At 43.6% G+C, this 72089-nt stretch overlaps 3 protein-coding genes across 3 annotated transcripts; 1 reads left to right on the top strand and 2 right to left on the bottom strand.

Moving 5' to 3' along the window:
• Nucleotides 1–10956: 10956 nt before the first annotated feature.
• Nucleotides 10957–25495, top strand: adra1d (adrenoceptor alpha 1D; the record flags this gene model as incomplete). Its single annotated transcript, XM_083636171.1, has 2 exons — nucleotides 10957–11935; nucleotides 24618–25495. 2 exons carry the CDS (start codon nucleotides 10957–10959, stop codon nucleotides 25166–25168), a joined length of 1530 nt encoding a protein of 509 aa, XP_083492297.1. The 3' UTR covers nucleotides 25169–25495.
• Nucleotides 25496–34958: 9463 nt separating this feature from the next.
• Nucleotides 34959–36038, bottom strand: LOC310775803 (5-hydroxytryptamine receptor 4; the record flags this gene model as incomplete). The annotated part of the gene is made up of 1 exon (XM_083635935.1): nucleotides 34959–36038. The coding sequence occupies one exon, from the start codon at nucleotides 36036–36038 to the stop codon at nucleotides 34959–34961; it is 1080 nt and encodes a 359-aa protein (XP_083492061.1).
• An 11297-nt stretch (nucleotides 36039–47335) lies between these two features.
• Nucleotides 47336–71702, bottom strand: LOC310775802 (atrial natriuretic peptide receptor 1; the record flags this gene model as incomplete). The annotated part of the gene is made up of 16 exons (XM_083635934.1): nucleotides 47336–47383; nucleotides 48041–48132; nucleotides 53452–53550; nucleotides 54792–54966; nucleotides 55090–55158; nucleotides 56292–56415; nucleotides 59946–60089; nucleotides 62343–62517; nucleotides 63141–63293; nucleotides 64413–64584; nucleotides 64870–64941; nucleotides 65734–65838; nucleotides 66966–67043; nucleotides 67783–67881; nucleotides 70704–70708; nucleotides 71510–71702. The coding sequence occupies 16 exons, from the start codon at nucleotides 71700–71702 to the stop codon at nucleotides 47336–47338; spliced, it is 1803 nt and encodes a 600-aa protein (XP_083492060.1).
• Between the last annotated feature and the right edge of the window lie 387 nt (nucleotides 71703–72089).

Genomic DNA, 72089 nt, shown 5'->3' with positions numbered 1-72089 from the left:
GACAGGTGGTCTTAAAGGGACAGCAGCATCCTCATGTTGACAGGTGGTCTTAAAGGGACAGTATCATCCTCATGTTGACAGGTGGTCTTAAAGGGACAGTATCATCCTCATGTTGACAGGTGGTCTTAAAGGGACAGTATCATCCTCATGTTGACAGGTGGTCTTAAAGGGACAGCAGCATCCTCATGTTGACAGGTGGTCTTAAAGGGACAGTATCATCCTCATGTTGACAGTTGGTCTTAAAGGGACAGCAGCATCCTCATGTTGACAGGTGATCTTAAAGGGACAGTATCATCCTCATGTTGACAGTTGGTCTTAAAGGGACAGCAGCATCCTCATGTTGACAGGTGGTCTTAAAGGGACAGCAGCATCCTCATGTTGACAGGTGGTCTTAAAGGGACAGTATCATCCTCACGTTGACAGGTGGTCTTAAAGGGACAGCAGCATCCTCATGTTGACAGGCGGTGCTTAAAGGGACAGTATCATCCTCATGTTGACAGGTGGTCTTAAAGGGACAGCAGCATCCTCATGTTGACAGGCGGTGCTTAAAGGGACAGTATCATCCTCATGTTGACAGGTGGTCTTAAAGGGACAGCAGCATCCTCATGTTGACAGGCGGTGCTTAAAGGGACAGTATCATCCTCATGTTGACAGGTGGTCTTAAAGGGACAGCAGCATCCTCATGTTGACAGGTGGTCTTAAAGGGACAGTATCATCCTCATGTTGACAGGTGGTCTTAAAGGGACAGCAGCATCCTCATGTTGACAGGTGGTCTTAAAGGGACAGCAGCATCCTCATGTTGACAGGTGGTCTTAAAGGGACAGCAGCATCCTCATGTTGACAGGCGGTGCTTAAAGGGACAGCATCGGGGCGGCTGTAGCTCAGGAGTCGTCCACTAATCACTTTGGATAAAAGAGGTCGGTGGTTCGATTCCCGCCTCCTCCAGTCTGCGTGTCGAAGTGTCCTTGGGCAAGATACTGAACCCCAAATTGCTCCTGATGGTGTGCCAGCACCCTGCATGGCAGCCTGCCGCCATCGGTGTATGAATGGGTGAATGTACATACTGATTGTAAAGCGCTTTGGATAAAAGCGCTATATAAAGGCAGGCCATTTACCATTTACCATCCTCATGTTGACAAGTGGTCTTAAAGGGACAGCAGCATCCTCATGTTGACAGGTGGTCTTAAAGGGACATCAGCATCCTCATGTTGACAGGTGGTGCTTATGCAATCCGCCACCTGGAGATAAATGGCATTAATGAAGCATTGGTAGAGTGTGATAGACCCCTCCATTTGCACATTGTTAAAACAGATCAATGCATTATGCAACACATTCCCCGATCTGGTAAGAGTGCTCTTGTGAGGCAGATTTGCAAGTCATAAAATAAAACTTTTAAATGCAAAGAGGTGAGAGGCGTATAATTCTGTTCTGCTGTTTACAATGAGACTCGCGAGCCGAGAATAGATTTGCATAAACGGCAGCATATGTGTATCGTCTTTGTTTCACCTTGAAGCAATTTGTGGTACCAATTTGCAATCTTTTAAAAAGGTGTTTGCTCATGGGACATGGACGTTCAAACTCTGCACAAACACCAAAATGCAATAACAGTGATCATTGACAAGATGTGATGCGAATGAGCATTCTTTTATTATTACTAGGCATCTCGGGCATGAGGGCGCTCGATTCCTCTCGCTCGATTCCTAGGCTCGCCCGCTGCGCCGAATCTACCACCACACTACACAAATGCCTTCACTGTGTTGGTTTTGAGTGAAACGCATGAATACATAGGCTACATGTCTGCAGAGTACAGAGACACACACACGCGCACACACACACACACACACACACACACACACACACACACACACATGTCTGCACCCTGGCCAGTTGTATCACTGGTCAGCACATGTAGCAAACCAAGACCCGATAAGAAAGTTCTGGCTGTCTGACCATTAGAGACAGTTGAGCTCACTCTACTGTATGTGAAGTGACATCACAGCATGGCATGACCGACTGAAGCCCAGCGCTCTGTTGAGGACTGATAAGGCGGTCAAAGTCTGGGGCGGAGGATTACCATATTGAGTCTAGAGAGAGAGAGAGACATACACACACACACACACACACACACGTGTGTATGAATGTGATGTGAGTGTGTGTTTGTGTTCACATGCACGTCTCATGTATGACGGTCGCTCAGAGCAACCTTGTGTTTGCCACAATCTGAGATAGGAGTAATGAGCTGCATTGTATCAATTAGCTACATATGGAAACATTAGATAACACGAACCAGTTTCGGCCACCCATGTTTCTTGAGATGTTGAGATATTGGAGCTAGCTGACTAGTCTGCTGCTGAATAACGGCTGATGTCACTTCAAATCATAGGAGACAATATCCTACTGAGGATATCATGTACTCTCTCTGGAGTACTCTCTCCATATATATATATTTTTTTATGAACAGCTAATGAATGTATATTGGTATTCCCAGTGTTATTATGCCAGTTATGCCACTGTGGGATGCCAATTAAGGCTGTGATGGCTATCGGTTTGCCCCTGAGACACAGTGGCAAGAATGGCAGAAAATCCATCCGACAGTCAAACTGATGTCATTTCAGATATCTGGGATCCCGCCGTAAGAAATGGTAGCAGAAATCTGAGGAGGCCGTTTCAAAGAGCAGCAAAAATGCTCTTCTCCTCTTTTGTCAATCTGCAGTAATCATTTCTACCAGAGATTGAAAACAATAAAAACATAGCAACTTCAGTTGGACATTCAAAGAATGGCACGTCAACGGTATTTTATTTGGAACATGTTTAGATTGTTTTATTTCATGCTTACTTTGCAAAATGGATCACATCACAAGGAATAGGATGAAGCAACGTGTTCAGAAATCCACAGGCAGGTAATTCAATCCAAATGGCTGAGATTCTTTTTCCACTGATTATCAAAGGAAATACCAGGCATTCTGATAGAGGTCAAAGGTCACTTGACTGAGCGCAGCTGAAGGGGCGGTTGTGTTCGGTACAGACCGTCAACAGTGGAAACGACATGAACCTGTTACATAATGATTTACATGTGAGAAACAAGGCAGCTAATTAGTTAATGAATCACAGTGCATTACAATTGTCTCGATGCATTACTTGTATTCTAACAACTGCATTCTTTGCTCGCCCCCTATATTTATGTTGATTTAATGTGAAAATCTAAATTATGGTTATGTATACTACAAATACTGTAGCATGTTGGACAATACCGTAGAGATGTTACTATTTCCTTAATGAAATCTTAGAAATAGTGTTGGTCAGAATTTAATTTTAAAACATGTAATGTTTTTGTATGTTGTTTATTTTCTGATATGCTGCAATTTCTAGTCTAAAATACATAGGGCCACATTCATGAGATTCAATGGTAACAGCATTGCAATGCGCAAAATCTGCAGGTCATTACTGTGATGAGCCACAACCAAATAACGTTGGTGTAAAAAAAAAAATAGACACCAAGGCAAACATCTCACATAGGCCTACACAGTATATGACTATTACATTACTGTATTCATTGTACCATTTTTTTTTTACTCATTCTGTATACCCTAATCCTATTTTCCACAAGTGATCAAATGCTGCTTTTATTTTGAAGTCAACATCACTTTACTTCCAGTCTTATTGGAATTGTCTGCAGCAGCTGCGGTTCACAGGCGTGGCTCTTCAGGGTGCCTGTTCACTATGCAAAGTTTAATTAACATTGATTTTCATCGGCTGTCATCTATCTGGGTTGTTGCTGAGAATAAGGCAGAGGTAATGAATATGAAGTATGAATCATTTCAAATGACTGCAGTTGTAGATTGTGCACAATAGTGTTGATTTAATCTTAAACGTGATTTACCGCCTCAGTCTAAATATACCATCTTACTAGAGTAGGGGGAATTTTTACAGCTGTGCACTCTTAGAATTGCTTCCTGAACATGAAACGATCAAAGGGAGTGATGTGATGGCACGACAAAGACGCTGTGTACTGTAATGCTGGATTTATATGAAAACACTGCCTTGCCCTTGACTGTCTGAGCCCATACAGTAAGTCACCACCCTGCCGGGGAGTTCAGGGGATAACTCTACGCGAAACGCACGTGCAGCATCCTGCCGTGCCGTAGTCCATCACGGTGCGACATAAACGGCACAAGGGGGAAGGAAGGCGGGAACATCAGAAACGGCATCATAGATCACAGGCTATGACCTCATAGATCACAGGCTATGACCTCATGAGTATCAGCTTACAGTAAAGGTCTAGTTTCCTGGGTGTTAAAGAGACAAATGTTGCCATTGGCCGTGATCGCTAGAGGTCGCCACAGTCTCATATTTAATAGGCTGAAAAACGGGGTGGGTTGGGTGGACCTGCGGTAGCGTGCTCCTCTTTCAACTGAGAGAGCAGGCGAGGGAAGCGGGTTGGCCTCCTATCTTTTTATCCATGTTGTTTTCCGTTTTTAACCTCGACCCGAACCTTAACAGAGTTGTTTTAAACATAGGCTACAGGCGACGGTTGGCCGTCGGCAGTGTGCTGTCGGTGAGCGTCTGTTGCCCTAGCCTTTGCGGTGTGCACTGTTGGGGACACTAGTCGGCCTTGTTGGCGGCTTTTTCCGCCAAATACATGTTGAATCGGCGTCAGGGCCATCGTTGATAGAAATCACTCTGATTGGCTGGTAGCAAAGCAGTGCAGGAGAAGAGGGCGCGCACACAAAACGTTCTGCTCATTTTCCAAATTCATCTCATCTGATCATTCCAATACACCCATATTTTCACAATGCCTGTTGCTGATATCGCCCCGTTATTTTTTAGCTCCCCGTCTTCCTTACAAGCAAAAGACCAGGCAAGGGCTGACAACGCCAGTGCCATTTGCAACTTTTTATCAGACATATTCTCCATTAAGGAGCTATATTAAAGGATGGCTTTACCGATTATCAACCCACTTTGTATCATTATAATGTCGTTAATATAAGCAGATGGGCAGCGCTTACGTTTTTTGTTTTTTTGAAGTATGCGCACATCCACGGAGAAGCCCAGCCTTAACGATCCTGACTTGCAGCTGACAGGGGCGGAGTTTCTGCAGCAGGCAGACAAAGGGAGGATTTTTCTCAGAGGAAAACATAATAGTTTGTATATACCATTGAGACACCAAGGCGTTTTCTGTATATTCTGGTTTGTATATCTGCAGTCCTCGGTCTAACGCAGGCGCAGGAACATACGCGCCAGTTGACCATCAACTGTAGTATTTGCGGTGTGTTCAAGTGCAAATTTTTGGCTCCGAAAAACGGCGACTGTGGGGCGATATAGGCCGTTTGCATTTCACGAATCGCACATGTACATGTCGTTTTTTGGAGTCCGTGGAAATAGACCTATTCTGTCGTTTCGGTATGATGACGTGTTGAACTGCATGACGGGGGAGGAAGGCAGGAACGTCAAAACAGCATCAGAGACGGCCACAGGTCAGGAGGTCCCAGTGACCTCCTGATTATCAGCTATGGGTCTGCAGGAAGGTGTGAGAAGATGATTTTAGGGCCGTCAATCTGGCTCTGCAGCGTTTCAATGGTGTTAGTCTTTTATTGTTAGGACTTAGTATAAGAACACCTTCTCTACAGGAATATGATTTAGAATCTCTCTGGACCTGACTTCCAATAAACTCTCTCCACAGGCGTATAGGTTGCATTGTTCTCATCTACTGACTGGTCTATTGTATTATTTTTATTATTGCTGTGCTGTTGAACCTAAATAAAATCCATCAATGACACTTTGTCTGATGCAACAAATAAATCCATACAATGATGAGTCAGGAGTGGAATAAGTAGGCAATATTACCAGTTGAAGTAAAGTTTTTCCTATACTGATGCTCCAGAGAAACCATATCTCTGGCAGACGCATAGTCTACTGTCTGCCACCAAACATCTCATCTCTGGCAGGCGCATAGCCTACTGTCTGCCACCAAACATCACTCCCTGGTGGACAGTGTAGCCGGAGGCTGAATGCATACATGCAGATTTACCCTTCGCTCAAATGGATAGGAGCAGGTGCTTCAGATGAGGTTGGATCTTGTGGCTGGATCCGATAATGAGGATGTGCTGAACAGACTTAGGTACACAAGCATGGCACCAGGATTTCTATTCTAAGAGGGGGCTTGGGATGTATGTACAGGATGTATGTGTATATATATATATATATATATATATAAACATATATACACGTGTACATACACGTGTATATATATATATACATACACGGTATATATATATATATATATATATATATATATATATATATATATATATATATATATATATATATACACATCACATGCAAAGAATTAGGCATGACGAGTGATGATTGGTTAGATTTAGGCATGAGTGATGATTGGTTATTAGGTATGAGGGCTCATGATTAGTTAGGTTTAGGCATGAGGAGTGATGATTGGTTGTTAGGTATGAAGGGTCATGATTGGTTAGGTTTAGGCATGAGGAGTGGTGATTGGTTAGGTTTAGGCATGAGGAGTGATGATTGGTTAGGTTTAGGCATGAGGAGTTGTGATTGGATAGGTTTAGGCATGAGGAGTGATGATTGGTTGGGTTTAGCCATGAGAAGTGATGATTGGTTGGATTTAGGCAAGAAGAGTGATGATTGGTTAGACTTAGGCATGAGGAGTGATGATTGGTTAGGCTTAGGCATGAGGAGTGATGATTGGTTATTAGGCAGGAGGAGTGATGATTGCTTAGGTTTAGGCATCAGGAGTTGTGATTGGTTAGGTTTAGGCAAGAAGAGTGATGATTGGTTAGACTTAGGCATGAGGAGTGATGATTGGTTAGCCTTAGGCATGAGGAGTGATGATTGGTTATTAGGCAGGAGGAGTGATGATTGCTTAGGTTAATATCAAGAAAAGGTCCACAATGGAAATAAGCCTTTTCCCTTTATTGCGTGTTCTCAACTGTTCTCAACTTCAGTGATTCTTTTTTAAACGTATGTATTCGTGCAGGGCGGTTGTATACATATCTTTTTATGAATGATCAAATAAATTCAAACAATCAATCAGTCACACTTGGTGTGTTGCTGGGAACCCAAGGACGTGCATCGGATTTGGTGTCATTTGGACACACGACACATTCAATATTAACAAACTAATGGAGAAGATTAAATGTATTGTTACAGTAAATAAGTTAATAAGTGCTTGACAAAGTTATGTTACACGAGGTTTCTGATGTAGCTGACAATTTGCTCAGCTTGAATTCTGGTGTTTTTAATTTATCTCTGCATCTTACACACAGAGGCACAGAGTGTTTCCCCTCTACAAGGCTATCCAAACAACATTTATTTTGACAGCTCTTTTTGGCAGTTTGCCTGCCCATTATCATTTTGTTTATATCTATTATATCTATATTTTGTTTCGATATATTGTTTGAATGGAAATCAGTCGTTCAACAGTCATCCTATTTGAATATCCTTTATTTTAGTGTATCGTTTTGTGAGCTTTATACAACACAAGCAATGATCTATAATGATTTATAATGTTTAGTAGATGGACATAGTCCAGAGTTGCAACACTGAACGTAAAATCACAGCATAGAGCGATGAAATCAAGATGCACTGGACAGCACTGACTGACAGCTCCCAATTTTCGACTCTTGGCTAAGGGGTGAAAGAGTGACCAATCGATTTCTAATCATGGGTCTTAGTGTGGATTTGAGGTGCAGGACCAGGAAGCACAATGCATTACCGGTACTTCAAATTGGACTAAGGTAATTTGGGCATTTCTGGCCATATCAAAGCCCCAATCAAACGCACAATGCACACAACAGTAGTTCAGCATTCAGCTGAGAAACACATAGCCTAGTACTCTGTCTTCTGAAAAGGTCTGCCATTGCATTCACTCGCTCGTCTAGGTAATCGAAGGCTAACACAAGAGCGTTTTTGAAAGCGTTTCACCTTTGTACCTTTACAAAAATAAGATGGAGCTGGATGTCGAAGCGCAGTATGTCAACACGTTAAGACCACAGCGGTGACTCTGCATCCTGGGCTGATGTGTTTTCCCAGAGCTTGTTTGTCCGCTCTGCGATTTTGGCCTCTTAACCTTTCCTCTCTTCCAGGCTCCCTGGTGGCCTTCCACTCACGCTATGCACGCTAGGCCTGGGGACGGCAGCTGCACAGTGTCACTGGGAAACTTCACAACTCTGCCTCAAGGCACTCCATTTTCACTCAAATCGTCAAGCTGGCGTGGTGCCTGGTTGTCTTGAAGCTGCAGTTTGATGCTGCATTGCCTTGTTTATGTCTCAGCCAAGACAGGTCCAAGGTGGCTGTGAAGTGCAAATGGGATAACACAAAAACAAATAAAAAAAAAACACTACGGCGGCGCGTGTGCAGTGGTAGATTCGCTGCCGACCAACAAGAGGGTCGCATGTCTGAGGCCCCCGTGTTACCTCCGGCTTCGTCGGGTGTCCATACAGGCACAATTGGCCGTGTCTGCGAGTGGGAAGCCGGATTAAGGGTATGTGTCCTGCTGGTGACCAGCACCTGGTCGCTGCACTCCTCCTCTGGTCGGTCGAGGCGCCTGTTCAGGGGGGAGGGGAACTGGGGGTAATGGCGTGATCCTCCGGGCTACATCCTGCCGGTGAAACTCATCGCTGCCAGGTGAAAAGAAGCGGCTAGCGACTTCACATGTATCGGAGGAAGCTTCAGCCCAGCAAGCAAAATTATGTCATGATGACGTCTTTCAGTGACGGATGTGACAGGATGAGGCCAAATTGCAGCTGATATGGGGATGATTTAGACGTGTCTTCAGCATATTCAGTTATTCTAGTATACAGTGTGCATTCAGCAGCTTTCAACAAATGTATTTCCACATTAACATTTTATGCTTTTTTGTTTTTAACTCATTGAGTGCCATGGACGAACATGTTCGTCAATTGGTTTAGTAACGTAGAGTGCCAAGGACGAACATGTTCGTCAATTGCGTTTTTTGACGGTGGGACGTTGATCAAAGCCTTCTGTATCTCCTGTACAAATATTGTAGCTATTGGGTGTGTATAACCTATTTTACAGACCCATAGGTGGCAGTGCTCTCCAGATTACAGAAAGGTCCGGAAAACTGTAGCAAAAAGCCGTGATCAAAGAGAAGCCGATGCATGCTGCAGCCAGAGCCATATAGATTGCTCTGTCTGCAGCTGACGTCGGGCTGCGAACATCAGTCAATCCGCGCACACAACTGAGCTCCTCTGCCTCTGTCTGTCTGTCTGCATATAGTTTCTCCACACGATTACCCGCCAGAAAGGCAGCACCCGACGCCGAAGGGCCAAACCTATCCCTGCAGTCCCATTTGGCATTTCCTTGTCGCGCTGGGAGACGGCCGGGAGCCGCCCGGCGCAAAAACGGAGGCTCCGAAAATAGACTGGGTGCGTGTGGGGAGGAGTTTGCAGCTGAGGCGGGGAGAGGGGGGTGGGGCGGGTGGGGCACGCAGGCTCCACAGAACTACACCACGTCACTACATCAGAAAATATTAGCTAGCGTCAGTGAATGTGCTTGAAATGCTGCATTTCACAAAAGGCTGAATATCTCAGCTTATAATTTGAAAACTGTATTTTTGCTCAAAACAGCCTATCTTCTCCGGCTCATAACTAAAGAACGGAAAATGGGATCAATAAACTTTTTTTTGCAGATGATAGAAGAGAGTCTCCTCGTTCTTTGTGCGTGTTCGGTGTTTACATAGTAATATCACACAATATTCTGTGGGCCTCGAGAAATCACTGAAAACGCTCTGAAACTCTGGCACTGGGAGATTCCGTTCTCCAAAAGTGGCTGGCACTCAATGAGTTAAGAGCTGGGCATGTTTTCTGGTAGGAGTTAAGGTTGTGTTTTCTGCTTGGTTGTCATTTCTGTTTTGCCGATGTGATTTCCAATTTGTTGCAATTTCTTGATGTGTTTTCCTATTTGCCTTTGTGATTTGTAGCTGCTTCATGGCCACCATAAAGGGTTGGTTCAGGTTGTTGTTGATGACATTTTTTTTAACTTAACCATACATAATAACACCTACAGGTGGTCTAATACAGATGCACACAGCCATGGCATACAGACAGATGAAGAAATTAGTCCCCAGTCAAAAGTTTGGATACACCACATTTTTTTCGATATTTTTACGTGTCCACACCATGTGATATCATAATGGTGAAATAACACAAAATGGAATTGTGCAATGATTGAAAAAGAGTGAAACAAATCAAAACTCTTTTTTAGATTAGGCAATATATTATTATTATTATATATTTGACTAGTATAGTCTACTTTCATACACCACTGTTGCCATCATAACCATCTACTCATAAAGCTTCAATTGTGTGTAATGTGTTCCACCAAAGTGGGTCCACCTCGTGTGTGGTGCCGTCAGAGGCAAAGTGATGCCCTCTTGTGGAGACGGTGCGCGTAGCAGGCAGTGCGTGACGCGCCGGGGTGGAGCCGAGTTCAGACGCGCTGTGGCAGCTCTGACTCTGTGCTCAGACATGGAGTTGTTACCAAGGATGCCACCAATGCAAAACCATCGGCTTTACGAGTTGCATGGCAATAGAGACACATTTACCTGCTATTTCCATTCAGTTTAAGAGTAGGCCTATTTTTACTGCCTCCTCGAGAGATATAGCCTGATACCAACTGTTTTTTTGGGTTGAATATTTCAGATTTTTACAAACATCAGTTTTGCATACATTTTCACCTATCTTTTTACGAGCATTTTCTTTTTTTTTCTTCTTTTTTTTTAATATCTTGGCCACCACTGGACCTGTTGCAAAAATGTGAGGGTGCATGCCTGCTTGAATGCCTCTTTCACCCACAATTTGACTTATTGGAATGAGAGGCCAGTGGGACTGAGCTATATGTCGAGCACATTGTTTTCTTCTTCTGGGAAAAACAACTTCAAAGTCCTCTTTATGGAGTTTCAAAATGACATATTCTAACTTGATGAACGCATCAAGCAACGATGGGATCTATTTTGCCGAAGCTTACAATGTATCTCTTGTGGAGAGAATCTTTCAAAACGACAGCAACAACACCGGCTGCACAAACTTCACCCTGGACGCGCAGGTGGTCGGGGTTGGGGTCTTCCTTTCCGTGTTCATTTTGGTGGCAATCGTGGGCAACATCTTGGTCATCCTGTCTGTGGTGTGCAACAAGCACCTGCAGACGGTCACCAACTTCTTCATCGTCAACTTGGCCGTGGCGGACTTGCTGCTGAGCATCATCGTGCTGCCCTTCTCCGCCTCTCTGGAGGTGCTGGGATGCTGGGTGTTCGGCCGCGTCTTCTGCAACATCTGGGCAGCGGTGGACGTGCTGTGCTGCACCGCGTCCATCCTCAGCCTCTGCGTCATCTCCATCGACCGGTACATAGGCGTCAAACACTGTCTCAAATACCCCAGCATTATGACCGAGAGGAAGGCGGGGGTCATTTTAGTCGTGGTATGGGTCTCCTCAGCTGTCATCTCCGTCGGCCCGCTGCTGGGGTGGAAGGAGCCGCCGCCGCCGGACGAGAGGGTGTGCAGCATCACGGAGGAGCCGGGCTACGCGCTCTTCTCCTCGCTCTTCTCCTTCTACCTCCCGCTGCTGGTCATTGTCGTCATGTACTTCAGGGTGTACGTGGTCGCCCGCAGGACTACCAAGAGCCTGGAAGCGGGCGTCAAGCGGGAGAGGAACAAGTCGATGGAAGTGGTGCTCAGGATACACTGTCGCAGCAGCACGCTGGAGGACGCCGCGCGCGCCGCCAGCAGCACCAGCACCAAAAGCAGCAAGAACCACCCGTTCCGGAGCTCGCTGTCCGTGCGCCTCATGAAGTTCTCCAGGGAGAAAAAGGCTGCGAAAACCCTGGCGATAGTCGTTGGGATGTTCATCGTGTGTTGGCTGCCTTTCTTCTTCTTTCTGCCTCTAGGTATGTTACGTTTATGTTATATTTACGTCTACTCTTTCTGTGCGTAAAATGCGCTCCAGCGCGTCTGGCACGTCTGTTTTACCTGCAGACTCCTCGACATTGTTTAGAAATAATTCACTATCCTCACATAATGACAAATCTGTTTGAAATCGCTTAACATCCTCATTATGACATAGCCTACTTTCAATTAATATCCACCTCAATGCCTCAGAAAGCCATAATCTAGTGGCATGTGATCATCTATTTAATATTAATCGTATATGATGATTCGATTTTTTTTCTTCATCTGACAAATGGTTCAAATGTCATGTGAATAATGCATTTTGCGCCACTGTGACTCGATGAAACTCTGAGGGACTCAACTGACCTAACTCGTCCTGACCTGTAAAATTGTTTTAGCAGTTGGTTAGGGTTACTTTAGGCCAAACAGACCCGTGTGGATTTGGACGCATGTCCATTCCAAATGTGCTATCTACTGACTTCCAATACAGTGCAGCCTAAGAGAACATACACCGACAGGTCAACAGCCACTGCAGAAAGAGCCACGTGGAGAACATAGAAGTAAGCAATGCAATGATGGCTTTCATTCCAAACACTGTATATATTTTTGGGGGGCGGGGGGGGGGGGGGGAATGCTCAAAAACATCTGTTTTTACCAGAAAATGTATTAAGATGAGTGTAATGTAAGCATAATGTGCTTTACTTTCATGCCAGCAAGCATTTTGTGAGAGTATTTTTTTCCTCTCTCCAAATGATTGACAGTCCTATATGATCAATTGTTATTGCCCAGTAATACATTCCTTTACAGCCTTCACATCAGTTCTTTATGTCCCAATCCAAGTAAGAACTCCATGTAGGCAACCTGTTGCCCAAAAGTGGTTCTGATTTGAAGTCTTACAGCCTACAATCATGATTAATGGGCGCTACATGTTTGCTTTGGGCGAGTCATTACATTTCTAGCAGTGAGGGGCTGTTGCTAAATGAATCATTTGTGTACTGCACGCACTGCTGCCTCAAAAAAATTACAAATGATTTGGATTTAAGAAGACAAATGCAGCTGTTTATGCCGAGCACAATGTCTGACGAGAGTCTCTCTAATCGGACTGCAGAGGACCTTCTATGGAAGTGGCCCCTGTGAGTCATTATGGCTCTGCATAAATCAAACTAAATAATACATAAATCCACACAAAGAGGTGCTTACAGACAGACAGACACACACACACACACACACACACACACACACAAATGGGGGGGCTCATGAATTTTTATTTTACATATTTCATAATGGGTTGTAAAAGCCATTAGGAACAAATCGCCAATATTTTATCAGGAGTGCCAGCAGCACTGTCATTCTTGCTGCATCTGTATTATTAAGAACAGAATATTAGAACAAAACGCGGAGATACAGCGTGCATCAAGTGAACTTTTAAGTGATTTGATTATCATTCCATTCAAATAGCCTGTGCGTGGTGAAAAGGCCGGGGGCACGTTTATTCGGACTTTAAAGCAGCTGCAGGGAACTTTCCCTTATCTGAGAGTCATCACTTTACATAATGAGAATGCATAATGAAATAAATAAATGGAAAATCATTTGACACCACATTTAGAAGTGCCACGGAACAGAGAGCAGCTGAGTGCTTTTCAATTTGAGTGTCCTGTTTGCATAATTAGGGTCAAGGCCAATCCAATAGGAGTGGGCGTGCACATTCACAGTTCAAGTTCCATTTGCCTATCGATTCATTCAAAAACAATTGGTCTTTTGGGATTGATATTGATCGCAGAGTTATGCACAGACCAAACCTCTGCCCATAAGAGCATGGCGCCTCATAATTGACACACACATGCCTATACAGCATAAGTGAAAGTGAAATAGTGCCAAGCTCCTCCTCCGCTCTTGTTATTGTGGATTTCATGAAGGAGGAAGCCTGCTTGATAACCGTGCTCGTAGGACAGCAGCACACCCAGAAGGAGGCCAGGAAGCCAGCAGTCCCTGTAGAGGATTGACCATTGTTTGAGCAGGCCAGCCCCCCTCCCCTCCCCTGCGGTCCTCTGGCCTGATTACCACAGTGATTAAGTGACATTCAAGAATTGGCCATTTCCTTGTCCCCGTTCACTCAAATCGCAACGTGCACAGAAAACAGGAGGAAGAAAGGAAAGGGTGAGGTAGAGATGGCTGCAGTCCACACACACACACACACACACACGCACACACACACACACACGCACACACACACACACACACAGTACGCCACACTCTCTTGAAAAGACCAATGCAGTATAAATGTTCTTTTGCCTCGATTCATTTGTGAATCATACGTCACACTGATTTGATGTTACAATCCCGTGTTCTCACAAATCCAATGTGAGCGTTCATACAGAATCCCAATAGGCTCTTTTCCCCGCAACCGTTTGAGCTGGTAAAGCAAGAAGTAAAGCAGGTGTAACCAATAACATTAACGAGGGCCCTGGCACTAGAACACCTAGATGTTCTGATCATAAGTTAAAATGATGGTCCACTGGCCAGCGGACCATGCTACACTGTTTTATCTAGATTTGCTTTTAACTCTTGCTTTATTTCTCTTCTGCTTTCATATTTCTTTTTTTTTCATTCTTATGTGATGCATGTTTTTTTTTTGGTATTCTATTTCAGTGTTTGTCTGCCATGTAATGTATATTGTTGTCTTGGACCCCAGGAAGACTAGCTGTCGTCTTGGCGTCGGCCAATGGGGATCCGTTTAATAAACAAATAAACGGAATGGAACCATCATTAATGGCGTTGGTTACACCTGCCTTACTTCCGGCTTCAAAACGCTTGATGTGAAAAGGGTCCATTTGTGGGCCCCATGTCCAAAGAATGATGTAGTAAGTAACCCACGAATGGGTGAGGACGTCGGGCAATATGCCGCCATAAATCTGCAGGAGCATTTAGCCATGCTGCACCTAATCAAATGTGACGGCGTTGAGAGGGTGTGACGGCGTTGAGAGTGTGTGACGGGGTTGAGAGTGTGCATTGCCAGTCTTTGCCTCCCCGGGCCCCAAGCAATCATCTAAGAGGGGCCCACACTACCTGACTCATGTAAACCATTTCCCGCGCAATCCCATCGCAAACACCGCTGTACTGTCTGTATACCACCACTGCTGTCCCAGTGCAACCCTCCCTCCTTTGAAAAAACAAATCAATACAGCAACAAGCAATGAAATGGTAAGACCACATTATGAACAATACAGTGCACTTACAATACAGTGCGCTTATAGTGATCACCTTGGGACGGGTCAAATTGATCACTATAAGCGGATGATCATTATAACAGATTTTTTCTTTATTTCTCATGCAGATTACCATCTAATTGACATTTGTATATTACAATAGTACAGTACATATAAAGTAAAGGAATGTTATTGACTTTAAAAACCCATACAGTAACTTAGGCCTCCAGCTGTTTCAAACACAGCGGCCATCTCTCCACAGACAGAGATGCTGTGATCTCTCCATACAGCTTTTTGATCAAAATAACTATACTATACTTAAGCAATATAGCATGAGAGCCAGTGTGTTGTGGCAAATATATCCCGCTGATCAGGTGTTATCCCACAAGGCCGCAGGCCGAGTGGGATAACACCTGATCAGCGGGATATATGCCACAACACATGCTGCTCGAGTGCTATATTGCTTTTATAAAACGGTTTCCAAGTATGATAATATAAATATAATAATAATACTATAAGTCCGACTGGCATGGTATTCTGATAGAGTCAGTTGAAACACTACTGTAAGGCGGGACCTCTAGCAAGAAGATAGACGTGCGGGTGATTTGATTGGATCGTTCTGGAGACTGAAGTTGACATTGGCCAATCCTGGCGCTTGCTGAGAAGCTGAGAGCTTTCTGGAAAGCCCGACAGGCAGCTCGAGCGCAGCGCTGCATTCTCAGCGCTTGCTGAGAAGCTGAGTGCTTTCTGCAAAGCCCGACACCAACTAACGTTACGGGGTTAAATGCGGGGTTAACCGTTTTTTTTTTTTTTTGCAAAGAAGACATTAGCCCGCATCTATTCTTGTACAAAACATAATTTTCTGCGAAGTATTAGTAAAGTTATAAGCGAAGATCGATTCACAAGGATCTGACAGCTGTCTCCGCCATTTGTTTTTTTTGAGGTAACCAAAGGCTTTTAGTAAGAGAGTTGCCATGGCAACCAATAACCCATGGCCATGGGTTATTGGAGTGGGTTATTGGATTTATACAATGGCTGTGAACCAATCAGATTGCTTGATTTGAGAGAGCCGTTTTATAATATACCGTAAATTCCGGACTATAAGCCGCGGCTTTTTTCCCGTTTTTTGGCCCCTGCGGCTTATATAACGGTGCGTCTTATCTATGGATTTTTTCAGAAAAAAAAAAAAAAAAAAAAAAAAATCTCTCTTTTTTAGCACTCTTTCTAACTATAAATCCACTTCTGTTTTAATTTCCTCTCTTGCCCTCTTTTCACCACACCGCGGACACTGTGTGCACTGTAAAAATAAACAACGGTGGTGTTGTGTTATGTTGTTTTGTTGAAATGTTACGGTAATACGGTAAATGGGAGCTTCCTCAAACAGCCATCAATGGGCCCGACAATCCCCTCTGTGCGTGACCACTTACATATGGTAATTACGGTAAGCAAACGGCCACTCGGCCATCAACTCCCTCCCCCGACTACCAGGAGAAAATCACAAACTTCGGCGAATTCACACAAAGGAAGATCAAGGAATATTCCATCGAACCGGAGCAGATCATAAATATGGATGAAGTGCCTTTGACGTTCGACCTGCCACTCACTCGGACTGTTAACAAGAAGCGCCCTGGAGGATTCTTTCACCAAAAAAAAGCTTTGCTCGTTCTCGACAGCATGAGAACGAGCAGTAGATGATCATGAGGTGGTTTTTCAGACGTGTCGATATAGCAGTTTATCGAGATGAGAGGATGAAAAGCACACACTGGTGCGGTGGTGCTGTCTGAAGTGAATACAGTGACTGTGAGTAGGCTAATACATTGCACACGTTTCAGGTGCAATTATAGAACCAAATCAGCCTTTTCCCCCCTCCATCTCTAAATCGGACCAGTTGTAGGCTATTAGGCTACCTTTTTTCCTCTGCCTGTCGCGCTGACTGCATTCACGCAGCCAGCAACATTTTGCGACTCATTTTCTTTTGAATTGATAATCAGGCTCGTTTATATGCATTGTAACTTCATGTTGGGATTTCCATTGACCATTGGTTGGATTTGAGCATGCAGGGGACGGGATATGGGGCAGATCCCCGTGCGTAATCACTGTGGCAGCTGCTGCAACGGGGAATCACTCAAACGCAACTTCAATGGAAACGCCTACAAGTCGCAATTGTACATTGTCGAAGTTGTAGAAATATCGCAATTCTTTTGCGAAAAACTGTAATGGAAACACAGCTATAGATGAAGAGGAGTTCGTTGGTTTTGAGTGACAATGAAGGAGAGAGGAGAGTGGTTGACGAAGCCACCCTGAACCTGTTCGTTTCCGACACTGAAGATGAGGACTTTGGTGGTTTCAGTACGCAGGAAGAAGAGGAAGACGAGCATTAGTGACTTGACTTCTCTGGTTACAAGTTTGCTGCACATATAGCCTATTGTTGTGTGATTTTGTCTGGGGATTAGTGACCTGACTTTTGTTTTGTTTTGTTGAAATGTTAATAAATGGGAGCTTCCCCAAACAGCCATCGCTTTCCCGACATTCCTCTCTGTGCACGAACCCTTTCATATGGTAATTAAACATCAAAACACCCGCGGCTTATAGTCCGGTGCGGCTTATAGAAGAAAAAAATAGTCAATTTTGGTCCCGCGGCTTATACACCGGTGCGTCTTATAGTCCGGAATTTACGGTACTATAACTGTGATCACTATAAGCAGATTCCACTGTAATGACAATTCTGCACACGCTATTAATCAAATATTTCAGGCAGCATCACAAGAATACGTGTGCACTTGGAATAAGGCCTTGGGGGGGGGCATTTGACACCTTTGCAGAGTGTTAGATTGCGTCATGATGATAATGTTTTAACACACAATATATCATTATGACAACTTTGGAATTACATCGGACCCACTTCTCCCCGGGGAGCTTGATTCAGGACCCCGTTTCTAAGAGGCTCCTCGACTTTGAGTGTGGGCACGACACAGTGTGACAGATTCCTTTTTGTGCCTTTTCCCATGACGCTGTCAACATCGCCATCCCAGAGATGCTATTCAAACGAGAGGGGAAAGAAGTGCTCTGCCAAAGGAAATAATTAGCTTAGAAAAATAGGCCTGATGTTATCTTTTGGAGTGTCTCTCGAATTCTTGGTAGATCCCTACCATCTACCAAGAATTTGAGAGAAACTCCAAAAGATAACCTTACGGAGGCTGACGAAGGATGTCGGACCATTCCAAAGATCGTTCGATTTTTCTTTTATTGTTATTGTTATTCAATCATTGCCAGATGGATCTGAGCTACTCATAGGTTATAGTTGTAGCAATGTTTCGGCATTAAGGCAGTGGTTCTCAAACTTTTTCATGTCAAGGCCCCTTAAACTGACACAAATTAGACCACGGACTCCCGTTCGATAAGATTTTGTCCCAGGGACAAATTTTGTTTTATTACAGAAAGTGTATGAAACCCATGACCATATAGTCACACATTCTGTCATTGCGTTACTTATGGATTGAATTATAGTGAAAATAGATTATTCCCGTTTTTGCTGGGGACCCCCTGGCCGTCAAACGCCCTCAAGGATCCCCGGGGGTCCCCGGACTCCACTTTGGGAACCACTGAGCTAAGGTACCACATGAATCATTAGGAGAGAAAAAAACAGAGTTGAAGCAGCTGATTTTAAACAAATACTTTGCATCTCACTGGATGCATGGATGAACTTAGGCTCGTTAAACCCCTTTTCCTGGAGTTCTTATTTGATTCTGATTGGAAGCCGTAGCGTTTTCTGCAGCCTAAATGGCCAAGTGGTTCAGGAGACTATCTGTCAACCAGATCACCCAGCCGTAACCATGTTGAAGTGCCCATCACGGACTCCCTGCCCGCTCCAGGCATGCTGCTCTGCAGCTGACCCTGCACTCTGACCTCCCCGGAGGAAGTCAACAAGAAGATAAAGTCCCCACAGGGATCAGTAAAGTGTCCGATTACTGTTATTACGGAACCGTTCCTAAGGGCTTTTTCCAATTCCCATTCCCAGAGGTCACAGGTCATCATTCCTGGGCCTGCTTGTCCAAGAATGCCTTGTTCGCACCTCTTATCGCAATCAAGTCCCTCCTCTGTGATGCCGCTCAAGCTCATCAGTGTAGTGTGATTCACATGGAACTCCTGTGCCATAATGATGTTTTTCACGGGGGCCATTTTGTGTCGAAAAGGCAGGATAAACACAGGTGCAAGCAAAACACTAATGAGGGTTTCCAACTTCCAATCATGGAAGATGGAAACTATTATTAGTGTTTTGCTTGCACCTGTGCTTATCCTGCCTTTTCGACACAAAATGCCCCCCGTGAGAAGGGTCTATACCGCAGGCCAATATTAGTGCATCAGACTCATAAATACTTCTGTTTCCAGCTACCAACTGAGAGGGGGGGGGGGGGGGTTTGGGGGGCTTGGGGGCGGGGATAGAAAATAAAAAGCCTTTCAGATTAGCCTTTTGTATGCATTCTTTCAGTCTGCTGAATGCTGTCTCAGCGTGATGCATATAGCTACCACAACTCCACGGAGAGCCTGGATGAATCGCCAAGTGCAATCATACACAGAATAGGGATAGCTTTTCGACTGGGATTAGCTCAACAATGTCCTAATTGGCTTGTGGGTTCGTTACTTTGTTGCTGAAAATGAATGGTCATTTGAACTGTGGCAGGGAATAAACATGTTCCCAATTAAAACCTCTTGCTATACTTCTGAATATTTTAAAGGTATACTGAAATGGTAAAGGGAAACTCTTTAGCAATAGAGGTGTGCGTATCCAGAATATTACAAGAGTTCTAGCGAAAGCATCGAAACAAAACGTTTGCTCTCCGATCAAGATGTGACCTGAAATGTTGTGTTCTTCAACTCTCCTTCCTCCCCTTCATTTGTGTAGATAAAATATATTCCTCTTAAAGAAATGCCCATTATCTTTTATGGTTTATCTTTTAAAGCTGAAACATTCTTCTAGTTCAGCAAGATGTATTTCAAGGTATGTGTGTGTGTGTGTGTGTGTGTGTGTGTGTGTGTGTGTGTGTGTGTGTGTGTGTGTGTGTGTGTGTGTGTCTGTGTGTGTGTGTGTGTGTGTGTGTGTGTGTGTGTGTGTGTATGCGTGCGTGCGTGCGTGCGTGCGTGCGTGCGCGCATGAAGTTTCAATATTCACATTCATATTATACAATGTTCAAATTTGTAAAGTTAATAATACTGCTACTACTCCATTACTAACAGTAGTATAGTAGGCTATTTGTATTATTACAATAACCTTGAGTAGGTCTGAATCTCTGACAATATAGCCTTTGGCTATAGACTACAGGGCAACTGGTATGTGGCTTACTTTAAATGTATGACTTACTTTAACTATCGCAATACTTTGTAGCCTCAAGTTGAGGTTGAGGCTCAAAAAGGAAAGCATCAAATATTGACCTTCACATGGGACATCAGACGTCAACGAGATAAATCCCTAAGCTCTGCGACTGCGATTGACAAGAAGTCTGCCCACATCAAAGAACTGTCTGTCACCATCTTTTGTCTGAGAGACGGAGTAAGTCCCTAGGCTACCCTGACTGATGGCTTTCTTCTACAAACCTGTACATATTCAAAGTCTTAATTGATTCCTTTAACACATTGGACTGGGTCTGAACCTAGATCAAATATAAATCATATCTCCAGAAAAAGCGTAAAATGGCAAACATCTGAGAATGTGAAAAAAGCAGACAAAACAGTAGATGCCTAGTTGTCATGGTTTTACAATCGTGTGTCAGAGTCACTTGCTATCTGCTTGAAATGGCAATCGGTTCCCACATGCCAGAGTCAGTCACATTAAGGAGATTTCAGTCAAAAGAATCAATGGAGACGCATCTTAATCCTTTTTACCGTGCGTCAGAGCTGCTTCACAGATAAATGAAGGCAAATTAAGAGGCAGCTGAAACCAGCAGAAAGGCTAAAAGGGGGGGATTTGGATTTTTAGAAGTCTGCTCTATTCATCACAAAGGCCTGTCGGCATATTCAGACAATTTTATGAAAGGACTTTTGGGCCCAATTCAGACTTATCAGCAGTGTACAGCTTAAGGCACAGCACTGCGCCAGGTCCAACAGAGACAACAGCCAATTTCAAGCAATAGGAGAAGGCAACATTCCATCAACTAGCTATCTTACGCCGACAAGTGTTTGCAAACTCAATTTCATCCCGGGCCACATCAGCATTACGGTTGCCGTCAAGGGGCCGGTTGTAAATGTAACACGATATAAATGTATCTAGTCTACTTGTTATCATATTACATAATTGCTTCTGATTCGATTATTATTGTTTTTTTTAGTAATAATGTAATAATTAATAACCAGCTCTGATAGCAGAATTATAGGAAAAAGAGTGGCAAACAGACAATAGTAGCCTACAACTATTAGAACTAATTAGAATTAGAATTGTATTGTGTAAATTGTATTCTTTGCTAGCTATTGCGGGCCATATAAAATGAGGTGCCGGGCCGAATTTGGCCCCCGGGCCTTGAGTTTGACACATGTGCACTAAAGAGACTAATCGTTTGGTATAAACATAACATTGTATATGTAGTTAAAATAATCATTATGCAATGTATCTGCAATGCATGCACAATAGCCTATCACTTTCAGATTTTGTTAAAATTTGCACTTTATTATGTTGTTGTGCAATTAATGATCCGAGGGAAAGTTTACAATTCAGTCATGCCAAACCAATCTGAAATCAACATTTAAATGTCGATCATGGCGGGATTTTCCGTGCCAGTGGGAAGGACAAAGAAGCCAAGCTTTTGGGTAAACCTGTGCACAAGCAAAGGCACGGCACAAATCCTCAGTGCACACATCGGATTTTGACCCAGTCTGAATAGGTAAAGTCAAGCTCACCATCCAGATCTCAATCCATGCAAGTAAGACCTGTGACATTTATGCAGTCTGAAACACGCTCCGTCATCCGGAGAGCTTCGTCTAACAAAAACAACGGCTATGGTGTGATGAACACTTTTGTCTGTCTTTTCCAATACTGCAGGGGAAGAGACTTGTACAATCCTAAACTCTTAATGCTTTGCATTTTATTTATGGCACCCTCATGTATTAGTTGTTAATGATGAGAACATTGTTTCAAGCCGCGGTCTCACCAAGGTAAAGCAAAACATGTGGAAGGTCGTTGCCCTCATCTGATGCATCCGGGCTTCCTGCGGGGCCAGAAACAACACTAGTAACGGTGTCAACAGCACTCTCTTATGGGGATGTTCTGTGAAGGCCATTTTCTTTTCACTAGTTGCTAAGCATCCCGCCTAGAGGGACTGCAGCATATAATCACATAGCAATTTCAGATCCAAAAGAACTTGCTTTCATCTGGGAGATGCAATTACACCCAATTGCCCGCTGACCAGGAGAAGACCACTGTGACAGGCCCGTGGAGGCTGAGGAGCACCTGGAGATCTTTGTAAACGTAATAATACGGAATAAAGCACTGCTGCTTTGACAGAGTCTATGCTAGCGCCATGAAAGTTCTGGGTGCACCTCACAGAACCAGGAGTCCTTTCTCTTTCTTCCTCTCAGAAAGCAAACAGGGGAAAATAAAGTGCACTTTGTGTAGTTAGCAGCCTGGTGGGTGTTACAGTAACTGTGTGCTGTGCTTCAGCTGAGCCCTCAGAGGTGTTAACTGTGTGCTCTGCTTCAGCTGAGCCCTCAGAGGTGTTAACTGTGTGCTCTGCTTCAGCTGAGCCCTCAGAGGTGTTAACTGTGTGCTGAGCTTCAGCTGAGCCCTCAGAGGTGTTAACTGTGTGCTCTGCTTCAGCTGAGCCCTCAGAGGTGTTAACTGTGTGCTGTGCTTCAGCTGAGCCCTCAGAGGTGTTAACTGTGTGCTCTGCTTCAGCTGAGCCCTCAGAGGTGTTAACTGTGTGCTGTGCTTCAGCTGAGCCCTCAGAGGTGTTAACTGTGTGCTCTGCTTCAGCTGTGCCCTCAGAGGTGTTAACTAAGTGCTGTGCTTCAGCTGAGCCCTCAGAGGTGTTAACTGTGTGCTCTGCTTCAGCTGTGCCCTCAGAGGTGTTAACTGTGTGCTGTGCTTCAGCTGAGCCCTCAGAGGTGTTAACTGAGTGCTGTGCTTCAGCTGTGCCCTCAGAGGTGTTAACTGTGTGCTGAGCTTCAGCTGTGCCCTCAGAGGTGTTAACTGTGTGCTCTGCTTCAGCTGTGCCCTCAGAGGTGTTAACTGAGTGCTGTGCTTCAGCTGAGCCCTCAGAGGTGTTAACTGTGTGCTCTGCTTCAGCTGTGCCCTCAGAGGTGTTAACTGAGTGCTGTGCTTCAGCTGAGCCCTCAGAGGTTGACAGTTATTAGAAAATGGCTCATGATTACACATATTTTCCTCAAGCAAATGTCTAATTTCTGATATGAATAGCTAGAGTCTGTCTTCACACAGGTGGCTTTTGGTTGAAGCACACGGAGGCGAGAAGTGGGGGTGCTTAGGGTGCTGCAGCACCCTCTGCGGTTTTGTATTGGAATTGCAACGTAAAAAAAAAAGATTAAAATGTGTTTTATATGCTTTATACTGCGATATTTAGTTGAAGACTATGAGCAAAGCTAAGAGGGTGGAGATGTTATTTTTGATGTTTGGTTTATAATAATAAGATAATGAAATATTATAATAATAATAATAATAAGTTCAGTGTTTCTGCCTGTGTTGCTGTCTGTTGTAGTGTAAAACGACCAAAAGGGAGAGCAGGTGGTGACATGAAAGTGAGTGAGAAAAGGAGAAAATACTGAATAATGACATCACAACAGTATAATCCTAATGTTAATTTAAAATTAAGATATTCCTCTAAATACGGCTAAAAAACATCCAAACGTCCATGGCTTGCCACCGGGAGTCTCTTCCTTGCAGCACCCCCTACTTAAAAGGAGTTTCAGCGTCCCTGTTGAAGCATCTAAATGCCTGGTTCATTAATTGAAGTCTCTGCAATTTGAAGCCTTCCCGCTATTTATTATAGTGTATTTATATTGTAATTAGATATGTAATGTATATGTTATATGTTATAGGTGTTATAACACGATTGCTACAGCACATTCCATCTCTGCCATAATAGTGTGATGTTTGAAGGGCAGAGGGTTATCAACTATGTATGTAGCATAATGCAACAGTGTGTACACTGCATTGTTCTACTGTTTGAGTCAAAGTGACAGTGAGCTCTATATTGTTCCTGAATGGGATATTCTCATTGAAAAATGTGGCATCTACTAATGTCTGATAGCAAATTGTAAATCACAGTTAAATTATAATTAACACAAGATTGGTCCATGGTTGACAAAATGACAGACAATTAGTGTTTTAACATTTTGGTTAACCAGGGATTAGTCAAAGAGGTCATCTCTGGGAAACTATATCAGCATTAGGATTCTTAATGGAACATCGAATGGAATATAAATGTTGACTCACGTATCTTTTACTGATTTCTCCATCTCCATCTCCCTCCAGGGTCCTTCTTCCCGGCACTGAAGCCATCCGAAACAGTGTTCAAGGTGGTCTTTTGGCTGGGCTACTTCAACAGCTGCATCAACCCCATGATTTACCCCTGCTCCAGCAAGGAGTTCCAGCGAGCCTTCACCCGGCTGCTCAGGTGCCAGTGCCGCCAGCGGCGGCGGGTCCTGCGTCGCTTCTACGACCAGAGGTGGCGCACGGCCGTCAAGGGAATCAAGGGGGACCACCGGGGGGACTACAGCCCCGGCTGCCCCGTCCACGAAGCCTGTGGCAGCTCTTTGTTATACAAGGAGAAAGGCCGCTCACTCAGCTTCAAGGGATGGGGCCTGTTCCCGCCGCTGCAGACATCCTCCTTCCAGCTCAAAGAGAAGGTGAACAATCTGTCCAATAAAATCAAGGGCGGGACGGGGAAAGGCGCCGCCCCCGCCGCCGTGGGCCGGACTGACATCGAGACGGTTTCTATGGCGATTTACAACGACTGTGATCAGAGCCCGTATCAGTTCTATGATATGACAGAGTGCTATGGCCTGAAAGAGACGGACATCTAGAGGGCCACCGCAGAAGACTTTGGATGTCTCGTCGTGCAGGGCGCCATGTCGGATCAACATGCCAGCAGCATCTGAGGATCACAGCAGGTTCTGATCAAAGCTCCCTTCTGGAAATGAGGGGCTTTGATCCAAGCACAAACTTGTCTAAAATGTTATCGCAATCCCCTCATGACCACCGTGTTTATCTTGTTCTGGATTGTTTATGGCCAATTTTTTGGGGGAAGTGGACCTAAAAGTGGTTCTGTTTTAAGGCTGTCATTTGGAAAGCGCCGTGCATGGGACGGTCCTTGGCCCACATGTTAACACAGTACACACACCTTTGGCAAGATCATTCCCATCAGTCTGTTCCATTGTAATGCCTCACTGCTTTTCATTTAGCATTATCAGTCAACCTCTGCCAGCTACCCCTTCAGGCAAATGAATGATCTGATCATCAGTAAATGGCAAATGCTTGGCATTGCCACTCGTAGGTCTGCCATTTATTCGTTGTGTTTGGACAAGGCATTGTAGAAATAATGGTCCAGCTAAAAAAAAAAAAAAGTCAGAATATATACTAAGGCATTTATTATATCAAGGTGAAAAGGTGAGTTTGCCCTTGATAGGCTCACTTGAGAGGAAGAAACCCATTCAACGTGGTATACCTGCCTGTATTTTACATTGCTGGCTGATGCTAAATGAACATGCTCTCTTTGTTTGTGTTTGCTGATGTTATGTTTATTAATGTCTGATGTAAAGCAAAATAAAAAGAGAAGAGAAGAGAACTGGAGACAGTGATCATGTTTATGAGCAAGAATAACGCTAGACGCCTTTATATTGGTTCATCAGTGCAATCAAATCTACACCAACCAGTAGGATCTACCTGCCATATCCAGCAGATGTCACTGTTGATTTTGGCTGAATTACTGTACTAAAGTGTACCCTTTTGAGTTGTGAGTGGTGTTTTTGAAAACGAAAGCACTTGCCCGGTGCTATTTTTTTTTAACCTTTATATATACAGGGGGAGTCTCGCTGTTCTCTTTTTCAGGAGTGTCCTGTTCACATTCACACCTGGAAGCTGACCAGTACAAGAACCACAGTCTGATCTGCTGGCCACTGAGCAGCTCCACTGGAGCGGTTGGGGTTAAGGGCACCTCAGTGGTGGTGGTAATGAGGGAGGGGGCAGGCGCTGATTTTTCACTTTCCCCACCCAGATTTCTCCTGCCGGGCCCGGGGATTGAGCTGACGACCTTCCGGTCACAAGCTCGCTTTTCTAACCTGTGGACCACCACTGCGCCAAAATGCGAATGCTGTCTGTATGAGGCAAGCAATGTGAGGTGGATAGCCAAAATCTCTACAGTGCTGACTATAACAAAAAAATAAACCTATGAATGGATTAAGTAGTCTACTGAGATTTGGGGAATTCAAAGAAAAAGAGTTTTGCACACATACAGCAGAAATCTGGAGAGTGAGTTTGGAGGCAACTTAGGTGGTGGTGGTGGTAGTGGGGGGGGGGTTAACATCCTGATACTGTCATGGCCGTTTCCTCTCAAACATATGAGGTATAATGAGGTAGAATCTGACTAATAACAGGACATACTGTACCTATAAGGTGCGTTAGAGTCTTAGAGCTATAGCATCCAATTCGATTTTGCCTGCTGTAAAGCGATGAAACAAACCTGACATAAAATAAAATCACCTATGGAAAGAAACAGAGAAGCAAATGAATGAGCGGAAGGCTATCTCTCTGAATGGACAAAGTCATTGCTAACATTGGGATACATACAGGAACATGTACAGCTATACTACACCATGCAATTCTCCATGGCAAATCCATGGTGGTGTAGAGTAGCCCCAGGGTCCCTCTCCTTTCTCTCTCTCTCTCTCTCTCTCTCTCTCTATCATTATGTCTTTGTGCAGGTCGTTATTAAATGCCCTGTAAAACACGTTCCTACATAGAGCAGTCGACTCTCATGCATTTGAGTCTTAATTGCCCTTCCCTCAAAATAAGCAAGTGAAATGAAGGAGTGGTCCGTCTGCAGCAGAGATGTCCAATGTAAATCCCCATTTAGGGAGAGCATGCACCCCTGGAGTCAGGCTGCGGCAAAGCCCTGACCTGTGTGAAGACCTCGCTGTAGGCTATCCCCACCAGCTGCACAGTGAATCTCATTGACCTCTGACCTCTGCCACAAGTGTCTCCATTTCCTGCCCGTTGCAGCAACCCTCGCTGTGCGGCGATGTGTTCTCTCTCCTGTCTCTGACAAGCCTGTTGGTGTTAGTGTGAAGCTGCGAGTCATCAGTTCCGGGAGGCTGATAGTGCTGGTCTGCAGAACCCTCTGGAAGAGATTTTGCAGCCCGTTCTGATCTAAGATTTGCAGATTAAGTGCTGGTACTGTCGATCAGTGGCCAGCAGATCAGACTGTGGTTGTACTGGTCAGCTTCCAGGTATGAATGTGTGTGAAAGTGAACAGGGCACTCCTGAAAAAGAGAGCATTGCTCTCAGTGAGACTCCCCCTGTATAAATAAAGGTAAAAAAAAACAAAAAAACATGCATGGCAGCCAGTACACACACAGTCACACGCAAATGCAATTGAGGGCTCAGTGAAATTGATCCTCCACGCTTGGCCCCATCCTGTCTTGTCCTCCTCCATGGTCAGGCCAGGAGCGTTGGGCAGCTGCAGTGAAGCGCCTGCGGGGACCAACTTCTCATATGGAGGAAATCCCAGGGTAGCACGAGGAGAACATGCAGACTCCACACAGAAAGGCCCTTTCGATGAGATAGCCCACCTGGGCACCAGACGTATACCCCCAGTGCCAACAGTGTCCCAGGCAGGAATCAAACCCAGGACCTTCTTGCTGTGAGGTGAGAGTGCGAGGCAAGAACGCTACCACTGCGCCCATAACAGCAAAACTATCAAAATAGCCATTCTACATTCTCTAATTGTATTAACTTATTACCTCCGAAAAGGAGGTTATTTCTGCCTGTCTGTCTGTCTGTCTGTCTGCCTGTCTGTCTGTCTGTCTGTCTGTCTGTCTGTCTGTCTGTCTGCCTGTCTGTCTGTCTGTCTGTCTGTCTGCCTGCCTGCCTGCCTGTCTGTCTGCCTGCCTGTCTGTCTGCCTGCCTGCCTGCCTGCCTGCCTGCCTGCCTGCCTGTCTGTCTGTCTGTCTGTCTGTCTGTCTGCATGCCTGCCTGCCTGCCTGCCTGCCTGTCTGCCTGTCTGTCTGTCTGCCTGCCTGCCTGTCTGTCTGTCTGTCTGCCTGTCTGTCTGCCTGCCTGTCTGTCTGCCTGCCTGTCTGTCTGTCTGTCTGTCTGTCTGTCTGTCTGTCTGTCTGTCTGTCTTTATTGGAACAGTGTAGCATTGGCAAAGGAAGAACCCATTAAATTTAGGAGTGGATCCAGTCTGACTCACAGAACACTCATATCACAGCAGACTGGACTCTTCTTGGCAGAGGTCTGCACTCTCCAAGTGCCCTTCGTGTAAATTAAATAATAGTGAAGTTTAACAATTCATCAATTTGCCAGGGTCCAGGAACCAGGGTCCCCCAGGGACCTGGACCTTAGTTCTAATGGTGGGACAACTGATGCCCCCACAAGACAGGGTACCAACACCTGCCACCCTTTCAAACACTGCGGGATCAACTCTAATACTCTATGCCTCTCCAATCTCCATATCTTTTGCATACTCATCTCATCCGTTTAGTTCTGTTATGGTTATAGCCCCTTATTACACAAGCATGGCTCAAAGGGTTTTACATAGCATCATCACAGTCATATACTACATTATATCTACATGTATATCATATATCTATATACCTATCATATATCTATAAATATCTATCATATACAGTATCTATAAATATCATAGGTTACATACATATACATACTACACATTTGACTAGATGATGTACATTGCGATACTACACAAACACAGCATTAGATCATCATCACTCAATCTAATGACCCAGGCACTTGAAACCTCCTGAGTCCAACTAGTCTCTTCTTCGCCCCAATCCCAGCTGAAGAGCTTGTAGCCCAGTTAATCCCAGCTGAAGAGCTTGTAGCCCAGTTCATCTCAGTTGAAGAACATGTTTCTGTATAACAAATGACCCGGCTTGTGAGGATGGTTTCGATGGTGAAAATAATTACAGTACATTTATTAACAACAAGGTCAACTTCGGCCCAGGACCACGTGCGTCAAGTAGCAACCAGGCGACCTCATGCAACTCAAGCCCATTCGAGGAAACGACCTCTTTCAACAGCCCAAGTTCGGCACTGATGGCATCATCACTGATGACATCATCACCGTTTCAACAGCCCAAGTTTGGCACTGATGACATCACTGATGACAGCATCACTGGTGACATTCATCACCGTTTCAACAGCCCAAGTTTGGCACTGATGACATCACTGATGACATCATGACTGATGACATCATCACCGTTATCCATTCCTGACTGACCTTTCCTGACTGAATGAATGACTCACCCAAACTCACTTCTCTTGACCACGCGCTGCGCAGGCTGCGCACATAAAAACACGATTTCAGACGGCAGCCCGTCTTTTATTGTCACACGAACATACTACAACAGATGCATGCGGCCACTACACACACTCATGCTGACGGTGGCCGGTGAAATATGTCCTCTGCATTTGACCCATCCAGGCTTGTCCTTTCCTCCAGGGGGCAGGCCAGGAGGAGTGGTCGCTATTTTTTTCCAGCGCCCGGGGACCTTCATTGGACCAACTTCAGATGTTGTCGTCACTGGTCGGATGACGATCTTCTGCATGTTTTTAGTGGGGGGTTATGTACGGAGGAACCCCCTGGGGGGTACGGGGAGAACATGCAAACTCCACACAGAAAGGCCCTTTCGACGAGATAGCCCACCTGGGCAGTGGGCACTGAGGATATGGGGGGGTCACAACTCCAGCGCCCACAGCGTCCCAGGTGGGAATCGAACCCAGGACCTTCGAGCTGTGAGGCGACAGCGCTTACCACTGCACCACCGTACCCCATGGTAAGAATACTGAAGACTACATAGCAAAAGAGCATGCAATGTGTCAGTGAGTGGATGGTGTGTGAAAGATGTAGTCTAGGGAGTTTTTTAAGTTCTAAAGTAAAATACAACAAACTAGCAAAGCCAACCCAAAACAGCCATGCTGCATTGGGGGCAGAGCAGAGCCTCCCATGAGTGAGTAGTCCGAGCTTAAGTAGCCCGGGGAGACTGGCCAGGTGGCCCCAGTTGCACTAATATGGAAACGCCACCTACCAGGGAGCTGAGGGAAGAGACAGACAGGGGAGTTAGGCAGGCTCACACAGGTTAGGTAGGGACAGGGGAGCTAACACAAACACAAACAGGCCCTGACAGAACAGGAGGGTCTTCACACATTATCACCATGTCTGGCGGGTTCAGGTGCTCAACCGCTGAAAAGATTGAAAGAACATTGTAATTGCACTCAACTTTAAGCTATCGTATAACTTGTTAAGTGAAATAAGTAATCGTTCACAAGGTTATTATATTTTCACGTTTTTCTATTTTCAATCATTCAGTTCATTATTGTTATGTCTTATAGTGAATTTCCTTAACCCCTAAAGTCAAAACTCAGTTTTTCTTCTTGTCTGAGCTTCATTGTGCAGAATGATGTCTCTTCAGAGTTTGACACTAGAAGGCTGTTTCCACAATTGTTGCTGAAGTTTCTCAGAGCTCACTGAAAAGGCCGTTTTCAACAAGCAAGATTCGTGACTTCATGAATCCTGGAGCCAATCCCTGTTCAGCATTCAACAGTTAAAGCACCAACACATTCTCACTCCCAACTTGTCAACTCTAGATCGGTCAGGAACCCTTGTCGTCACCTTGTCATGATGAGTGAGAATGTGTTGAAAAGCCTGTGTTGTATGCTGTGATTGGCTAGTTATGTTCTAGATCATCCTGATTGGTTGCTTTGGATTTTTAAATGAGGAAGGAGGGGAAGCCATTTTAAGGATTTTAACAAGACAATTGAACCTTTTTTGTGGGGGAAACCATCAGACACAAATGATTATTCATAGAGTATTTTATACACATCTTGAAACATGACTTTAGGGGGTCTTTAAATTTACCTCAATGTGTTTGAAAGAGAGCAGGGGTTGTACCAATCACAAAGGTATCATGAGTATGAAGTCATAAATACGTGACAGTTTTATGTTTCCAGACTTTATGTCCATGCTACCATTGCCTGCTGTTCATTGTCTCTCTTCCTGTCTGGCTAAAAAAAGCTTTGTCAGCCTCTTTGTACGGACTTGAACTTGTGACATTTTCCCTCTGATTCGCATGCCACATACCGAGCAACAACGAGGTATACTCAAAAGTATTCTCAAACAAGACTTGCACACACTCCAAACTCGCATGCTGGTCATTGTTGGCTAATGTTCTTCTTGCCAGTGAGCCAAGCACAACAGGTTCACTGTGGGAAGGGCTGCATTCATCTGCATCTGGCAATCAACAGAGAACGAGGATAATTTGCCGTGACAAAAATTACTTTGTTTAATTTCCTTTTGTTTTTATTCCTGCTCTAGCTTACAAAAATACGTTGGACTCCTTGTTGTCATTTTGGTTTTTAGTTTCAGTTTTTTATTATAATTACCTTGTGTAGTAGCATCAGCTATTCTTTTTCTTGCTAGTGAGTCCATCTATAGGCCGGGGCCCTGAGAGCTCGCTGACAGGCCCTGTGTGGGATCATGAAATTAACCAACCACGGAAAACAACAACATTGTGATACAACATGATGCTTAGTTTGGGTTCCAGTGTGTTTTGAATGTAATATGTTGGAGTTGGTGCAGGTACAAATGATTCAAGGGGCCCCACCCACCCTGTTGGCGGAACATCTCGTGGGAATGGTCCAGTGGTTCTACAGCGGTATGTCAGGCAGCAGGTATAGATCAGTGGTTCTCAAATGGGGGTCCGCGGACCCCCAGGGGTCCATGGCACTTTGCCAGGGGGTCCGCAAAAAGTTTTCAGGTAAAAAAAAAAATATATATATATATATAAAAGAAAATGCTACATGTTACTTATTCCTTCTCAAACTACTTCCTACATGGTGCTAGTCTATCAAAATATCTTGGCTGTCATTGATTGTGTTGCATAGTGGTTTTCTGTAGGCCTACTGTTGACAAATTGTGATATTGTAAGTCGCTTTGGACAAAACAAAAGCGTCTGCTAAATGACGTAATGTAAATGTAATGTAATAAAAAAAAAAATATATATATACGGTATATATATATTTTTTTTTTTTTGCAAAATCTTCATAGTTCAACGAAAATAGTTTATGCTTTAAACCTAAAATGGTTCATGGATTACATTCTAATAACAAACCTATCAAATTAAAAGTCAAGCACGTTACCGTGGCAACAATTAAGCTTAGCCCAAAATCACAAATCAGAATGAGGGGGTCCCCGGTATATTTTATATCTTACCTCTGGTATAGATGTCTTTGCTGCATCCCTTTGGAACTCAATAAATCAAAATCTAATCATGCGGTTATCCACATGTGACGGTTTCAGAAAATATGGCTAGGAAGCACACTGGAGACTTGCTTCTGTGTCGTTCCAGTGATTTGTTTCGGCACTAAAAAAAATCAGCTGGAACGTAAATTCTGCACCAAAGAAAATCACTGTTGCCCGTTTGGGGTTGAGTTCACAGTCTTTCACAGGGATCCATCTGACATCAGATTTGCACAACATCAACGTGGATATTTGTTTGAGAAAACAGACAATGAGATGTACTGTATACTGATAGCAAAAGTTCTTGCTTCCAATTCTGCCTGACGTGTTGCTCGAAATCGACATGGGTGAAATGGAAAGATGTGAAACAGCCCAAACTGCTCAGTGGCTTGAAGACATGTTCCCCTGATCAAGTGAATGGAATGGCATCCTTTGCAGGAAATTCCATTTGTATCACGATGCAGTATTAGCATGTGAGTGTATTAGCATGTCAGTGTATTAGCATGTCAGTGTTAGCATGTGAGTGTATTAGCATGTGAGTGTATTAGCATGTCAGTGTTAGCATGTCAGTGTTAGCATGTCAGTGTATTAGCATGTCAGTGTATTAGCATGTGAGTGTATTAGGATGTGAGTGTATTAGCATGTCAGTGTATTAGCATGTCAGTGTTAGCATGTCAGTGTATTAGCATGTCAGTGTATTAGCATGTCAGTGTTAGCATGTCAGTGTATTAGCATGTGAGTGTATTAGCATGTCAGTGTATTAGCATGTCAGCGTATTAGCATGCGAGTGTATTAGCATGTCAGTGTATTAGCATGTGAGTGTATTAGCATGTCAGTGTATTAGCATGTGAGTGTATTAGCATGTCAGTGTATTAGCATGTGAGTGTATTAGCATGTGAGTGTATGTGAGTGTATTAGCATGTGAGTGTATTAGCATGTCAGTGTATTAGCATGTCAGTGTTAGCGTGTCAGTGTATTAGCATGTCAGTGTATTAGCATGTGAGTGTATTAGCATGTGAGTGTATTAGCATGTCAGTGTATTAGCATGTCAGTGTATTAGCATGTGAGTGTATTATCATGTCAGTCTATTAGCATGTGAGTGTATTAGCATGTCAGTGTATTAGCATGTGAGTGTATTAGCATGTGAGTGTATTAGCATGTCAGTGTTAGCATGTCAGTGTATTAGCATGTCAGTGTTGCAGGTGAAAGACACAGAAATTGATGTTTGTGTGCTTATTTTTCCATTATCATTATTTTGCCCGCGATTTGCATGTGAACTCTAAATCTCAGTAAGCACAAAACAGCAGATGATAAGTCAATGATTAAACACATATTTTGTCTGTATTTGTTTTGCACTGGTATTCATGTGTTGCACAAATTAACACATTTTCATACTCTACTTGAGAGTTAATTGTTGACTTTTAAAACTTAATTAAACAGTATTCAGTGTTTTTGCATTTCATTAAATTACATAATTTGTCAATATTGTCGTTAAAATAGCAAGTCAATGTTTTTCAAGTGGAAATGTGACATGCTACAGTTAGAAATTCAGTAATCCCTGTCTGTCTCCCGCCCTCCCTCTCTCTCTCTCTCTCTCTCTCTCTGTCACAATATCCTTCTCACTTATCCTTATCTTACTGTTTATTATTCTTAGTTAGTATGGCTGGTCTGGGTGGTGCCACTCCTGAACCCAGTGCTGCCTGACAGCAATCTTTTCATAAGCACTGTTTTATCAAAACACAACCGCATTTCATATTTCTATTTTTGCCCAGCGATTTCCTCCTGCAAGCATGTTCAGTAATCTTGCCATGATTCCATTCTGGCCACTGCTTTATTACAACAATCACAATTAATAATGAGGTACAGGCTACTGGAGGAAAACAAGTGAAACATTAGTGATGTTGATATTGGGGTTGAATATTGATATAGCTCACATCATGCTCTCGTCACAAAGGATTCCATGCAAGAATAATAATGCTAGTTATTAGACCAGCAGTAATCAAATGAGAAGGTGGTCGAATTAGCATCCAAATACAGAGAAAAATGTACTTTATTATTACATTATAACGTCATTTAGTAGACACTTTTAACCAAAATGACTTACAATAGTATTTATAATTTTATAATTTTATGGACATGGGTTGTGAGTTGAGTATTTTGAATTCTGAATTTGTGTTCTGCTGCTGTATAAATTAAGTATACCTGTACTTCTGAGCGCTCAAAAGGTAGCCTAATAGAAAAACAACCACTCCATTTATTTAGATGCTAAATGTATTACAGCATGATTTGTGTTTGTACAGAGTCATCTGTGGCTTCACAGACCAAAGAATGTCATTCTATTGTTGATCTACTACACGTTCATTCCCCTCTTTCCGAGTGTGTGACAGGTCCATCCCAGGAGAAGATCTGGGTAGACATATCCTACAGCCCATGATCATGAGGAATGCTCTACGGAAGGAACGGTTGAAGAACCCGTACAGGAAGGGATTGAGAGATGAGTTGATATATCCTAGCCACAGAAACACGTCCCACACCACACCTGCAGTGGTGTATTCAATGAAGGGGTCCACGATGTTGACCGTAAAGAAGGGCAACCAGAAGATCAGGAAAACGCCCATGATGATGCCGAGGGTTTTCGCCGCCTTTCTCTCCCGCCTCATGGCATTGCGGTGTCTTTGCTTCTTGCTGGAGTCCTTGCTCAATCCGGCGCTCATCTGGCTTTCCATGGAGCTGATCTGCCTGGCCTGCCGCTTGGCTGCCTTGTAGATCTTCCAGTAGGCCACCAGCATGATAGCCATGGGCAAGTAAAAGGCCACCAGCGAAGCCATGACCGCGTAACCGCGGTTGACCAGGAACACGCACTCATCTTCGGGTTGAGGGACGTCCACGCCGGCCATGTGGACGCCCAGCATGATGGGGCCGAAGGAGATGAGCATGGGAACGGCCCAGCACACGACGACGAGGAGCGCCACCCGACTCCGGGACATCTTTACGGAGTAGACTAGCGGGTTGCAGACGGCGTAGTAGCGGTCGAAGGCGATGCAGCTGAGATGGAATATGGAGGCGGTGCAGAGCATGACGTCTAGGCTGGAGTGAAGCCGACAGAAGAGGGCGCCGAAGTACCAGCAGCCCTCCACCGTCCGAATCATACTGTAGGGCATCACTACCAGGCCCACGAGGCAGTCAGCCACCGCCAGCGACATGACGAAGGAGTTGGTGGGCGACTGCAATTGCTTGAAGTAGGCGATGGACAGGACCACCAGGAAATTGCCCACCACCGTGCAGAGAATGCCTACAGTGAGGAAGGCATACAGGAACATGCGGGAGGCCTGGTTCCTCAGCGTAGTGCAGGACTGAAGTTCAGTCTGGAGAGAGCTGTTAGCATCCCCATGCAAGTCCAAGCTGCTGTTATCCATGGTCTGATCCAAATCTGTCAAAACACACAGATACACGGGTTTAATGCATGTTTTGGCCTGACTTTGCAGTGAGAAGAGGACTTTCAAAGCAGTTTGCTTATAGAATAAAATGCAAAAATGTACACAAACCATCCAGAGCTTTTGTTTCAGACCCAAATCCTGATCCATGGAAATCCCTCATTAGTTAATTTCTAAACTTAGGTTGACATATGAATCACTGTTTCCCATATCGCCCATAGAGACCATGGGTCTAACAGCACCTAATGCTGCTGCTGCTGCAGTCTTATCTAGGCTGCCATCTCTCCACTTGGTGTGCTGAGCAAAACCAGATGCACCTTTCATAAACACACCTGACTGTTTGTGGATAGATGACTTTTTGATTGTGTAGTCTGAACCAAGGCAAAAAAAAACTAAAGGTGTCAAAAAGGTGTCAAATAATGCCTGGGGCACTGGAGCTTAGAGGCAGCCGTTTTGAAAAACTGTCAGGTACAACAAGACGAGTTCCTAGGGAACGCTCCGTGCAGACCTTAAGGGAATTCTCCCTGTGAGACGACTGTCATCAGTTCTGATGGAGTGAAACTCGCCGTCAGCAACGCAACAGTGTGACAAGCACACTGTCTTACAAAGAGATTTAAAGAATCTGCGCCTCATGCATTGTATTTTATTACCTTATAGGTTTTGTTAACGTTCATTGGTGAGGAATTCAGGGATTGAGTGAATTGCATGTGTTTTTGCCTACTGAGAACAATTAGACGGTAACATTTTCGTCATGCGACATTGCACACATGATATCCCACACGGGAACGCATCAAAATGCCTCAGATGAACAGAATGAATACGACTTTTCCGGCGCTAGTGATGCGAAACCTGGAGCAGAGGAAGATTAGAGGAACGGTTTGAGCTGACTTCAACATTTATTTATTTTTAATGAACACCAAGGGGACTGTGTAGTGATGGAAAGTCCTGCTGAGTGAAAACCTCACCGTCTATCTGTCATGGAGGCCAAGTTGGAGCTGATCATCATCATCATCATCATCATCATCATCATCATCATGATTGTCAACGTCAATGTTGTCAAGATTGTAGACTGATTGAACTGATTTATAACCTCAAACCTATCCTTGAAAATCTTCTGATTGCTTTTGTCATCATCAATCAAGGCTTTAGAGGTTTTAATTGTTTTAATCATTTCGATTGTCAGTGGGAACATTTTTCTCGTTTCACGGTAGGAGGACTACCGGGGAAATAGCCCCTTGGTCTCATGGCAGCTGACCTAATTCCATCAGTTACACCACACTTTTAGTATTAACACTGACACTGCATCTGCAACTCAAGAAGACACACTTGCACTGGCTCAGCAATGAGATGAAATCTAAACAGAAATAAGAATATCTACAGTAGCTGTTGTTTTTTTCGATTTGTAATTTTTTATTTTCAAAGAGTTATGCACAAACATTTGACAACAACGATGACAACAACAAAATAAGAAATTTAAATAACAAAGACAACAGAGGTGTTACAACTAATTGTAAATCACTGACACACCACTGTGAGTTGTACTCTCGGGTAGGATGGTCTGCTCTGGTCACCCGAAGGCTCAGTCACTGGTATACTTTTATATATAAGGCATTACTTGGTCTACTGCCTTCCTACATTTGTGCCTTAATTGCACAGAGAAGTGCTGGTCCTCACTCCCTCCGTTCTCAAGATTACTTGTTGCTTTCTGTTCCATATGTTCGTACTGAATTGGGTAAAAAGGCTTTTGTCCACTCTGCACCTTTAGCATGGAATATGCTGCAGAATGATTGGAAACTAACAGGGTTAATTTCTTTGAACGCCTTTAAATCCAAATTGAGTGTACTTGTGGCCGACTCCACTACATGTGCTTGTTTTTTATGATCTGCTTGAAAAGTCAATACGTTATGTTGTTTGTTTTATCTGTGAAATTTTTGTAACTGTAACTTTTGTACTTGCTGCTGCCTATCTTGGCCAGGTCTCCCTTGAAAAAGAGGTTCTTAATCTCAATGGGATTTTCCTGGTTAAATAAAGGTTAAATAAAAAATAAAAAAAAGAGGTAAGCAGGGGATAATGAGGTCACGAGTTTCGGCCATTCAGGTTACATTTGGTCGGGGGTCCAGTCTTGAAAAAAACTGCATTTTCTTGATCGGTTCACACTCACCTTGGCCCACTCAGAATGTTCCTCGTTGTATAGCGCCACAAGGTTAGTGGCAGCCTTCTCCATCACCAACATGTCTAGGAAAGACCTCAACCACTGATCACTGTCCAATACATCTGCACATTTCCAGTGCAGTGCAATGAGTCTTTTGGCTGTCATACAACCAATCGTTATGATGTTTTGGCCAGGCACCTTGAGCTGAGTAGTCTCGGCTCCCAGACGTTTGGTGAGCTGCGCCACCAAACGTCTGGGAATTTCACTGTCAGAAACTGTCTGTCCGAGCCCGCCGGCAGCAGACACGCCTACATTTATTATTAGAATTTTATTTGGTAGCGGCAATGCCATTTATCATAGTCCTAACACAGAGCATGAAGCTGATATGCTCCAAACAAAATTTATAGCTGTTGTTTATTTTACAATAATGTTTCCTACCCGGAAGTGGTCGGCTTGCTACTGTGAGTCATCAGCAGGCTCTGTAACGTTAGCCTCGGGAGTCGGGCATATCGCTGGGGGAAAGACCTCTAGCCGCCGGGGCCAGATGAAACACGTCCTATTAACAGGTTATGTTTGTTTCTAAGTGATTAATATGTTTCTCCGCAAACGCGGCGATGTTTTGCGAGAGACAGGTTCTGCATGAGCGTCACTGCCCCCAGAAAGCAGGCCCGCCCACAACACTCATGATTGGTTCTCCGATGCAAGGCTTCCAACAGCGCCACCTAACGTTATGCAAAGATTTAAATAGTAATATTCTCAGTCTTACAGGAGTGAAACGGATTAAGACTGAGGGCTGAGTCTATGAGCTGAGTAGTTAAAGAGGCACAGTAAAGGATCCATGGTGAGTGTGCTGTTCAGATAGACCCCGAGAGAGAGGGCCACTTTATCCCACAGTGCCTTCATTACTGGACACGACCAAACCATATGATAATGTCCCCATGTCTCGGCGACAATGCCAACACACACCGGGATCTAACGAAGTATAACCTCTGTACCACTTCATAATTAATCCGCTTGTTTATTTTAATTTGTTCACCGATTTAGAGATTTTGTGAAGATTTTTCCAAAATTGAACCCCAAACATCTAAGGTCCCTCTACCAAATGCCTTGAATGGCACTCCATCTATCTACCTGGGAGCAGTTGAGCAATTTATAAATCTTAGTAGAAATATACTTTTTTTCCCCCGTTATTCTGTTTTGCAGATTACCTTCAAATTCTGATGTTTTGGGGAGAGTCACTGTCTGGGCCCAGAAAGCCAGACAACTGTGTAAGAATATCTACAGTAGCTGTTAACAACTGAGGGCCCGTGAGGGGTATTCTCATGACAGCAGCGGATACAATTACAGTATCACACTCTCCACTAACATTGTAGAGAAGTTTTATTTCGGTTCATAAACTCAAAATATTGGACTTCTCTGAAAGGTAGAGAGAAAAAGAAATACCAGAAAACGGTGCGATTATGGTCTATATGGAGTTCAAATTGATGCTCTCCAGACAAATACAATCTCAGCTAAGGACTACCTGTTAGCGTGCTCTTGCCCAGGACACGATGCTCCTGCCAGGCAGCTTTAGGACAAAGAGTCAAAGATCCCGAGCAGAAATGCGCCCGGCGTCATTAGAGAAATATGTGTGTTTACCGTGCGCGTGTTCCAACACCACAACAGACCAATGTCTGCCTCAGGCGCCGTCCTGACCTCCCTCCCTTAATGAACACTCCAGCGTGGTGCGTCTCAGTATAACAGCAGACCGCCGTGTCTGTATGCCTTTCTGTCTGTATGCCTTTCTGTCTGTATGCCTTTCTGTCTGTATGCCTGCCTGCTTGCTCTCCTGTCTGTAGGTGTGCAGCCAGTCAGAGACCTGCCATCAGTGTACGCTGTTGCTTTATTCCAGCTTGGAGTGATGTCTCTTTTTCCTCTTCCTCTCCCTCTGTGCTTAGACAGCGCATTACAGTCAATCTCTGTCTGTCTCTCACTTTGTCATTTAAGCAATAAGCCCTAATAGGCTGTGGTTTACGATGATTTTACAACAGCTAATGAGTGTTCTAAGGCACGATGTAGCCTAAATCACGGCCTCTTGGGGCTCATTTGCTTTTATAAAACGGGTTATTACATAATAGCCTAGAGTAGCTGGCAAGGTTTCATGAAATAAACGCACAGCCACACAAAATGCAATATTGATAACCAAAAATAACTGTTCTTCTGCCAGGAAATGTAGCTCTTCAACCGTGATATAGAAGAATGGTTGCCAAGCAACACACAGACGCAGTAACACAGAGACGCTGTTTGGCGCAGTAAAACTGTGATGCGGTCACAGGTGTGCGAGTATTTTACAATGGCTTTGAACGCGGCTCAGCCAATCATAATCAAGGAGCGGAACTCTCCGTTTTATAGCGTGCTTTTAGTGCCGATCGGCTCCCCTACCGGATGTTCTTGGCTCGGGGTACACGACTACAGATTAAGTTAAACTCTCACATTTATTTAAAAAAAAGTAAGGCTCATGTTTATGAGAAATGGTGCTGTACACTTGAATCATGATCATTAAATGTTTGTATGATTCATATTTGAATGTTCCCAAATGTCTGATAACATCAGTAGCTTAGCTTGTGAGCTAATGTAAAGCTGTCGGACGTTTTGCCCACGTTAATCCCACGTGAACGACGTCGTGCAGCCAATCACAATGCGTGCCCGAGCTGATCTGGCAGGCGCGCCGAAATTGCACCGACATGGCTTCCTGTCCTTCCTGCCCTGTTGTTACACTACAAGGGAATTAACACTGCTTTAGAATACAGCCCCCAGCCCTGTAGTTACACTGTAGTTACTATGTAACTAGGGGGGGGGGGGGGGGGGTTAACACTGCTTTACTACAGGATTTCTTTCCAGTTGTGCTCTCAAGGACAAAGTACATAGAAATCAGCCCCACAATAAATACAGTTCAATATAATAAAACAGGGTTAGGGTTAACATCTTCACCTTAACATCTGTATCTACATGGTAACTACAGGGGTGCGTGCTGTATTCTAAAGCAGTGTTAACCCCCCTAGTTACATAGTAACTACATGGTAACTACAGGCCAGGGCTCAGACTGTATTCTAAAGCAGTGTAAATTCCCTCATAGATACATAGTAACTACAGTATAACTACAGGGGCCCCTTATTCCATAAATTCACATCTTGTATATGCAGTATATACCCTACTGCAAGTAGGGTAAGTACAGATTTTGTACCCTGTACTGCAGGTAAGTACAGATTATGTTACCCTGTACTTACCCTGTAAGTACCCTGTACTTACCCACCCTGTAAGTACCCTGACCCTGTACTTACCCTGTAAGTACCCTGTACTTACCCTGTAAGTACCCTGACCCTGTACTTACCCTGTAAGTACCCTGTACTTACCCTGTAATTACCCTGACCCTGTACTTACCCTGTAAGTACCCTGTACTTACCCTGTAAGTACAGATTGTGTTACCCTGTACTTACCCTGTAACTACAGATTTTGTACCCTGTACTGCAAGTAGGGTAAGTACAAATTTTGTTACCCTGTACTTATGTTGGTCTCAACCTAGTTTCAAGATGAAGACCAGTCACGTTACCTCACATCACAATAGGCATCAGCTCCCAGCCTAAGTCAAGTGTAATCCTACTGTGACGTCCGTTATGACGTGTGACTCATCACCCCATCCTCAATAGCCAATCAGCCCCTGTCTACATGCCAATATGACGTCACTGCCGAGGCTATGAGGTGGCAGTACATATAGCCATGCTCAGCGCGTCATCATCCTCTTTCCCTGATCCTTCACCTCCATCGTCACTGTACCTGGGCAGGCCGTATCCCATCCTCTGAAGCTGCGTTTCGCCCCACCCACCTCCCCAGTCCACCACCAACATCTTGACTCCTGAAGAATCCCCTACGGGGGGGGGGGATTCTCTATCCTAGTCTGAGCAGATGCCCTCCTCTCTCACCACAAGAAGAGAGGCATCTTACCACGGAGTCATTAGTTTTGGGGGGTGCTAAAGCTATAGTGCCAGCAGTAGTAATGCTCTCAAGTAAGCCAGGTGCAGCAGTAGTAAGGCTGCGCAGTAAGCCGGTCGAACATGCGTTCCTCTTCCAGAGTCACGCAGCAGTAGTAATGCTCAGAATTAAGCCAGGTGCATCAGTGGTAATGCTCCGCAGTAAGCCGGTCGAACATGCGTTCCTCTTCCAGTGCCACATGCATGTAAGTCACTGGAGCCGGTCTAGGTTGTGGTGAGTCCAAAAATGTTAATACAGCGCGCCGCAGCAAACCGGTGTGGCTCCATCCAGCGGCCCCTGTATCGCTGAGGCCAAGCCGGTCAGCGGTTTTCGTAAGTCGCTAAAAGCCCGGAAGCCCGGAGTTGTCTCTAAAAGCGAGTCCTTTCTTTTGGGGGATTCTCTATCCTAGTCTGAGCAGATGCCCTCCTCTCTCACCACAAGAAGAGAGGCATCTTACCACGGAGTCATTACGACAAAAAGAATCAGTTGCCATGCTGCCATGCCATAGAATTAGTTGCCATGCCATTTCATGCCATAGAACTAATCGCCATGCCATTCGTGAATAAAGCTCGCTTGTTAAACTTTACCCACTGGTCTCTTATGATTGAAACCCTGTAAGTTGCGGGCTGTATTCTAAAGCATTACCCAATACTTTCTCTGACCTTTTAGAATCTGACCCCTGACAAACACCCCATATTACAAAAAAGACTAAAATTAACAATTAAATTAATAAAAACTAAACTAAGCATTTTCAAAAAATAAATAAAACTAAACTAAACTAAACTAAACTAAACTAAACTAAACTAGCAAACCTGCTTTAAAAATGAATTAAAACTGAAATTGAAAACAAAAAGTAAAAAAAAAAAAAAATGAAAAATGAAAAACTACAATAAGATTGATCCGAGGCACATAACACTCAACAGACCATCACACTATTCTCATTCTCCGAATGCGAAGGAAATTTTGGAAATCTTCCCAGTTTCTCTTATCTAATCACTGCTACTTCTGACAACAATAATTTCAATCAGCTCATTAGACTCAATCTGGTGCTTCATACAGTATAGACAGATTTTTTTATGCGAATCATTATCATTATGAAACAATTACTGGTCTTCTGCTCTGCAATTTCCATAGTGTGAGAGCTTTTTATCCGTGCCCTCTTGTCAAGCTTATAAACTATAATTCGGTGCATATAAAACATAATTCATGTTCATCATAGCTGACGCCAGCCAGGTAATAATGTGTTTTATACATGTAGCATAATGCAGTTCACAGACAAGGTCGATTTATTAGTCTCACAGCAGATTCAAAGCATGTAATTATATATTTTTTTCAGCAATATTGGCAGTACGCTATAATTATGAACTTACATTGACTGTAAAATGTACTGCAAAATATCTAATGACAAGGTTCCAAAATGTTTCATTTACAACATAATGGTAAGTGTAAAGGGTAATACTTGCTACATCTTCATCTGTTTCCATCACGAGCACTTACAAATGATGTATTTAAAATGTGCTTTTACTATGATTTCCAGGTTTCTTTCTGATTATTAAAACAATATGCAGTTCACATCACAGGCTATAGGAGAAAATGTCACGCACCTGTAACGAAGCGAGATGATCCTCTGCGCTCATGTCTGTGATCCTTCACATTCGCCTGATTTTACATAGTGATGAGATGGATGGGAGAGGAGGAAACATGGACTCTAATGAACGAAAGCAACAATAATCACAATACGAAAGAAGTGGTCCCCTGCTGCCATCCAACTCATTATAAATAAGTTGCTTGTTGTGTGTGTGTGTGTGGGTGCATGCGTGTGTGTCAAAATGTGCGTGTGCATAGGATCCAATCAATTGTATAACTAATGCAAATGAGCGTCTGCAGTATTGTGCCATCAGTGCTTGATGATATTAGGGTTGGTACAGAATAGTCTCATTGAAAGTGTATCAGGCATTAAATTGCCGCTCCAATTCACAGAAGATTAGAAAACAATGCCGTTTTATTTTGTATCCATACCATTCCAAATTCTCACTTTGAAATGTACAGTTGTGTTAAACCGCTAGAGGAGAGAGTGACTTAAGTGCACTAGTACTGAAATAAATGACACTGATAAATTTGTAACAATTTCACTCAACACAATTGAGACAAAAATTACATCACGTGCATTGTTAACGGTTTATGTTTTGCGTATTCATGTCGATAAAGTAACATTCATCTAAAAAGCTGATCTTATTTTAATGCTGTAATTGGTGCAAAACTGACACTCCCTAGTCCCTACACAGTGTATATACCCTTAACAGCTCTGATCGTTCCCTTCCTTCCGTGTGACTCAGTGTGCATGGAGCACAGCCAAATGCTGCCTATAACCTGATGGGCCTCCTCAGCCAGAGACAGACGCATCTCAAGTGTGGCGGATGTGTTCTAATTAAACATGGGGGGATTTTTAATGAAGGACTCAATGACTACAGTGTTTGTGCAGACCAGACATTCATGTGTGTAATAATGCATGAATGCAAGTGTGCACATCTGCTCTTTTGTACCAGGAAGAGGAGTGAGCAGAGGTTGATTGCCGGTCTTTGTTGCATTTGCTGAGGGGCAAATCGAGTGACCTCTCTAACATGATCACACATATCATTATCAGCAGTACACTGCTGACGAATGCGGTTACAATTTGGTATGAAATCCTGATTGAAATAACATAATTATACTATCACTCTGACCAACTGTTTTATGTATTTTTATATTAGAAAATCTCATTAAAGTTGATTTAATATATTTTGGATTTCCACGTGTTTGGACAATCTGACAAATTAGAGGTCTCTTTTCAGACAAGATGAGTGGCTTCCCCCGAATCCCCGTAAATTACCACAACCTGACGTGACTTGACATGGCTCTTGAGCATGGCGTCACAGGCTTAGGCAGTAAATTAGAATATTTCCTCCCCTCAGGTTGACCACGTGACCTGAAAACAAACCCAGCATGATTGATCACGGTGCTCACTGAGGCATTGCTCTTGGCCTATCACAAAATCTACCATTTGTTTTCTTTAAGTGGCTCCTTTTGAATGACCCATTGCTTCTGTGAAGACCCTATCAGTCAGATAAGATGGATCTTCTCTTGGGGCATTTCTTGAGAGCTGTGTAAATCACTGGAGCGCCAGGGAAGGGTCACCTCGGGCCACTCTCCAACCATCTGTAGCTCATTTCATGTTTGCTCTGGCTTAGGACAGGCCAGAGTGCACCCAGGACAACCTTCTGAACCAGCAGCTGTATGATTGTAGGCTACTCTGCTAAGTCGCCGACGGGCAGCAGACCAGACGAGGGAAATACAATCTTGGTTAGTGGCGTAATTAAGGTAGTTATGACGGGCCCTAGGGCACGCTATGACGAGCCCTAGTGCTGCTTTTATGCTTGAAAGGCATGACTGCTCGCTCGGCTTGCAGATGTGTGCTCAGCTCGTCAGTCTGGACGTTCAGATTTTGCGCCTAAACTAGCTATATGGTATCGTCTGGTCACATGATCAAATAGAGACTTGACATTGGGCAACAACATACATAGTTTGCCTAGCAATCTAAAATTGAGTATGTGGGCGATATTTATGTTTGTATGTTTCAATTCTGTGTCTGGCCACAGCTACGCTGTTTCAAGTGCGATCGGGCTGAAACCTTCAGGCGGTGTAAAGGGCACCAGTGCGGGTGACCTGACAGAGCCGGATTTTTTTACTTAGGCTAATTAGCTAATGATGTGATGTGATCAGTGATGTCATCAGTGATGATGTCAAAAGTGATTGGCTAAATATTTATTTATTTTTATTTGCATTAGTTTATTTGGCAGGGACAAATACAAAAAACATGAAACCCCATAGGGGAAGAGATGCTTTGCAACAGATTTAGCCATTGGCTACTAATTAGCTAATGATGTGATGTGATCAGTGATGATGTCAAAAGTGATGTCATAAGGGTGCACACACACACACACACACACACACACACACTCTTTGAACACAGCAGGTGTACTTCAGAGGTGGCGATCTGAATCTCTCTCAAGGGCCTGTTCTCCACCCAACGCATTGTTGGAGCCCCCCACCCCCCACCCCATGCGCCCCAGTGCACCCGCAGTGTCAATATTTAGGCCCCTGTCGGTTACTTGCATGCTTGTCACCTAAAGATCTTGCTTAGAATAATAAAATTACATCTCTCAACTCTTATAAGGAGTCACAAAGAAGAAAAGGGAGGATTTTTTTAACGTCTTTAGCCTCATTTTTTAACCACTGCACCAGGAGCTATTATAATTCAGAACATAGAACTACTCTACTACTACTCTATTACTTTACTTTACGATCGACCATTCGATCTTGTTCAATGCCACTGACACCAATCAATTTCTTTCACCTATCTTGTCCCCCATCATAAGCCTTCAATAACCAGAGCAACATGAATCTGGAAAACATTGTGGGTTGATTATTTTATTTATTCATAAAAGTGAAACATTCAAGACCGGTGAGATCTACATTACTAAATGTCTTTTGTTAGATGCTCTAATTAACAGAACGCATAACATTTTTCAGCAACGATTCTTCATTGTTTCATTGTTTATTGTTCATTGTTTAATTGAGTGTGTGAAAGTGCACCTTCTGCAGCATCATTATGTACACCAAAATACTCTTAAAAATAATGCATAGAACACAAAAGGGTTATCCTTCCACCAGCTCCTGAATCCCTGCATGGTCACATTTATTTTTAGTTTGGTTTAGTTTGGCAGCATCCTTTTAGAAATGAGTTTCAGGTGAGTGAATGATAAAAAACAGAAATAAGTTTTCTTTGCATCTGCATAATGTATACAGTTTACTGGTGAATTACTGTAAGTTGCGCCTCTTTGGCTCATATTGGAGTCTTGTGCTGGGAGAGACACCGGAAATCCAAGTGCAACAAAGCTGGAGTACTTGCTTTGTCATTAAATAAATTGCTTGAGAAGTATTTGTTCCGTGAACCTTACATATAACTTGTATAACCACGTTAATCAACAATAATCAAAGAAAATTGCAATGAAAAAAATACACGTAATCCATGTTTTAGCCACAAGACACACACGTTTACATTTCTTAGATATATATTTTTTTACTTTCCCAGTTCCTCAAGCCAAAATGTCCTTACAAGTCCTTTCCCCTAGAGAGAGAGAGAGAGAGAGAGAGAGAGAGAGAGAGAGAGAGAGAGAGAGAGACACACACACACACAGAGAGAGACACAGAGAGAGAGAGAGACACAGAGAGAGAGAGAGACAGAGACAGAGAGAAAATTATCAATGTGACAGAGGGATATTATGATCACTAACCAGCCATCCAACTCCCAAAGTATTTGCATCTGAGATTTCAGTTACTTCTAAGATTACATCTTTTACAATAATATTGTCTAAAGTCCTTGTTTATCTTCCTAAAATCAAACCAATTGAGAAAATGAATAAGCTTTTTTGTTCAACTTGGTTCCATAAAGTCTGTACAATCTTACCATACTATAATTGGAGAGGGAATACACAATGCACGGCTATGCACAATCACGCTCAGCCGAGGGGTTTCGAGGGGAAACCAACGAGGTACGAAATGAGTGATGAGGAAGAGGAGGGGAAGGAGGAAGAGGACGAGGCGCGGTAGCCTAGAAAGGAGCACGCACAGCTCTGTTTCTAGTCTTCTCTTCTGTTGAATGTGCAATAAACTGACAACCACGGTGGAGAGAGGTCTCAAACCACAGTTGCCACCAAGTGCCAGAAACGTAATATATAGCAACAACAAAAAATCCCCAAACTTTCAGACAGGGCCCTCACTGTACCTTCATGGCGATGTCTCCTCTCAGCTCACAGTGGAATGTGCTGAATGTGTCCAGAAGAGCCTTGGTAGAGCTGCTCACATGGATCTTTAGTGCTGAGAATCAAATAGGAAACTGACATTACTGCTGTTGGAGACCTACCAACATGCAAACATAAGGCTAGCTTGCTAACTATGTAACTAACTAACTAACTAACTAACTAACCACCTTGATCTCACTGAATTGCATACAAATACCATGGTATTACACTTTCAAAATGAGTGCATTTAGGCTGCAAAAGTCCAATTTCACATGCAGTGTATACGCATTTTATACGGCTATTTCTCCCCCGGCCGCTACATCGCTCCCCGGTTCTCTTCGTCCCTCGTTAAATGCCCCGGATCCCTTAGTTCTCCTGCCGGGCGAGAGACTACCGGACCAGCAAGCGAGTCTCTCGGGTGGCCAAGGGATTCTCCCCGGCACCTCGGAGACGCTCAGTCTCCCTGAGACTGAGCCAGCCGATAGGCTAACTGGAAAAGTGCCTGGCTGAGCCACGTGTAACGTATAGGGCAAGCCGAATAATATAAGTTCAGTGTGCAATAAAGATAGGCTAACTGGAAAAAGTGCCTGGCTGAGCCACGTGTAACGTATAGGGCAAGCCGAATAATATAAGTTCAGTGTGCAATAAAGATAGGCTAACTGGAAAAAGTGCCTGGCTGAGCCACGTGTAACGTATAGGGCAAGCCGAATAATATAAGTTCAGTGTGCAATAAAGATAGGCTAACTGGAAAAAGTGCCTGGCTGAGCCACGTGTAACGTATAGGGCAAGCCGAATAATATAAGTTCAGTGTGCAATAAAGATAGACTAACTGGAAAAAGTGCCTGGCTGAGCCACGTGTAACGTATAGGGCAAGCCGAATAATATAAGTTCAGTGTGCAATAAAGATAGGCTAACTGGAAAAAGTGCCTGGCTGAGCCACGTGTAACGTATAGGGCAAGCCAAATAATATAAGTTCAGTGTGCAATAAAGATAGGCTAACTGGAAAAAGTGCCTGGCTGAGCCACGTGTAACGTATAGGGCAAGCCGAATAATATAAGTTCAGTGTGCAGTAAAGATAGGCTAACTGGAAAAAGTGCCTGGCTGAGCCACGTGTAACGTATAGGGCAAGCCGAATAATATAAGTTCAGTGTGCAATAAAGATAGGCTAACTGGAAAAGTGCCTGGCTGAGCCACGTGTAACGTATAGGGCAAGCCGAATAATATAAGTTCAGTGTGCAATAAAGATAGGCTAACTGGAAAAAGTGCCTGGCTGAGCCACGTGTAACGTATAGGGCAAGCCGAATAATATAAGTTCAGTGTGCAATAAAGATAGGCTAACTGGAAAAAGTGCCTGGCTGAGCCACGTGTAACGTATAGGGCAAGCCGAATAATATAAGTTCAGTGTGCAATAAAGATAGGCTAACTGGAAAAAGTGCCTGGCTGAGCCACGTGTAACGTATAGGGCAAGCCGAATAATATAAGTTCAGTGTGCAATAAAGATAGGCTAACTGGAAAAAGTGCCTGGCTGAGCCACGTGTAACGTATAGGGCAAGCCGAATAATATAAGTTCAGTGTGCAATAAAGATAGACTAACTGGAAAAAGTGCCTGGCTGAGCCACGTGTAACGTATAGGGCAAGCCGAATAATATAAGTTCAGTGTGCAATAAAGATAGGCTAACTGGAAAAAGTGCCTGGCTGAGCCACGTGTAACGTATAGGGCAAGCCGAATAATATAAGTTCAGTGTGCAATAAAGATAGGCTAACTGGAAAAAGTGCCTGGCTGAGCCACGTGTAACGTATAGGGCAAGCCGAATAATATAAGTTCAGTGTGCAATAAAGATAGGCTAACTGGAAAAGTGCCTGGCTGAGCCACGTGTAACGTATAGGGCAAGCCGAATAATATAAGTTCAGTGTGCAATAAAGATAGGCTAACTGGAAAAAGTGCCTGGCTGAGCCACGTGTAACGTATAGGGCAAGCCGAATAATATAAGTTCAGTGTGCAATAAAGATAGGCTAACTGGAAAAAGTGCCTGGCTGAGCCACGTGTAACGTATAGGGCAAGCCGAATAATATAAGTTCAGTGTGCAATAAAGATAGGCTAACTGGAAAAAGTGCCTGGCTGAGCCACGTGTAACGTATAGGGCAAGCCGAATAATATAAGTTCAGTGTGCAATAAAGATAGGCTAACTGGAAAAAGTGCCTGGCTGAGCCACGTGATAACGTATAGGGCAAGCCAAATAATATAAGTTCAGTGTGCAATAAAGATAGGCTAACTGGAAAAAGTGCCTGGCTGAGCCACGTGTAACGTATAGGGCAAGCCGAATAATATAAGTTCAGTGTGCAATAAAGATAGGCTAACTGGAAAAAGTGCCTGGCTGAGCCACGTGTAACGTATGGGGCAAGCCGAATAATATAAGTTCAGTGTGCAATAAAGACAATTGGTACGTAAGGTATACTTACTCTACGTATTTGCTTACTTAGACGTACTCCACTATTTTGCTCCTATCGCATTTAATACTGTTTATACTGTTTATTCCATGCTATGTTGTGTTCTTTCTTCTTAGTCTGCTTATTCTACTATTTTACTATCGCATTACTACTGTGTATTTTATTTTATGCTATGTGTGTTATGTGAACGAGCAACTGTAACTTGTCCCAATTTCCCCCCGGGGATCAAGTTTTTCTGATTCTGATTCTGATTCTGATTCTTCCTGGTTATATGGACGATGGCTCCCCTGGCAGGGAAAGCCCCAGTAGAGGCCCCTGGTGGAAACGGCGGTGATGAACTACTCGACCGGCACAAAAACACCTTGGTTGCAACCAAGGTGTTTTTGTGCCGGTTTAGACAACTAAAACATCTCGGGTAAGGTTAGGCAATAAAAGAAACTTGGTTGGGGTTAGGTGCTGGTTTGGGGTTAAAAACATTGGGTTTTGGCAACTAAAACAGCATTAAGGTTAGGCAATAAAAGCTACTTTTAGGTTTAGGCAAGTAAAGCAACTTGGTCGGGGTTAAAGGTTGGTTTAGGGTCATGGATAAAAACGGTCCCACATCGGGAGGCGAAACCTGCACTCTCTCGTGATGAAAAGCTGTAAAAATTGCAAGTTGGGGACACTATCCGCTGGTACACCCATCCCACCAAATACAATACTGCGCTTACATTAACGACTGAACGCAATTTGGCGTATTCCATCCACATTATTTAATAGTGGAAATGGGAGTTTACGGAAGTTCTACCAAGAGACGGAACTAGTTATGTCATCATGTTCAATTATCCAATAACAGCCTGCCATTTTTCCAAGCGGTCTGTTTAAATGGGGTTCCCCTCCTACCTGTCTATTGCTCTTGTCTCCTCTGCACTGCAGCGTCACCCCACCACCTCCCCGGCTTCCACCCCAGTACCACCAGGTGAAGGCTCCTCTCCTAAAGGGGGAGGGTTCCGACGCCCCTGCCAAAATCCATGGCAGGTCCGCCGTCACGTGGCTGATCCACCGTCACGTGGTCGATTCCCGGTCACGTGGCTGATCCCCCTTTTGGCCAAGGAGCTCTCCGCCAAAGACGGGATTAATTAAATTCAATAAATATTGTTAAATCTGGTTTGGTTTGGTAGAAAAGAGTGTTATTTGTAGGCCTACTATTATTTAAGAGATTGTGCTGAACTAACTACGTGTGCCTGCCTACATAACTACTGTATTTAACTACCCAAGGTTCTTATATGTGTCCTCAAGGTCTGCCCCCACCAGCTGGCGGGGGTATTCACAGACATTTTCAACCAGTCCCTCTCCCAGGACTGTCCCCTCCTGCTTCAAATCTGCCACCATCATCCCCATTCCCAAACAGCAGAAGGTGCCCCATAGCCCTCACACCCATAGTCAGCAAGTGCCTGCTGGAGAGGCTGGTCATATTACACATCCGCCCCACACTACCCCCCACCCCACCACGACCCCCTACAATTTGCATACCGCCCCAACAGGAGCACAGCGGGTGCCATCGCCCACGTGTTCCACACCGCCCTCTCCCACCTGGAGGGAAGGGACACTTATGTGAGAATGCTGTTCGTAGACTAACAGCTCAGGTTGGTCTCAGCTCCAGGTTGGTCAGCAAGCTCAAGGATCTGGGCCTGAACACAGCACTGTGTGACTGGATCCAGGACTTTCTGACAGACCACCAGGTGGTGAACGTGGACAACCGCACCTCCTCCCCACTGCCCATCAGTGGGAGACTCATCCCCCAGTCAACATCAATGGCACAGTGGTGGAAAGGGTGGACAGCTTCAAGTACCTGGGAGTCAACATCCACCAGGACCTGACGTGAGCCAGACACACTGCCACTGTTGTCAAAAAGGCCCAACAGCGACTGCACGGACTCAGACAGCTAAAGAGATTTGGCCTGAGGCCCAAAATCCTCAGGGACTTCTACAGAGGCACCATTGAGAGCCTGCTGGCCGGCTGCTTCACTACCTGGTATGGGAACTGTACCACCATGGACCACAAGGCGCTGAGAAGGGTGAGGTGCGCAGCCCAGCACGTGACAGGATGTGAGCTGCCAAAACGGCCAGATCTGTACACTCAGCGGTGCCTCAGGAAGTCCCGGAAGATCATCAAGGACATAACCCACCCTCACAACTGCCTGTTCTCCCTGCTGCCCTCAGGGAGAAGATACAGGGTCCCAAGAGCATGCACAAACCGTCTGCGGAATAGTCATTTCTTCCTGCAGGCCACGAGACTCCTCAACAGATAACACACACACACACACACACACACACACACACCACACACACACACACACACACACACACACACACACACACACACACACAACAGTGCAATAAACCTGCTATTGTCATTTGCACACTCTTGGACACTCGTGGACACTGTGAACACTTTCATCATATTCTATTTAATACTTTATCACTTCTACTTTATTAGTTTTATATATTATATTATTATATTATATTATATTATATTATATTATATTATATTATATTTTAATATTATATTTATTTAACTGTTGCCTTAATTGCACTTCACATACACCGTTTACATTGTTGCCCTATTTAACTGTTGCCTTATTATCTATTTGTTGCTTGCTGTGATTTTGCACTATTCACCTACTGCACCTTGTCTGTAACGGAGCCCACAGCATCAGAATTTCACACGTGCGTACTCGTACAACGGGGTGACAATAAAAATCTTAAATGTTGAATCTTGAATACCTAATCACTTGCTTAGCTACTTAATTGGCTGAAATGCTAACTCCAAAGTTGTTTTAAAGTTGGCATTCAAAACGGTCATCTTCACAAAAGGATCAAGGCAAATTCCCATGCCATTTGTATAATCCAATGTCGACAGGAAAGTGTATTGTGAATAAAAATAGGCTATGATGGAGGCTGCATACGTGATCCATACGACTCCATCCTTGATGCCGTGTTGACCGTATCGCCAAACAAACAGTAGCGGGGCATCTTCAGACCAACCACACCCGCTACACAAGGTCCTGAAACACATGACAAGTAGAGACATCTTCAGACCAACCACACCCGCTACACAAGGTCCTGAAACACATGACAAGTAGAGACATCTTCAGACCAACCACACCCGCTACACAAGGTCCTGAAACACATGACAAGTAGAGACATCTTCAGACCAACCACACCCGCTACACAAGGTCCTGAAACACATGACAAGCAGAGACATCTTTAGACCAACCACACCCGCACAAGGTCCTGAAACACATGACAAGCAGAGACATCTTCAGACCAACCACACCCGCTACACAAGGTCCTGAAACACATGACAAGTAGAGACATCTTCAGACCAACCACACCCGCTACACAAGGTCCTAAAACACATGACAAGTAGAGACATCTTCAGACCAACCACACCCGCACAAGGTCCTGAAACACATGACAAGCAGAGACATCTTCAGACCAACCACACCCGCTACACAAGGTCCTGAAACACATGACAAGCAGAGACATCTTCAGACCAACCACACCCGCTACACAAGGTCCTGAAACACATGACAAGCAGAGACATCTTCAGACCAACCACACCCGCTACACAAGGTCCTGAAACACATGGCAAGCAGAGACATCTTCAGACCAACCACACCCGCTACACAAGGTCCTGAAACACAAGACAACAAGCAGATAAGCCATGATGATTTCCTTTAGTTAACGTTTTAAGTGTAGCGTTAGTATATTCGGTTTTTGACATCTTCCATATCTGGAAAGACGTGCATTTCGTTGATGGAAATAAATGAGGAGAAGGCTGCAAAGCTAGTTGAGGCAACCCACCAAAGCGGTGGGTGCAACAACTCTGGATCAGTTGATGTGTCAGGTGAGCTGGGTTATTGTCTTTGCTGATGGGACGGTCTATTAAAGCTGTCAAACTCACTCGCTCATGTGCACCAGAGCACATACTTGTTCATTCACTCCTGCTGTTCACCCTGCTGCCACTAGCTTCTCTCACCCCACCATCACCACCTCAGCATCCAAGAGTCGGCTCAGTTTTATTATGCTTTCCCCACAGGCGGTTTCTCTTAATTGATCCTATTGAGAATTAATTAATCAATTGATCTCTCCCTGCTCTCACTTCTGGCTTGGCTTTAAATAATGCTGTGCAGGGAGTGATATGAAACAAAAATAAAAGCTGTATTGTATATTTGTTCTCAATATGTTCATATTCAATACATGAGTAACGAGACAAATCTCATTGCTTTTGGAGTTGATGTACCTGAATGTAAGCCGATGCGGACCTTGAGCTGCGGTTGTGGCACATGTGGGCTCTGGTAGTGCCTCAGACCCTTGACTATTGCTAGAGACATTCGGGCGATCTCTTTAGCATGCTCGTCCCCATTTCTGATGGGTAAACCAGACACGACCATGTAGGCGTCTCCGATGGTCTCCACCTGGAAAAACGATGACAGAAATACAGTCTAAACTTAGAAGTTGAGATCTTTTGTTCATTGTTCAGATTTTATTTTTTTAATATAATGTACAGTATGTAGAGCACCAGAAAATTGTTACTTTACCTTGTAAACGTCATAGTTGTCAATGATATTGTCAAAATACGTATACAAGTCATTCAGTAGATTTACCACCTGAAGGAAAGAAACATTTGAACACAATTTATTCTATATAAAACATCAGTACAGGTACAGATAGAGATGCATATATGTACAAGTGCATAATTTATTTTTATGCATGAGCATGCATACTCACAAGTATAAACAATTTGTATAAACTCCAACTGTTCTAACCCATTATATACTAATCATTTTCTCTGGTTTCCCCTATACCCTGAGCTTTATGCCTATCAAACACCCTTATCAGATCTCGTATTGTACACGGAATAAAACGTAATAATGTCACCCAATATTACCATTAACACCCAAATGAGGATCAAGCCATTGCCTGCTGTGCTTCACAGCAGCTGCACCCACAAAGACACATGGTAGGTAGGCTATGCTGCTGATCCCATGTTTGTCTGTTGACCTTCCCATACTTTTGAAGGTTGAAGGTACAACATGGGCACTCTAAGGCCTATAAAATAACCCTTCAACCAGAGGCGGAACTTGTCATCTTCGGCTGTTCTGAATCTTCTCTGCTCCTCCCTACGGCTGTGCAGCAGTCTCTGACGCAGGGGACGACTGTCGCCAAGAGACTCATTCTGAAGGAGTGGAAGTCCCACTCTCCACCATCTTTTCAGTTGTGGCTGACGGACATGGTTTCGGTTGTGCGCATGGAGAGACTCAGGTACATGAGGACCAACTCACTTGGGAAGTTCTCAACGATTTGGGACCCGTTCCTGGCCTACTTTGACGAGGTTAGAAATGAGTAACTCGCCCAGCTATTCTCTAATGGACTCCTTACATTGGATTTTATGTACAGTATTTACAAGCACCTTATACGGCTGGTAGCACCATGTTGTAATGTTGGTGTGTGTTGTTTTTGTTTTGTTTTGTGTGTGTGTGTGTGTGTGTGTGTGTGTGTGTGTGTGTGTGTGTGTGTGTGTGTGTGTGTGTGTGTGTGTGTGTGTGTGTGTGTATATCTGAGTTTGTTTCGCTTTTGTTGTGAAAATTGAAAAATAAAATATTGAAAAAAAGTACAACATGGGCTCCCAGTACATGGGACTAGTTCAACCTGTTTGAATGACTTGAGACTTTCTTTTTATCCCCTTTTCTTATAGCCTTTTCATCTTTTCCATAGAAAGGTATTTGAGTCGGCTGGTCACCTGCATAGGTGTGATTCTGGCCGACATGACAGTGAATCCCTCGATGTCACTGAAATAGATGGTGACACAGTTGTAGGTTTCTGCCTGCACCGTCTTCCCAGCAAGGAGCTGTGCAGCCACACATCTAAAGATACAGGGAGAGTGATGTGAGCAAATAAGCTCCCACATGGAAGAATACAGTACAGGATAGACCACATAGTGTAGGTGCTGTGTTGTGAAGAATACAGTACAGGATAGACCACATAGTGTGGGTGATGTGTTGTGAAGAATACAGTACAGGATAGACCACATAGTGTAGGTGTTGTGTTGTGAAGAATACAGTACAGGATAGACCACATAGTGTAGGTGCTGTGTTGTGAAGAATACAGTACAGGATAGACCACATAGTGTGGGTGATGTGTTGTGAAGAATACAGTACAGGATAGACCACATAGTGTAGGTGTTGTGTTGTGAAGAATACAGTACAGGATAGACCACATAGTGTAGGTGCTGTGTTGTGAAGAATACAGTACAGGATAGACCACATAGTGTAGGTGCTGTGTTGTGAAGAATACAGTACAGGATAGACCACATAGTGTAGGTGATGTGTTGTGAAGAATACAGTACAGGATAGACCACATAGTGTGGGTGTTGTGTTGTGAAGAATACAGTACAGGATAGACCACATAGTGTAGGTGATGTGTTGTGAAGAATACAGTACAGGATAGACCACATAGTGTAGGTGTTGTGTTGTGAAGAATACAGTACAGGATAGACCACATAGTGTAGGTGATGTGTTGTGAAGAATACAGTACAGGATAGACCACATAGTGTAGGTGCTGTGTTGTGAAGAATACAGTACAGGATAGACCACATAGTGTAGGTGTTGTGTTGTGAAGAATACAGTACAGGATAGACCACATAGTGTAGGTGTTGTGTTGTGAAGAATACAGTACAGGATAGACCACATAGTGTGGGTGTTGTGTTGTGAAGAATACAGTACAGGATAGACCACATAGTGTGGGTGTTGTGTTGTGAAGAATACAGTACAGGATAGACCACATAGTGTAGGTGATGTGTTGTGAAGAATACAGTACAGGATAGACCACATAGTGTAGGTGTTGTGTTGTGAAGAATACAGTACAGGATAGACCACATAGTGTAGGTGTTGTGTTGTGAAGAATACAGTACATGATAGACCACATAGTGTAGTGCTGTGTTGTGAAGAATACAGTACAGGATAGACCACATAGTGTAGGTGATGTGTTGTGAAGAATACAGTACAGGATAGACCACATAGTGTGGGTGTTGTGTTGTGAAGAATACAGTACAGGATAGACCACATAGTGTAGGTGATGTGTTGTGAAGAATACAGTACAGGATAGACCACATAGTGTAGGTGTTGTGTTGTGAAGAATACAGTACAGGATAGACCACATAGTGTAGGTGTTGTGTTGTGAAGAATACAGTACAGGATAGACCACATAGTGTAGGTGCTGTGTTGTGAAGAATACAGTACAGGATAGACCACATAGTGTAGGTGTTGTGTTGTGAAGAATACAGTACAGGATAGACCACATAGTGTAGGTGTTGTGTTGTGAAGAATACAGTACAGGATAGACCACATAGTGTAGGTGTTGTGTTGTGAAGAATACAGTACAGGATAGACCACATAGTGTAGGTGTTGTGTTGTGAAGAATACAGTACAGGATAGACCACATAGTGTAGGTGATGTGTTGTGAAGAATACAGTACAGGATAGACCACATAGTGTAGGTGATGTGTTGTGAAGAATACAGTACAGGATAGACCACATAGTGTAGGTGTTGTGTTGTGAAGAATACAGTACAGGATAGACCACATAGTGTAGGTGCTGTGTTGTGAAGAATACAGTAAAGGATAGACCACATAGTGTAGTGTTGTGTTGTGTTGTGAAGAATACAGTACAGGATAGACCACATAGTGTTGTGTTGTGTTGTGAAGAATACAGTACAGGATAGACCACATAGTGTAGGTGCTGTGTTGTGAAGAATACAGTACAGGATAGACCACATAGTGTAGTGTTGTGTTGTGAAGAATACAGTACAGGATAGACCACATAGTGTAGGTGTTGTGTTGTGAAGAATACAGTACAGGATAGACCACATAGTGTAGGTGTTGTGTTGTGAAGAATACAGTACAGGATAGACCACATAGTGTAGGTGTTGTGTTGTGAAGAATACAGTACAGGATAGACCACATAGTGTAGGTGTTGTGTTGTGTTGTGAAGAATACAGTACATGATAGACCACATAGTGTAGGTGTTGTGTTGTGAAGAATACAGTACATGATAGACCACATAGTGTAGGTGTTGTGTTGTGAAGAATACAGTACAGGATAGACCACATAGTGTAGGTGTTGTGTTGTGAAGAATACAGTACAGGATAGACCACATAGTGTAGGTGTTGTGTTGTGAAGAATACAGTACATGATAGACCACATAGTGTAGGTGTTGTGTTGTGAAGAATACAGTACAGGATAGACCACATAGTGTAGGTGCTGTGTTGTGAAGAACAGAGTGTAGGTGATGTGTTGCGGGAAACCTCTGGTGAATAATAAGCCTATTAGATGGAACTGGAAAGAATAAGAGGTAGAGGACAAGGTTATGCTCTACAGAGTCTAGGCAGACATACTGTAGACAGAAAAAGAGTCATGCAAGACAGATTTGAATAAATCTGTAAAATAATAATAAATAATAAAATTGGCTACACCTGTCTGTCTATCACAATTTCACGAATGGCTGGGCCATAGAGGGGTTCCAGGGGAGCGATACTTATACACAACACACGCACGCATGCTGGCGCACGCGCGCACACACACACACACACACACACACACACACACACACACAGACACAGACACAGACACACACACACACACACACACACACACACACACACACACACACACACACACACACACACACACACACAGACACAGACACACACACACACACACACACACACACACACACACACACACACACACACACACACACACACACACACACAGTTGTAGATTGGAATTTGTATCAATAACATCATTCTTCATCCCGTATTAACCAGAGCATTTCAAGCCAATATGAAACTCGACTTGAAACTCATAACGGGGCGGACACGGGTCTAAAATTGATGGGTCTGGGCGGGCACGGGTTTACAAAATTGGACCCGTGCAGGACTCTGACACACACACACACACACACACACACACACACACACACACACACACACACACACACACACACACACACATACACCAAAGGTCCTTGAAGGGGTTCTAGGGGTCCTTGAAGGGGCTCCAGGTGTCCTTGAAGGGGTTCCAGGTGTCCTTGAAGGGGTTCAAGAGGTCCTTGAAGGGTTACTGATACCGATACCGATACCGATACCGATACAGGTACAGGTACTGCTAGTGGTACCGGGACCGGGACCCCGGGCTGGAGGCCCACCAAACTAGATTTGAAGGCCACATAGCGGCATGATAATCTAGTATGATAAAGGAGCAAAGAAATAAGTTTCACTCTCTCTCTTTGTGTGTGTTGCAAAGAAAAAGTGAGAGAGAGAGAGAGAGAGAGAGAGAGGAGATAGAGACGATGCTCCAGCCTCACACAGAGAAAAAAATCCATATTTATCATTATCACCGTGGCAACATCTGGGTGAGTAGGCCCTCGGCACGCCTCTTCTCCTCCAGAAACTGGGCAGTGCGCTCACTCACCACCTCCTCCAGATTGGTGGCATACTGCTCCAGACGAGATAAAAGGTTGTCCAGAATGTTGTCGCTTCCACTAATAACACAAACACACGTATGCAAGCATGAACACAGAGAAATGCATTCATTTTTTATCCAGAATTGCTGTCTAATTGTTTCGTTTATAAACTAGAAATACCGCATCGCGTTTGTACGCCTCCGCAAACAAGTCAGCAGTCTACATCCATGTCTGTCCAGACTCATACAAGCACAAATACATTGAAGCCCACAGCACAGTGGTGTGGCCATTCACACTTATCGCACTTTAGGCAATGTTTGGGAGTACCTCAACAACGCGGCTAATCGTTTTCAACATGGGAAATGGTCCTACCCCTACCCCAGAAGTTACCACCCACATCCCCCTACCCGGCCCTCGAACCCTGAGTCTCTATGACCTTCTGAACCCTAGCTATGGCCCCTCCCTTGCCCCACCGCTTTCCCTCACCACAGTCCTGACCAACCACCCAGAGCCCCCCTCTACCCACCCCTCAAACCCTGACTCTCTACGACCTTCGTATCCCTAGCTACAGCCCCTTTTCTCCAACCCGCCCCCCTTCGTTGACCCCCACACACCCTCCCACCACCCACATCCCCCTAGCCACTCTCTCTATACCACCCCTTGAACCCCAACACTCTACGCCCTTCCTATCCCTAACTATGGTCCCTTTTCCCTAGCTCCACCCTTTTACCTCACCACGCCCCTTCCCGCCACCCACACTCACTAGCCACTCCCCCTACACACTCCTCGAATCCCGACACTCTACGACCTTCCTATCCCGGACCCTTTCTCCGCCCCTTTCCCTCTATACAACCTTCCTATCCCTAGCTATGGTTCCTTTTACCTATCCGCGCCCCCCTTCCTTGAAGGAACAGACGTAGCCTACAGTACGTGTGGCCACAGTGACCTTGAACTTGGACCTTTGTCCACCAAAGGGGAATCAGTTTATCCTTGAGTGCAAGTTGATGTTTGAGCTAAATTTGAAGTAATTCTGTCAAGGCGTTCCTGAGGTATCACGTTAACGAGCATGAAATGGGCAGTCGTGAGGTCACAAACTAAACTAAACGGTTTTGAAATCATTCATCTAGTTTGACAGTTATTGAGAGTTGATTTGAGTTAATGAGTTATTAATTTGAGTTAGTGTGGACCAGTGATGTCACTGGTCCACACTTTAACACTCAATAACTGTCAAATTAAATGACAGACTTCAAAACCATTTACAGTTTTCTGATATACTACTGATGTTCTAATGATACAAAGCTGGTTGAAAATGGGCGGAGTGTTCCTTTAAGAATTTCACAAGGAACAAATAAAGAATGTTCACTCTCTTTATCTGGCAATTAAGAGAGAGAGGATGATGACCTGACTTACTAATGTTGACATGAAATCACTTCAAAATGAGGTGTCGGATTGTTTGAGTAGTCTTTGTATCCTGATGCTTTCTCACTTTCTCTAATATCATCGTCTCTCCTCAAAACACATCCCCCCTCTCTCTCTTTCTTTCAAACTGTCACGTATGTCCTTGCATGTTATCCGATTAAGAGTTATCATTGCTTATATTAAGGGGCCTCCTCCTGTGTCTGTTGTACTTAATTACACACTCTCAATAGGACCACTCACACCTCCTCCATGACAGGAAGCATAATCACACTTCATAAGTTTGACACGTGTCTTTGCTCTTATCTAGATTAGAGAACAGTTGTGTGTTTTTCCATCAAAAGCCCAACTCAGGTCAAAGTCAGGTCAAAGTTAGGTCAAAGTCAGTCAATTAGTCAAGAGTGAGACATTTTTCCTTTTTGTGACAAAATTGGCCACAGTATATCTTGTGAGACTGAACAGTATTAATGAATAAAAGGATATAAAATATATTATTATGAAAATGTAACTATGAAACTGTACACATGTGTTGTAAACTCCCACAATCCTTTTATCATAATTATACAGAAAGACCCACTGTATTTATCATCGCCATGAGAACGCTGTGCGTCCGGGTAGTGCAGCGGTAGACTACAAAAATGAGGGTCACAGATTCAAGCCTCCGTGCTAACTCCGGCTTGGTCGGGCGTCCATACATGCACAATTGGCCGTGTCTGCGGGTGGGAAGCTGGATTAAGGGCATGTGTCCTCGATATGTCTGCGGGGAGGGGAACTCTGAGAAATAGCGTGATCCTCAGTTAATGTATTGGAATGTGTGTGTTAACAGGGTTTTCCAACGTCCAACTGGGTGAAAACCCAACAATTTTCAACAGGTAATAAAAAGGTGTGATTCCTTGTTACTGTACGTATTCATACCCAGTGGGACAGAGCCTCTTGACGGTGACGCGGAGGGAGGAAAAGTCGGGTCTGTCAGCGGGCCGCTCACTCCAGCAGGAAGTCATGAGATCCTCCACGCTCTCTGGACACTGCCCCCTGTCTGTGTGGGGCCGCAGGGGACTGCAGCCCCCTGCCTCCACCCGTTCCACTTTCTCTGTGGACGGTGGGCAAGGGATGAAAGAAACAACAGGGAAATGCTTTAAATATGTAGAGTATGTCCGTGTGAATGGGTTTGTTTGTGTGTATGCGCGGGGGACTTGGGGGTGGGGGTGGGGGTGGAGGAATAGCGTGATCCTGCCACGTGCTACGTCCTCCCGGTGAAATTCCTCGCTGTCAGGTGAAAAGAAGCGGCTGGTGACTGCACATGTATCGGAGGAAGCATGTGCTAGTCTACAACTCCCCAGATCGGCAGAGGGGGGTGGAGCAACGATCAGGACAGCGGGGGGGAATTGGCCAAGTACAATTGAGAAGAAAATTGGAGGGGGGGGGGGGGGGGGGGAGGATCTGAAAGAAGAGAAAAAAAAAAAAAAGTAAAGAAATAAAGTAAGTTGGTGAAAAAGAGAGAGACAGAGAAAATAGATAAGACACACAAATGCACATCCATGCTGCCGCCAACCTATGACATACATATTCTCATCATTGCAGGTACACATCAACAATGCCACAAAGAAGCAAACAAAAAGACACAAAGATACAGATTTCAGGCTGTGATATATATATATATACATATATATATGATAGATATAAATAGATAAAGATAGATATACTGTATGTCACCTTGCGTCGTGAGCTTGCAGTTGGGGATATAGAAGGCGCCGCAGCGGTACACCACTTCTTGAACAATGATAGCAAAGCTGTAAACGTCACCTCTTTGGCTGCTAGAAGGAGACATGTTGGCCCTCAACAGCTCTGGGGCCCGCCACAGCAAGGCTGAGGAGAGAGACACAGCAACAATACAAATAACATCCAGTCTGCTGCACACTGCCTAAACTTGCTTGGTTATTGTATTGGATTAACGTTTTGATCAAAGCACCTTCATAATTCTGTCACAGTGTATGGACTCTATTTAATTTTTATGCTGATTGGTTGTTTGTCCTACAAAGTTATTTGTGTAAATAGACAGACACATTTTCTTAGTAGTCTCTAATACACTAATAGGGATAGGGACGGAGAGTCAACTCCAAAACAGTAGTTTTATTTCTAATAATCGTGAGATTTATGGGGAACACACCCCTCTGTGACCCGACCCTACCCTACCCGCTAGGGGCGCTAACACCGTCCTTCATACAGTAGATACTACGGCGGGGCATGGAAACGCCATTCATAATGAGCCTTCTTCTTGCCCACCCTGGGAAGAAGGGTTGTCTGGTGAGTTATCTCACTCATATTATTCATAAAACCGGGGTTATATTCATAACCTTCAGTTTTATTTCAGCAGCTGTCCCATAGACTGCCATTGTAATGCTAAGCTAAGTAGCATTGAGGGGTGAAACGGACTTTCTAATGCACGCACAGAGGAGAGAAAGGCACCTACATGCTAGTTATACTATCGGGAATATGGCATAGGCGAACCTCCCAAAATGTTGCCGTATCCCTTTAAAGTCCTCAATTCCATCATGTCGATTCTGAGAATTCTAATTTGGTTGTACTAATAAATGGAATTGGAGCTGATTCCTGTTGCAATCTCGACTCCAAACTCTAGAATCGAAGAAACAGTTTAATTTAAACACGTGTATATAATTAATTCTGATGTAGGCCTATCTATACTAATCTGTGTTCGATTGATTTGGTCTGACCCATTTCACAACAAGTGTGGAAGGGAAAAGGAAAAAGTCAGTCTAGACTCTAGACTCAACTCCCAAAAAGGTGGAATCGTCCATTCATGGTGATGTTCTGTATTACACCCACACTGTGAACTGGGGTATGGTAGTTATTGCGTATGAAGAGACAAGCAGCCGCTGACAATGACGATGACAATTCTCTTCCTCCTCTGCTCTTCCTAGTTTATATCTCTACCTCCATCCATTCCTGTGAATCCTGTCTACTCACCGGTCCATTGCTCTGAGGAAGGGTCCAAGCTCTCCAGGCTGCGTGGTGTTTGTCTGAGGTGGCTCAGACCATAGTCGGTCACCTTCAGCACAAAACGACTGTCCACCACACAATTTGAGGAGGAAAGGTGACCGTGAGAATGCAGAGGACTTCGGTGCAGATAGTCCATTCCCTACGGATGGACACACACACATCAGACAGATGGAGTCAAGGGCCATCAATGTGAGTATTAAAACTATCATTGACAAGGGTCCTGGTTCTGATCGATGCTCAGTGGTGTGTAGACATTTAATTACATTGATTTCATGTCTGAAAAACATCCAATCTTGTGCTATGTCTCAGAGGAGATATACACGTGATATACTGTACAATGCCAAGGTTGTAGCCCTGTGGTAAGACATGATTTAATGAGTGATCATTTGGAGACATGAAAGCGCATGGGAAGAACATCCGATACCTTTACAATGTCCAGCATCAAGGAGTATTTGAAGCTCCAGTCGAGTTTGATTGAGCTATTCTTTAATATGTCCTGGAGTTAGAGAAGCAGGTAGTAAAAGGTGAAGTCACGTAGTTAAAGGACCAGTTTACAAAAACGAAAAGACATTTCATTCATTACTCACCTCCATGCCTATTGATGTGGAACATTGAAGTTCCATTGCTTTAGTCCACAAAATACTTTAGTTTCACAGCAATACAGCATTGCAGCATTCTCCTAAACAATTGAGGTGGATGGTGACTAGCTATCAAACGTGCCAAAACGAAAAGTCCCTTATCTTTAACTTTCATTGCACTAGACATCAAACATGCTTGTTTACAAAGAGAATAAATATAGAGCAATGTCACTATCAACATTGCCACGAATCTGACATAATACTAATTTACAATATGTTCCCCCAACAAGTGCAGTACTTTTCTGAAAGCAACCAAACCAAACCAAAATGTCAATATAAAACCTACGTGATTTTAAATATGTTTTACTGGAAAATGTTGGCCCACTCACTTAAACATTCTGTAGTTTCGGTCTTCACCATTGATGGATTTAATTCTTTTTTTTCAGGGAGGCATGATATTTGCAGACATTACAAAGTAATGAGATGATCAATGTAGCGACATCCTTGGTGGAAATCCCACACCATGTGTGCAAGGGAGTGAGTGAGAGAGAGAGAGAGAGAGAGAGAGAGGGAGAGATGGAGAGAGGGGGAGAGAGAGGGAGAGAGAGAGGGAGGGAGAGAGAGAGAGAGAGAGGGAGAGAGGGAGAGAGAGAGAGAGAGAGAGAGGGAGAGAGAGGGAGAGAGAGAGAGGGTGAGAGGGGCGGGGTTACCTGCAGGCTCCCTTTAGGGCAATACTCAAGAATAAGAAAGAGCGGTGGGGTCTCCAGGCAGGCACCAATGAAGCTGCAGATGTTTGGATGGCTCAAGTCTCTGCACTAAAACAAACAATGATGTAGTGGTAAATCAAGTAGTTGGTAAACCCTGATGACAATAAAGGTAATAATAATAATAATAATAATAATAATAATAATAATAATAATAATAATAATAATAATAATAAAATAAATGTATATGGCACTTAAAGTTACAAAATGATTCACATAACAGAAGTCAACAAAGTTAAACATACAAACATTAAAACAGGGAAATTAAAAAGTCATAAGTCAAGTAATAATAATACATACAGACAGTGCATTTTAAAGGTGATTTTGTGTTGGATTTGGTGATAATATGGCAAACAACCACAAATAAAACCACAAAAAAAATCATGCTTTTCCCCTTTATATAGCTAATTTTAATACTTTTCTTTGGTTGAACAGAGTTTTAGGTTGGTTTACCATCCATCACTACATCCCTAAAAACAAAACCATGCTTACACAAGTGTGTGCAAGCAAACAGACAAATCCATAGGCACATGCAGTCACAGAAACAAACATGAATTTTGCACACACACACACACACACACACAGTAAAGCGATGCTCGTGAGAGAATACTTACCGTAAATTCCGGACTATAAGCCGCACCTTTTTTCCCGTTTTTTGGCCTTTTTTGGCCCCTGCGGCTTATATAACGGTGCGGCTTATCTATGGATTTTTTCAAAAAAAAAAAAAAAAAAAAAAAAAATCTCTCTTTTTTAGCACTCTTTCTAACTATAAATCCACTTCTGTTTTAATTTCCTCTCTTGCCCTCTTTTCACCACACTGTATGACACTGTATGACACTGTATGACACTGTGTGCACTGTAAATAACAACACAGGTGGTGTTGTGTTATGTTGTTTTGTTGAAATGTTAATAAATGGGAGCATTACATATGGTAATTAAACATTAAAACACAAAAAAAATAAAAATAATAATAAATAAAAATACCATTAAAACACCCGCGGCTTATAGTCCGGTGTGGCTTATATAAGAAAAAAATAGTCAACTTTGAAGGTGTGGCTTATACACCGGTGCGCCTTATAGTCCGGAATTTACGGTACTTGTAAAAGTGCACATCGCATATACTCAGAGGTGGTACGTTTTCAAGCTTTGCCTTGTGTCTTTTGATAATCCCCTCTCACCTGTTTGAGCTCACACAGCAGCTGTCCATTCAGACACACGTTCTTCACAGTCAGGAAACGCACCCAACGGATGCTTTCCTGAAATAAATAAGCTCTTCATCATTAAATGGCACAAGTTGTCTTTTACATGGGTTACTAATCATAGGCTTACTAGTCTCTCATTTTGTTATAAATAAATGATGATGTAATCTGTGAAAAATAATAAAAATGTCATTATAAAAAAGTTGGCACAAGTTGGCATGAATTGAGCACAATAATTCAAAGAGGAATACATAGTCGGAACACTGTTTTAACAACAGATGGGAAAGTACAGCCTTTCTTAGTAGAAGTACAGTTGTAACGGTAATATCGTAATAAAACGGTGTTCATCACCCTGGACAATTCTAATGGGTGTTTTTTCCACAAAAAACGTGCACATAATGCGTAAAAGCTGGGGGAGCGCGAGACGAGAGAGACAAACAAACGCTACATTGTTTTTGTCTGTCGTGCATTAAAACTAAAGTAACCACCCTATTTTGAAAATGTAAGTAGAAAGTACAGATATTTGTGTTCAAATGTAGGGGGTAAAAGTAAAAAGTTGTCAGAAAAATGAATACTCAGTAAAGTACAGAGACCTGAAAATCCTACTTAAGTACAGTAACAAAAGTATTTGTACTATAGTTACTGTACTTCCCATCTCTGGTTTTAACAAAGACTGCATTGAAGAGTTGAATATCAAAAGTAGCCTCTGCTGTTCAGACGCAAATTATTTGTTTTGTCTTTCATGCTAATTAAAATATAACCCAGAAATTGAAACTTCAAAGAATTGTAGTTTTACTTGGTAGATGCCTGTTCTGCGAGTTGGTTTGTCTGTCATGCTGGCCAGGATGTACTCCATCGAGTGAGTCTGGAAGGCCTTGGAGTTTGGATAGGACACCTGGAAGGTCATGTTATGTTATTGGTGAAGAAAGCAGTTAACATTGGGCACCGAAATAGAAATAGGCATCAGCAAGACAAAATGCATGCATGCCCACGCAGTTCGTGACCTTGCCAGCAGGGGAGGGGGCTATTAGTGTGACCTGACTGGGGTCAACCTTCCACAGCTTGACCCTCTCGTGGAGACGCACACGCAGAATGTACTTCCTGCAATACAAGAAGAGGATGGTCCTGTTAGACTGTCTCACATAAGCAGCTTCAGATAAATACGCCATTATGAAATCATGTATAGACTCCAGACTGCTTCAATCTCAACATTGAGAAAGTTTACTAAACCTCAGTTGAAGAATCCAGAACATTTTCACTCACTCATGTACACTACCACTCAGTTTGGACTGTGGAAAGACAAAGTAAAGGCTTTGGAAAGAAATTAATACGTAGGTATTAACTTATTTGTCTAAACCAGTATATTCTTCAACAGGAGGTCCGGGGCCCCCAGGGGGTCTGCAGAGGTACTGCGGTTCTAAAAACCATGAGATGACTCACTAATGGGATGTGGGAGCTCCCGTATGCCAGACAGTTCATTTCTGCAACCGAAAGGGAAGTTGTGTGTGTGTGTGTGTGTGTGTGCGTGCGTGTGTGTGTGTGTGTGTCTGTGTGTATGTCTGTGTGTGTGTGTGTGCGTGTGTGTGTGTGTGTCTGTGTCTGTGTGTCTGTGTGTGTATGCGCACGCGCGTGTGTGTGTGTGTGTGTGTGTGTGTGTGTGTGTGTGTGTGTGTGTGTGTGTGTGTGTGTGTGTGTGTGTGTGTGTGTAGTACCTGTAGAGCAAACAAACAACAACTGTCACTGTGGATAAAACACCAGCAATCATTCCCATGATGATCAGAAGCCTGCGTTCTGAAACAAGAGCATAATGTACACCACATGACTTTATAACACAAATGACCTAACATCATTACTACATGGTAGATAACATTACCCTAACTCTACATTTTATTAATAGTCATTAATATAGTGTAAATTATTCAATTATAATTTACATGCATACTTGTATGTTTTACCATAACTGTGTGCGAAATATTCTGTATTATGTCTTATGTATGCTCAAAGAGCCTCTTTTGTTTTCATACATTTAACTAACTTTAATTAACTTTAATTAAAAAATCCAAACAACTGTGAATTCCTGTCATTGTTTCCAGCCCATCAGTGAGGGGGGAGATGGACACTGTAAGCTGCAATAAAACGCTATTAAAGAAAGGCAGAATTGGTTCCTCTTGGCCAAGATACAGATGAATAATTTAAGAGATGCTCTCACCTCTCTGACTTGTCCATCTCTACTTTCTCTCTATATTGTTCCCGGAATATCTTTCCCTCCCAGGTTCCATCTCGAATTTCTCTATTATTACTTTTAATCAAAGCCAAGTCAGGTCCATGGCTGTGGGCTGTGTGACCTTGACTAAGAGCAGAGCACACAGTCCACAAGTATTGCTGTTCAGCGCTGGAAGCAGGACGCACAGTTGTGGATGATGCGTGGGGTAATGCCTCCCTCTTCTGGTGTTTCGATCCCATTGGATTACTACACAAATAATGTACATTGTAAATACTGATTTATTCATTCTGTAGCAAGCAGTGTTGGGGGTAATGCATTACAAAAGTAACGCATTACAGGTAACGTGTTAATACATTACTCTTGGCAGTAATATTAACGCATTACCAATAGGATTTCCGTCATACCAGTTACTATGTCAACTAACGCGAGTTACAACCCCATCCTGAGCTTCTGTCAGCTCCTCATTAGGTTGCATTGTGTTGCATTATGAGGCATTCATCTATGCAGTAAAAATTAGTATGGGGTGAAGGTAAATGTTATCATGATGTGTTCAAATGTAATCTTGGAAAATGTAGCTAGTTTTTTTGCTGAGAAACCTCACAAAAATAGTTATTGGAGAGGGAATTATGCCCTGTTTAACTAGACTAGTTCAAAGCAGCTTATAATAATTAAAACTACTAATGCCAATACTTTTTTTTTAATGAAAAATATACAATCATTTCCTAATCAAACTGTGTGTTTTCATGGAAATAACCACTATAGATGGCAATAAAGAAAAAAATAAAAGGAGAAGAATCAGAATTTTGGATGGTTTACTTTTTACACTGACATCAGGACGATTGAAATTATTTTCCGGGATGGCGGTGTCGACTTACTCTACACAGACAGTAATATTGTAAAGTAACTTATTAATTTCAAATGAAAGCAACTAGTCATATGTAGTATATTACATTTTGAAAGTAACTTGCCCAACACTGCAACTAGGCAGTCTGTCTGGGTATGGATAGAGAGGTGTGGGGAAAAAGGGGGCATGATGTATAAAACTGCGTGTAGATTCAACACTATAGACTATGTGTATGCACTACATTGTACCGTACAATTGATTTATACAACCCAGCTTACATGACATGGTCGTCATGCATTGTTACGTTCAATCATTGTGAAACTGTGCACACAACGTGCTCAAGTCAATGCCCACTCCTACAATTAGCCCTAAATGGATGTCGGCACACCACTATTACATCTGGTTTGCACATACTGTAAATGCCAGTCATAAGCCCAGAAAATCAGCAATGCCATGTGCTCTAATAGCTCTAATAGCACCAAGCCATTATATTGTTACGCACAGCCATTTTGCGCCATACAATATTATGAGCCATGACAGCCTATTGATTGATGAGACATGTGTAGGTCTAATTTATCCTCCAATGTGTGTGCTATTCCACAATGTGGTACGTATGATTTAGTGACAATACTGTAATAAACCTATTTACCTTTGCTGGAATAAAATTGAGGGAAAAGGATGATAATCACATACTCTCCATCTGTAAATGTCATCATCATCATGAAACTATTAAGATCTAATAGGCTCCTAGTTTAACATACTGTACTGAAAGATAATCGTAAAGTCAGTCGTTATCCTCCTGTTCAGACTCATGAAAGTCGATGTCGATTGTAAAATGTTCATTTGGAGGTATGCGCATTCGTCACATTTTTTAAGAGGTGTAGGTAGCCTATTGATATATGCTGTGTGTTTGCATTGTTTAAACTTGCCCCATATTGTTTTCCCCCCCATTACTGTAGGAACTGTGGCTACTCTAGGAACGTGCATAATAACAATTTAAAAATATTCTGAAGCTATTTGCTGGTTTACAACTCTGATCATACCACAGCTAAGACATATTCTATTCACGTCTGAGAAGATCATTACCAGTGCAGAACTCGCCATTGTAGCCACATTCAGGTGTGTCCTTAGGTGGGCTCTTTCTACCCCCCCGGCCAGATGATTTGGATTCCCATTACTCCCTCATATTCCTTTAATCCTTTAATCTCATTCTTTAATTCTGACTTGAAACTCAAATGTAAAATAATTCTGAGATTAACCTCATAAATCGAATACATTTTTCACATGTCCCAAATAATCTGAAGGGAGAGGCGTTTGACCCGACGCTGCCAAGTGGTTTTGTTTTCACAAACGGTGGTAGTCTGATCTCACGATCTCGTGTGAATCCAGCTGCCTTGCAAGGTGACTTTAAACTAGCACAGTGGATGGTCCAGCTTGGTATTGCATAACACTTACCTATCAACAGGTTGGGGCTCTGGTTCACCGTATCCATGGCGATAAGAGCACCTGCCCCGATCCTGCCCACACTGAAGGGCACGGAGGAGGTGTTCGGCAGAGACAGCAGGAGCGTGAATTTTGCACCTTCATCTTCACTCACCCAGGACAGGAGAAGTTGCATCATGAGAACCTCATAGCAGGGGAATGCCATTGGCTCTGGGAGACACAGGAATGGGCTTGTAACTCACAATGAATATCAAAGTAATACAGTTCATAATGAAGTTGAGACTATGCATTGGCTGAAATCATAACAATTTACATTATTTATTGAATGTTACTATTACTGTACATGATCTATTAGTGTGTATGTCTATGTAACAAAGACTACTGCATGATTTGTAACGGGAATGGCAATTGTAGCTTTCTTGTATTCTGTCAGATAAAAGTAATTGACTTACCAGTCAGCCTGGAATATTTTGTGTTGGATTATAACAAAGAAATTAACCATAAAGCAGGTAGAGAGAGCAGGTCGTTTGCTACCAATGCTGTGGTGAACTATTAGCAGTGATGAGAAATCCCCTGCCCAAGCACCACGACA

This window comes from Poromitra crassiceps (genome assembly GCF_964638095.1).
Source record: "Poromitra crassiceps genome assembly, chromosome: 4".
Classification (NCBI taxonomy): Eukaryota; Metazoa; Chordata; class Actinopteri; order Beryciformes; family Melamphaidae; genus Poromitra; species Poromitra crassiceps.
The sequence above is the reverse complement of the archived record's forward strand: the minus strand, read 5'-3'. Positions and strand labels throughout refer to the sequence as shown.